This window comes from Ambystoma mexicanum, chromosome 10 (assembly GCF_040938575.1).
Source record: "Ambystoma mexicanum isolate Mex_15411 chromosome 10, UKY_AmexF1_1, whole genome shotgun sequence".
Classification (NCBI taxonomy): domain Eukaryota; kingdom Metazoa; phylum Chordata; class Amphibia; order Caudata; family Ambystomatidae; genus Ambystoma; species Ambystoma mexicanum.
In genome coordinates this window covers 1,152,583,884-1,152,655,972 of record NC_090932.1, presented here as the reverse complement: position 1 = coordinate 1,152,655,972, position 72,089 = coordinate 1,152,583,884, and positions in this window count along the sequence as shown.

The following is a 72,089-nucleotide window of genomic DNA, read 5'->3' as shown; positions in this document are numbered from 1 at the left end:
CCTGTAAAAATGTTTCCTGACCCGTATTAGGCGCATATACCATTGCTAAGGTGATTAATGTATGTTCCATTTGTAAACAGCACAAACAAATACCTTCCCTCCCTGTCTGCTTTGTATCGCACCACCAATGCCTTTAATGAATCTCTAAGTCCTATCATTACCCTCAAGGGCTTCCCAGCTGCGTTGGATTAGTGTATTCTAGAAAACAAAATGTCCCCACTGATTTATCCACCTTCCTAATGTACGTCTCTTGTAACATAAAGATATCCACTTTTTCCTTTTTGAGTATAGCTTCTAACTTTTTCCGCTTCAACACCCTTACATTATATGTTATAACCTTAAATGTACCTATGTTATAACCTATGTAGAAATATTAACTTTTAAAATCAGGTACTCCCCTATAAGAATATTTGCTTCTTACACTTGTCCTTTGCCCCCTACCCCCCTTAATCCCTCTTCTCCCTCCACAACTTATCCACCCCCAAACCCACCCCAGCCTACGATCCTATGATACCCTCGGGAGACAACCCTCAAGCTAAGGCCCGATGTAAAACCTGGGGACACCCCCTTCGGGAATTATCCTACCACCTCCCCTGGATTCCAAGACATATTCCGCCAGCCCTCCGCCCGCCAGTCCCTTAAACCTACAGTTATTGTTGTTAACCCCACCCCTTCCTTATTACAATGTGCATTCTTCTTTTAAGAAGTGCCTTCACCACTCCCTTCAGCCCCTTCCCCTAAGGACCTTTTACGTTTGCTCCGCGTCCACCCTTCTTCCCCGTTACCACTGACCAATCCCATCATAGCATTCCACGTTGAGCCGAGGGCCCCGCTCGTCTCTCTCCGCGCCTCTCTTATTCCTCGATATTGAGCAATGTCAATCCTTCAGCGCACGTCGTTATACGATGCTGTACCCCTTCCAGAGTAAATAGCACCCCAAAAATCTGTTTTGCCACCAAAGGACATGTTACTTGACTCATGTCTCTTCGCCTCTGAAGTGTTACCAACCCCAGGTCTTGATACAGCTGATTTTGTATCCCGTTGATTGCAAAATCTCATGCTGCTCTTGCTGCCCGTAGAATATTCTCTTTCAGGGCATATAAATATATTGCTACCAACACATCTCTGGGTCTAGCGCCAGTTTCTCTCCTCCTCGAGCCTACTTTATGGACCCTATCAATACCTATGTCATCCGGTGGTACTTCGGTTAACAAATTCCCAAAATATTGTTGAACCGTAGTTTTTAATTCAGTATCTGGAATTGTCTCACTTAGACCTTTCATGCAGATATTAGACGTCTTCAAATCTTCAGTTTGTATTTCTAAGTTGTGTGAGACTCTTACCAACTGTTCTTCACTATTCTGCTGGACCTCCTATGATGTCTCCTTCAGGCCTTGTTCAGTAACGTCAACTCTTTCACCCAGCCCTTTCATTTCCCCCTTAATATCCCCCCTTAATGTCTGTCAAAGAGGATCTCCATTCTTCCCGCAAAGCCGTAAATTGTTGCTGAAAGTTGTCTGTAAGCCTTCCTTTCATCTGCCTTGGACATTCTTTGAGGTCCTCTTTGCTGAACGCCATCACCTAGTTTCCAAAGTATCCCTTTTCTCCCCATGCACAATATCCTTCTTATTGAATCCTGAACCCGAATCTCTGCTTTGTTTCCAGCACCTCTCAAGCTGTCCTTCCTGTTCAGCCTGAGGTTACCTCCTTTTAGCTTGGGTACCATTGTCTTTTGATTTTGGCATTAGACTTCGTTGTTATCCACTCACGCTCTTTGTGTTTATAGTGCCTGTCTCTGCTAGTGCTCACTGATTCTATTGAGTACACTAATTTGTCACACCTTTGCATTGCGCAAGCTTTCCTCTTTTATGTCCATATGCATTTGCATTATATTTGTCGAGCTTGCCTTCAATAGTAGACTTTTTTGGAGGGAGACACTATTGAAACCTAACTGGGGCTAATCTGTATCATCTTATGCTCCACAGCTGACTGCAGATACCCGTCGCTTGATCTGTTGACTAAGTACAGCTGTGGACGCACTCTGTCCCCAATGGCCCATGTGCCGTAGCAAATCTTCCACTTCCAGCCGCTATAAATCTTTCACCTACATCCTTAGCATCAATACTTAGTGCACCCCTCCTGCTAGTACTATCAAGCGTCTGTACCTCAGTCTTCACGGAATGTTTCCAACGCTCCGTTACACGCAGACCTCTGAGCTTAGCCCCACCTCTTTTAGCCTCAGTGCTGCTTCCGATCCAACGATGGGAGTAATTCACTTCAATCACTGTTTTGCTTATTTATCTTCCCGAGGCAGCACCGTCCTCTAAACACTTCCTACCACGAAGGGTCAGAGGGATATGCATTTATTGTCATCAACACTTTCATGATGGGTGCCCGTGGCTTCACACCTATCCAGGGCTGTCAGGCACGCCGTACAGTCTCTTGCGACCTTCCCAATTACCGGCCTTTCCACAGCTTCCTGGCCGGCGCCTTACGCATTGATGCAACGCCTGCTATGCTTTCGGCCCCATGTTGAGATAAGGGCTTCACTTCTTTATTTGCAGACTGCCTTCACGAAGTAGCCATGTGTGTCTCTATGGGGATCATGCGTATTTCAAAAGGTCACTTACTACTTTTGCCAAACTAAAAGGAATTGCGGGCCGTTTCTCGCCTCCTACATCTCCTGCTGTGGTTTAACCAGTATATTCCATCCATGCGTGATCTCCGATTACAGCCACAGCCACTGGCTTAATAATGTCCTTGTTTGCTGCCCCTTACTAGGAAGTCCGTTCCACCCACGTTCCGTTTCATCCCTCAGCAATCATATGTCGGGGCTATCTTTTCATATTTCGTTGCTCCTAATCGCTCAGCTTCCACTGTAGTCGGGCCCGCCACCATCTGCATATGAGGGCTATGCCCTGTTTCACCTGGTCAGCAAGATCTTCCCAACACTCTGAGGGAGAGGGGGCAACCTCCAGCCTGTGCCTCCTATTGTTGAACACTGCCCTTGATGTTTCTCTCTGGTGCCAAGCCCAGCTGCAAACTTTGAAGGTGGCCATCTTGGAATGGTGATTGATTACACGTCTTTTAAGTCTTTTCGAATGTTTAATACGAGGATCAAAATGCGGTGAATGTATGACCACTGTTTTAGGTACCCTCTCAGACGTAGCCATCCTAATACCCTCCATAACAAAAAATATCCAAGCGTCATTCACCCAAAGTCAATGGGATCCTGCCCCCAAATGAATCCTCACACCCCTTCACAAGCAGCAGTGATGGATGTCTCAGCACTTTGATATAGGCCTTCCTCTCCCATCAGCATAGGTACTACTGCCTGTCTACATGACATCGCCTTCATCACAAAATGTATAAACAAATGATGACTGATCCCAGGATCATACACAGACATATCAGTACACCTTGAACTGAGAGATGATGTCACAAAGAAGTAGTCAATCCAAGAGGTGCTCATACCCTTATGCCAGGTATAGAGAGAGGAACCAGGATGGGGAGAGTATTTGATTAAGTGAAGATCGCATGCAGTCATAAAGTAATCCCAAAGGCATCCCATTGTGAGATTTCCAGTACAGCCACAGGGGAAGCATGTATTTTCATTGTAGACTTGCCCCTCAAAGCAGTGGGGATTGAAATATACCCCTCCCTCCGCCATAATCATAGCGTGCTGGTGTCCCTAAGTTAGCCACAGATCAAAGATCTCAGACATAATATCATGACAATCCTGGAGAGGATAGTTCACAGGATTCCAATAGACATAAACAAGCAACACATCATCAATGGGACCTGGTATAGAAACACACACTGCTAAAATACCTTCACATGCGTACCACAGCGTAGATCTAACAAAAAGATCAATATCGATCTCTATGGCCATTCCCCCACAGGGCCGACCGTTCACTCCGCCAGTGGCAGGACAAGAAAAATAGAATATCCAACCAAAGCAAAGCCACCCAAACACATCATTTCTTGGAGGAACACAACATTGAACTTGCGCAGATGGGGCACACTTTTAAATGCTTGCTGAAGGTTGGCCATGCAACATGTATTCCACAACATCACTCTAATGTCGCTGGGGCTAGGATTGCTTGTTACCAGCTCTGAGTGCCACAAGGGTTGTAATTGCAGCCTCAATCCAGGTCCAATCTTAATTATCATTCCTTCTGTTGGATGCAACTCATTCAGGTTGTATCATAGCCAATACACGAGAAACCATGCCCTCTCGAATAGCTAACGATTTAGGTACATCTTCCGGAGGGGAAAGAAATAGTTTGGCCACCTCAACGGATTCACATTGAAATATATCATAACCTAAAGAATGAAGGACATCTCTCTGATCCCACACCAAATCAGATACCATGGGCCTCATTACGAGGTTGGCGGGAAGGGGTTAACAGCAACGGTAAGGGTGCCGTTGCCGTTAACTCCTTACCGCTGCATTACAGCGACGTGTGGTCAGACGACACGTCCCTTACGGTTTCCGCTAAGGGACCTCAGAATTGGGCGCTAGGGGATTAGCGGCACCGGTCTCCTTACCGATGCCGGTAATCCCTTACCGCCCACCTTGTAATGACCCCCCATGTCTTTGCTTGTTGACTTCCCATCCAATGATCCTATCTGATGTGTGCCCTCCCCGATGTCAAATTCCCCTTGACTGCACACCTTAATGCATGTTCAGATGTTGAGAAAGGGGTTTCAGATTCATTGTTTAAACAAGAAGGGGAACACATTTCTGTCATCTCCACATTTGTCCCAGACCTTTAACCACTCTAGCATGAGGCCTGATGTTAGGCCCCAATCGAGGGGTAACCTCCACCAGCGGGGTATTCGAGGGGCAATTGTTGCATTTGGAATTATTTGTTCTCATAGTCCAAAACGAGGATATTTTGGACTGAATACCATTACCCAGGGTTTCAATCTGGTCAGAGGATAGACTAATCATCTCTCTCCCAGTATGTTCACTGCTGGATCCCGATTGGATATCACCATCCATAAACGCATGGTTATTGCTTACTTTTCCCAATGCCTGTCGCTGCACTATTGGACTAGTGGGCTGACCAACCATAATTGGTGTAGTTTTCACTTTCTTCTAATTGCCCCGTATGTGTTGGTTCGTCGTAACCCCTAACTGGCATTCCCCAGAATCTGCCAAAGGCATAGACACACCCACATTTGCCTGTTCATTCAAATCAATGATAGAATTAGTCATTGACAAATTATCTGTATGTTTCCTAGAAGCATTGGCAGATCTGTGTTTGTATGTTAGTGTTTTACCCTTATTAGCATTCTTCTTTCTCTTTTTCTTATTAGCATGTTTAGAGGCATGTGGTGGTATATGTACTTCAGCAATGGTTTGGATAAAGCTCACTGAATCAATATAATCATTCCCCATAACTACAGTATCTAAAACAATCGTACCCTGGGGAATTGGTTGCCCCGGTGTCCCAATATCATTACAAAATATTTGTAATGCGAGGCACAGGGAGGAATACGTGATAGTCCAAAGCAAGGGTGGAAGCCTTGGGTGCGGATGGTGCGATACAGAATGAGTGAAGAATGTGTGGGTGAGCCTGACCTTAAGACTTCCCCTGTGTCAGTCCCCGAGCCTCCCAGGTGCACGGCATAATGATAGAGTAGCGTTGTGGTGCATGGTAACTAATTGTGAACTGAACCTTGGTTCCGTGGAGGTGATGAGCCCAGCAGACCCCACGTAATGTAAGGCAGACAGATGGTAATGGGGCTAGGGCCAATGGCCTGGCATCTCCTATAGAGCAGGTTGACCATGTATAAGGTCTCACCAACCAACCACCCGGGTTTTTACTGTATATGTTTACGTCACTGACAAAGATTCTTTTTGGTTATAACATTCTGCTTGTACCATTTTTCACCAGAATGTTCTTTGGCAGAAGAGTTGTTTGGTGGCATACCTTTTTTTGTGCAATTAAAACTTGTTATCCGTGCAAGAATCTCTTGGCCTTTTTTCCCTAGCCGGTTGTATTTTTTATGGTATGAGCGTTTGTAGGCGTGCCTTCAAATTGTATCAGGCATTGTTGGAATTTAAGCACTCAATGTTGAGGTCCCATTGTATTGTGTTGTGATCTTTTGTTGTGTGCCCTTTTTTCTCATTTTAGGGATCCAGTTGGAAATGATGATGCAGTTGGAACCACCTCGTTATATCTATCACAGGTGTCATGTACTGGAGCTGAGATAGAAGGTAAAGCCTTAGGGGAGAAGTGGTGCTAGGTCTGGAAATGCCCATGAGGAGACAGAAAAGCTATCGAATGATGTACTTTCGCCTCTTTGCCATTTAAAAAACTGTGATACCCCTTTATTATGAAGTGCCAGCACTTACTGATTATCATCTCACTTTCTAATTGAGTCTGGCCCTTGGAATCATCCTCTGACCATTTTCTTTAGTGCACTCTCCCTTCCACCCTCGTTTTCCACACACTTACTTTTATTTCTCTTCTCTGTCTCACATGCCCCTCTTTTTATAGAAGGGAGTTTGAAATATATATTATGTTATTTTTTTCAGACATGTTTGTTACCGACACAGTCACTGCAAGTGAATTTGGTTATCAGACATGAACATAGTGTCCAGCACTGCAAAGAGAAATAACTTCCATCCCAGTGCAATAAATATTCCACCCTACTTAGGTGAATAGCACATTAATTTTCCTTAACTATCTTCGACCAACAAATGACTATAAAGACTTTCCTAACCTATCTGTCAAATAATAGGTGCACTCACAAGGGTATGGAGACAGGGTCAGTGGTGATAATCACCACAACATAACGCACCTTAATATTTTCAAAATCATGTAAGGTGTATAATCTTGCAGGTGGGTAAAACAATTTTGACTTTGTTGTTGAAAGCATGAACTCTGACACACTACAAAATCATAACTTATTCACTATTTGTAGCTATAAGGCCATCTCAGATTTTCATGCAAAAAAACTGGCAGTCATTTTTAAATATGTCCGCCAATTGCTATTACGGTTCCAACATCTTCAGAGATTTGTGTATAGTTTAGTGTTTGTGATGCCTGATTTGGACCCTAGAAGTGTAAAAAGGGCTAATGGTAGATAATAGAAAATGAAGGGCCTGATTCACAGAGGTGTTTTATAATGGCGCAACCCCATAGGAAAACGCTCTGTGAAACAGGCCCTAAATGTGTCCGTTTTTATAACAAAACATAGGCTTTTATTGTTTCCAATTCTTAGGCATTGTAGGGAATGAAAGAAGAATTGCTGTGTATTCCATGCAAAAACAAAGTTGTCAATACTTGCAGTAAATGTTTTTTAAAGTTCAATACAGTTTTTATTTTTTTTAATCTGTGTATAGAAATGTTCAAAACATAGAACAAAGACAGCAACATCGCATCCCCTTCACCCCATTCCCCGCCCCCATCCACCCCAATCTTTGCCGAAATAGTTCAGGAGTTATCCTTCTCCTGCCCATACCTGCTTATAGTGATATGACAAAGTCCAATACAGTTGGATATTGCCTCCCCTTACCTTTTCTAGTCAGTAAAAAGAGTGCTAGAAAGACAAAGAGCAGTGCACTGGAGAAAATCCTCCTGCCACTTCAAAGTCCCTTACAGACTTCCTTGCAGCTGCATCGGATGAGTTCCCTACAAGCTTGCGTAGCCTCTGGTAGGGATGTCCAGCATATTTCCCATCCATCCCTATCCTTCTTCCACCCCCAATCACTCAGCGAGAGAGGCTGCAGTCATGCAATCATCATTTGGGCCCACCCGCAACCAACCTGGTATGCAGTTCTTTTGATATCCTGAATGAGAGAATCCTATGTAGGAGGTAGATGGACATTCCCTCTGCATGAACAGCCACTTTCGTCCCTATTTGAGATTCTCTTCACTGCTGGTATGATTATATAGCAAACTACAAATCTCTTCAATGGCTTCAGCGATTCTTTTATTGTCAATAGCATTAAAGGCCAGCTCCTTTTGGGGCTGGAAAGGACCCAAAGCCAGAACCCCTGCTCAAGCCAGGAAATAACCAGACTCATCCTTTGCCTGAATTCTGGTTCCGTGCATCGAGATCCTTTCACCCAATTACTATCCATTTACCATGGAGCTTCTCGTACCTAACAGGACCAAGGAACATTGCTGTTTTGGGCTATTAACTCTCTTTTGGGTGGCTGCTAAAGCACCACTCTAGCCCAACTCAGAACTTACACCTGCTTCTTCTTGGCCAACCAACCACCTCTCCCCTTTCCAATCTTTCTCTTTTGAATATGCCACTGTGCAACTCCTCTCTCTTATTCCTCTCAATGTTCTGGCTCTCTATCGTCTCCTGATTCTCTCAATTCCTTCTTTACTGATCTGACCCTTCTCCATGAGTCACTTCCTACCGACATCCCCATTGTCATGGTGGGGAAATGTAACCTCCCCATGCCCTCTGCAGCCACCTGCCTTGAACTTAAATCCCTCCTATCTGACACTTCCTCTTATCCCTCACAAACCACCTACTCACTCTGGTGGTAACTCTCTTGACCTTGTTTTTCTCTCAGATTCACTCTCCTCCTCTGACCTCTCCTTCTGATCACTCCATTGCCCACTTTACCATCTCTGTCCTTCTACCTTCTACTCCTCATCTACCATATTCAATGACTAAGAGGAAATTCAGGCAGGACACTACTGCTCCTTACTTTGATGATGTGAGGACCTCTCTCCTTTCCCTTTCTCTTAATAATGCCCCTTCCATTGCTTTCTCTGGCTTTCACTATGCACTTTATAATTCCATTTGACCAACTCTATCCTGCTTGTACATTCACACCTTCTCCTCCTCATCCTTGGATCACCACTCAAAACAAACATGTGCCGTGACCTATGATGCTGGTGCAAATTACGGACCCTACATCCAGCCTACAAAAATGTCCCTTGCTGCCCTATCCTCTGCACTGGACTCTGCCAAACCCCCCTACTTTGCCTATCCCCTCCCTTTGCTTAACATGCTCTGAGACTTCGATGAAACTATTATTGATCTTTTTTTTTGTATTGTAGATCTAGCTTTCCTATTTTCTGAGGAGTGCCAAGTATTAAGAGTTCGGTCTTTGCTTCATTGAGCGCAAGAGAGTTATTTGCCATCCATTTTTGGATGGCATTGAACACTTCGTTAACTCTTTGCACATCCTTTTCGTAGGAGCCTGATAGTTCAAATACCAACTGGGTGTCGTCGGCGTAGTTTTTGAACTGGACACCCATCTTTTGAAGCATGTCACATAAATGTGCAGCAAAGTCTTCGTCTGGGAATTTGCATCCTAATGCGAACCCCCTCAGCTGTGCATGGAAGTCGTCAATGGTTTCCTTTTCTCTCTGACGGGTCATGCAAAATTGGAATCGCTGATAGTCTGTGTTCAACTAAGGCTTGAACTTGTTGTTTAGTGCCGCCTTTGCTGTGCTGTAATCGTCTGCTGTCCCTATGTTTGGAAGTGTGTTGAATAGACGTAGCACTGATGTGCCAATGTTCAGCAATAATAGGGTGTGCTTCCTTCTCCCTTCGACGATGTCCCTGGTCTGTAGGTTCATTTCAAATTGTTGGAGCCATATTCCCCATCTGAGGGCCGCCCCAGTGATTTATGGGTTGAATGGTTTCTTGAAAGTTGTCTGCGTGGTGTCATGAGTATCCAGCCTCAATATGTTGTCCCTTGGATGTATGCTGCTGTTGCCTGTTCTGGTTGGGCTGGCTTGGGGACTGGTCATGGTGGCGTGGGCCTGCCGTTCTCCCTGCACACGCTTTTCTCTTATTGCTTACTGTGTCTCTGGGTGAGCAATCAGTGCTCTTCCTGCATTCTGTGGACTCGCCACCTGATCACTGTAGCTGTTGCTGTGTTTCTTGTGGCAGTGGCTGGTTGTGTAGGGTGTCCTTCCTCTCAGCCTGTCAAACTGCTGTTCGTTGTGGCCGTTATGATCGTTTTTTCTTTCTTTCTCTTGGCTCTTCCAGTGCATTTTTGTAACCATTCAGTATTTTTATTTTTTTCACAGCGGGGCACACGTGGCTTCTAAACTCCTTGTCGCCATTGTGATGTTATCATATCCGACCTCCGGTACAATCGGGGAGGCCGGATTACAGTCACCCACGCTCTCACACATACAGTGCGGGGAGCGGCAATAAACACGTCTTATTCGTCTCCAGGATTACTCGACTTAGCCCTCCCGAGGCGAGGCTGTCTTTATTTCCACCCTGATCATGTGGCGCGGGTCTCCCCTCATTTGTCGCAGTTGGACCTTCCCTCCTATCTCGGGTCACCTTGATGCTAGGACTCCGAAGTTTCACTGAGGTAAGTCTTGTTGGACAAGCTGAGGCCTCAACTCGGAACGGCAACGTCAACAGCAACACGATAGCCCTAACTCAGAGCTGGTCAGCTACAGGGTGGTCCCTGGACACTTTCGAAGGCTCTTCTTCGCAGGGTACCGAGCAGACGTCAGAAATGGATGTTCCCTCCATTCTACGGGTCACAGCTCCCGTGCAGGACTGCTGAAGATCGATAGCAAGACAGAGCTCTTCCAGGACAGCAGCAGAAGTTGGTTGCCAGGCCACCTTCAGATGGGTCACTGGTCTCCTCACGGGTCTCACAGCTGGACAGGAGTCTTGGCTCCTTCAGGTTTCTCTAGGATCTCTCCAGAGTGGGTGCAGGGGTCCTCTTATCCCAAAAGCCAGGTAAGAGCAGAAACTCCCACTAGTCAATAGCAGAACTAGCCCCACACACACCCCAGCAGTGGTCCAATCCAGACCACTGGCTGGAACACTCATGCATAACACTCAGACACACAGAACCCAGTTTGTGGATTGGGACCTTACAGTCCCAGCCCACATCTTGCCAGCAAACACACATAGCCCTCCAGTAGCCTGCCAAAAGCCTCTGCTTTCCTGGGCAATGGAAGTCCATATAAAGATTTTCCTGGCCTCGCAGGCCAGGAAGAAGGCTAAAAGACACAATGTCCAAAGGACAATCGAAACAACTTGTGGCATGGCCATGTTTGGTCACTAGCCACAGTTAGTAGGCAAACTAAGTAAGGCTCAAACGAAAATCTCCAGAAAATTGTAAAAGGTCACTACTCTGTGTTAGTCTAGGGCAAAAACAAAAGTGTACCCCATTGTACTGCATTGTAAGATACATTGTACAATGATAAAAAGTTAGCACAAGTGATAACAAGTTACTAAAAGTAGTAACCAAGTAACACGAGTAAGAGAAATAACAGTATTTCCCAATGACATGTTATTTCCGAGCTCAGAAGGGGTGTCTAGCACATGCCCTATTGCACTTATCACAAGGATGTCAGACTGTAATGCACCGAAGATCCATGAGGTTGAAACGCATGTATAGTTTTATGCAGCTTTTAAAGCTGTCTGTCTTGGGTTGAAAAAGCTATATGTAAAATAGCAATGCTCCATAAGACAAGAACGATTTTCTGGTCCACAAAAAGTGCATTTCGGGTAATTTACATATCCACAATGCATTGCTCAAGCGGTTCTGAACTGCAGGTACACTTCTAGCGATGGCTACTCTGTAGCGCTGTAGCATGTGTGACTTTGCTGACATGGCTTATTTTAATTTCACATTTCAGGTGGAAGGATTTTTTCAAGCTTTTATAAACTCACCATAATTTTGCTGGTGTTTGCTAAAAATACCCTAATGCACCAACCACAGTAATCTCACACTAAACTGCACTGATGATCACTAGTAAATATGAAATGTGTATACAGTTTTTTGCTCTGCCGAGAGCTGTCTCTTTTGGGTTAAAAAAAGCTGTGCATAAAATAGCACTGTTTTTCAGGACAAGAAACAATTGCATTTGGGCTAATTTGCATACCTCCAACACATTTTTCATGTGCCTCTGAATTGCTGGTGAAGTTCCAGCGGTGGCATGTATGACTTAGCTAAAAATACTTATTTTACTCATGTTTAAGACGGAAAGGTTGTTTTCAAGCTTTTAAAAACCCCCATAACTGTAGAGACTTTAGTAAAAGTATAGGCAAATTCAATTCCATTTTGACACGAAGAGCATCAAACATACAACAGAGCAGATTAATAAACTTCTTAAGGGCCATTTTCAAAAACTTCCTTCATTATTGCTTGGCTAGAAGTCTGTGATGACCATATCGTCTAAAATGATCCTTAGAACATGTACTAGTTGTGCCCAAGACTCATCCTCCTATCATAACAAGTACAATCCTGCCAAATACTTCACCTATTAGCCATACTGACATATTAATATTGGCCATACAAATAGTTCTCATGTAAGTTTAAAACAATCTGTCTCAGTGTAATCATGTACAATTAAACGTTTGGGCATTGATTTTGAAACAATCTGTTTTAATCATGCGCAGCTTAAATTGTAGGCCATTCATCACAATTGCAGTTAATCTTCAAGTTTATTCACAATGTTGGCAATCCATTGGAAAACACATATAATCTTTGATTACTATTCTATACATTCAGCAATTATGTTTCCAATTGCTTTATTTATTTATTTAGAGTTTTTATATAGTTCAACCTTGACAAGCAAGTGTATCAGAGTGGTGTACAAATTCACATACACATTTAGCTAACAAAGATCACTAAAAACAAAACAGTTGTAATTACATATCATACTAAATATCAAATGTCAGCATCTCTCCATTAAGAACAATTATCAGGACTTCAGTAATAAAAGATTAAAAAAAAAAGGTATTCATTATGTCATAAAACCTAGTTAATTTTTTTTTTCTAAAGTAATGCTTTTGCTAATTTAAAACATTTTAAGTAATCTGGTGTCACTCTTAAATTACTGAGAAGTGCATTCCAACACCTTGCTGCTGCCCCTGAGAATGACTGATTCAAAGTACTCAACCTTTTATTTGTAGGCACTTCTAATCTTAAGGGTTTATGACTCCTTAATCCCCTCTCACCTACTAAGATTTTCAATGTTTGTGCCAAATAGGCAGGAGTCTTGGAATAAAGTGCTCTGTGTGTAATACTAAGACATTTGAACACAAACCTATAGGAAGCCAATGTAGGATTTTTAATATTGGAGTAACATGATCAGATGTTCTCGCCCCCAAAATTAGCAGGCAGCCACACACAAAATAAATGCTCTAGAGGGACTAATGAAGCTCTGGGATGACCCCTTAACAGTGTATTCCCGACATCTATACAGGACATTTACAAGGATTGAACAAGAAGACGGAAGCACGCATCAGTGATGAAAGGTTTCACTGATCTCAATACTCAATTGACACTTCCTGTTGCTGCCTTCAGAAAATTATCCAAAACATTTGATACCCCGGTCTGTTGTCCATCTCCAGCTACAGTCGGGGCTATTCCTTCTTGATCTTCCCCCCCGTCATGATGCATCATTACTGTGATCTTGTTTCCCCCCGCTGATGACTGATGCCAACCCCCTACTTCTAAGAGTTGCCACAATTCTTTAAAAAACGTATTGGATTTGCCTCTGCTCACCCAAGCTCACCGGAGCTAAAACACTAGTCAAAAATATCTACAACCCCTTTTCAATGTTCCTCAAAAGCCAATTTAAGAAAGGAGCATTCAGGGCAGAATTGCCGCACAATACGGCACCTCAGTCTCCTCAATCACCTCTTTCTGTCACGGCCTGATGGTAGGGGGTTCAAAGGCCGATGGCCCACAGTTGCCCCGAACCACTCTGTGGTTCAGTATATTTAAAGACTGTTCCGGGCCACTGACGCTCTTCCAATCTCCTGGGGATTTTGCATACCTCTCATAGCGAACAAGGTAGGACTAAGGCAGGGCTAAGGCGAAGTTGGCGCAGTAAAGGCAGCGCTCTGCAAGAAAACTGTTGACTGTGCACACTTATGCCTGTTACCTGAGACTGCACCAGCCAAGATCTTCACCACAGCAGCCTCGGCCTGCACCCCCTGAACACACCAAACACATTGCTGCACACCTCAACTCAAGGATAAAAGGGGCAAAGATTGAGAAACACTCTTCCACTTTAAGAGCTGGACAAGGATCATTAACAAAAAAAGTTGTTTTTATGTTGGATATAAATGAATCAAGTGAAGAAGAATACAGTAATAGAAGATCTTCCTATTTTTGTGTTGTCCCCTTGAACACCATAGTACCGGATTGCAAAATCAAGGGTATTTCTTCAAGAAAAGTCTTGGCTTGACAACTTTGAAACATTCTTCGGATTCGAAATACAAGGATATAACATTGTTTTCAAAAGAGTAAATGAAGGTGTGTACTTGTTTAATGCTGACTCCTTAATTGTAGTGTAGTATGTTTATTTTGCTTTTGTTACAGAGTGTGAATGCTGACGCCTTGTCCGCTTCAGTATACCTCTAATTTCTGCCTTTAACGGTTAACGCATGCGTCAATGTGCTTGAAAGTGAATGAACGCATTCTATCCCTTCCCTAATTTTCTTTAGGACAAACTGCTGAGATTGGTTAAACAAGACAACATATTAAAGACCAGCTTACCCTTCTGGAGTGATACATATTACAAACAATTTTAGTGCCTTAAAAATAAAGTACATGTTTTCATGTATTACTGTTGAATTACAGTGCTACAGAAAGTTTGAATTGGTATTAAAGAGACATCCGTTTTGTTATATATATGACAGAGACACAAATGATTACACAACCACGGTAGTTATGGTTAAGTTACTGTTTCCATAGGAAGAACACTTTTTGGGCGGCTTATAACTTCGCTCCCCCTGGACGAATCCTCACCAAACTTTGCAAAAAAAAGTATATGGGCCACTCTGAATGTTTTTGGCGAGGAATCGTCCGGGGGGGGTGAGCTATAGGGGGGTCCCAAAAAGTCTTTTTTTCCCATAGACTGAATGGGGGAAAAACTTTGCGCCCGGCTACAGGCCAAACCGCTGGACGGATTTTCACCAAATTTGCGGCAGGGGCATGGGCTTGGTCCCGAAAGCGTGCTTTTGTAAATTTGGTGACAATCCGTGCAGTACTTTTCTTTAAAATGACCAAAAAGTAGGTCTAAAAAAATTAGTGATATCTATGTCCGCTCCGCGATCACACTTCCCTGTTCGCTGTGCGGACAACATACCGATTGGCTAAGGGGCTGGTGTCATGACCGCGGACACGCAAAGTCTCTGCCGATTGGCTGCAGTGAGCTGTGTTCTGCATCAGATTGTTTGTATGCACCTGACATCCTGGATCCGCTGACAGCGCAGCGGCGACCAGCAGCAAAATGCTATTTTGAAAACTGTTTTGCTGTGTCAGAGTGCTTGGGGGAGGTTCAGATAGTAAGAGATGAGTGAAAAAATGTATTTGTTCAGGCGGTAGGTGTTAATGATGTATTCCCTATGCCCGCCTTGTTCGGGATGTTTGTAAGTACAGAAAATGAGGGGTCTCATAAGGGTAGTATTTCAGTCCGTGCTATGCGCAGGCAACTTCAAACTGTTCTACGGACACGCGTGGTGTTAGCGAACATTGAAATTGAGTACATGCTGTAATTAAATGATTTTTTTCTATGGGTGTGCTATTGATTTGTACGCTGCCATGGGTTTGACATGCTGCAGTGGTTGTGGCCAGGGCTTAGAGTCTTGGATGCATGGCCGTAGGCCATAGGCCGAAGGCCATACTTCCAAGACTGTAGGTCCTGGCCAAAACCACTGCAGCATGTCACAGCAATGGTGTTAGGCAGACACCTGTGCAGTTCCCTCTGGGACCACTGCAAAAGATTTAAGACTACAGGTGTTGGCAGTAAACCCACTTGGTAGCAGTCTGCACCGCACAGATTCACTGTGGTAGCTGTGGCTGAGCAGTCAGACTTCCCTCAAGAAGAGTTAGGCAGTATACAGAGGATACACAATAGGTACAGAGATACAATAGCACAAGCAAACACTGACCAGAACTAGGTGTCAAAGTATAAACTTATTTATTAAAGGTACATTCATAAATTACACTAGCACATTGGAAAAGATAAGAAAGTCAAATACAGTTACTATTACTCATATGTACATCCCGAATCGTTTGTTGGACAATTCTAAGTTAACACCACTTATTTCCAACCAGAGGTGAGCGCTTAACGTTAGATGGTACTCCAACAAGTATTACCCAAAGGGAGGGAAAAGGCAGAAATAAAGAGAGCAGTTAGGTAAAACACTTTTCACATAAGGTTGGCAAAGACAATAGTGGAACCAGGGGAATTAGTTCGGGGCCCGCGTTAGAGGGAGCCATGCAAAAATGTGCCCAAGATCACACAATGTCACAAGTCTTTGCAGGTGAGTAGAAAACGGTTTTACTATGGTTCTGAAAAGTTTAGTTAGGGTGTCCCAGACCTACCCAGGTTCGAGAGCCGAGGGCTAAATCTACCCCGTACAATCGGTGGCAAGGGAGGCCGGGCGGATCACAGTACCTTTAAAAGTGGAAAGATTCCTCCAGCGGTGGTAGTCGTTCCTGGTAGTGGTTGCAAGTCGCGGCATCGTCCCGAGGAAGAGGTGATCTCGACGGGGAGGAAGGCTGCAGGTCGTTGCACTACCAGGGATGAGGCCAGCCGTGGAGTTCTCCGGTCACAAAGGATTTTTATCCCTCTTTCGCGGTTGAGGTAAAAAGTGGTATCCCGGTTGCCGGGGTGCTTGGCACAGGCAAGGCGGCCACGAGATGCTTCGGGGCGGCGAAAAGAAGGCAGCAACTGGTTGTCCCCACCAGTTAAGGGAAGAAGACTCTCCGGCGGGAGATCTCCTCTGTCGTCGGGAAAAGTGGTGAGACGATTCTGCAGGGCTTCACCGGTGGTGTCGTCTTGGCAGGTCGGCTCGGCTTCTCCCTCTTCGGCTTCTTAGGTCCTGTGGCGACTTCTGAAGAACCAGTCCCAAAAACCCTGCTTTTATGCAGCAAACCCCCATTCATACAGCCTAGCTGTCACTCAAACATGCTAAGTGGTGAGCGGAGTGGCTCACCACTTGGGCCAATCACACTAGAGTGCGACCTGAGTTGGCAAAGCAACTCGGTCCAGGGTGCCTAAACCCCCTCCTACACCCCCTGTGGTACCCAGACAGAATGGCACCACTTTGGAGGGCTTCTGTGCAGAAGCCCGCCAAAAGTGGAACAAAGGCTCGACTCGGGTTCAGGGTTACTGAAGTGAACCTAGACGCCATTTTGGCGGCGAGTTCCGGCAAAAAATCCCAACCGGTGAATTTATATTAAATAAATAAACCGGCGGTATCTTTAACATTGCACCAAAAAGTGGTGCATCAAAAATCAATGGGAAATCCCATTGGGAAATATTCCGGTGGAATATTTCCGTGGTATCCACTGCCACCAGCCAGAACTCGGCGAGGGGGGACGGGACAGTACTCCCTCGACAACAGACCCAGGGGCAATCTAATTGCCCCTACCAGTACTTCCACAGTAAGATGGTTTGTACTGGTTAGGTTCCTAAGTTAAGACTAGTAAAGTCAATGGTGACTTTACAGACCCAGGGAGACAGTAGTCAGTCCCAGGGTGTGGAGTCTATGTTTGGGGGTCTCTAAGACACCCCTGTGCTACTGCACTGAGGGTGCTGTGTAACACACATTCAAAAACCAATGATGGCCTATGGGGAAAATTACCCCCTCAGCCCATAAGCACATAGTAAGTCACAGAGAACACTCTCAAGTCATGTCCAAGAGTGAGGATAAAAGAGTCTCACTCTTGGCAGGAGAAAAAAATAAACCCCACAAAATCCAGCAGAGCTGCTGGGGGACTCACTAGGTTAGGAAATTCAGCCTAAACAGAGAATTCTTCCTAACACTCGCCCCCCCCAGACTAAGGGACAGGAGAATTTAATCCACTCCTGGATGAACCTCATACCTCTAGTCGATGACATACATCCTAGAGAGTCCATCAGCATTTTGATGGTGACACCCTGACCTGTGCTCAATGGTGAAATCAAACCCTTGGAGGCAGATTGACCATCTCAATAGTTTTGGATTTTCCCCTTTCATTTGCATTAACCATCTCAAGGGTTGGTGGTCAGTCTGAATGACAAAAGTAGAACCATACAAGTATGGCCTAAACTTCTTCAGTGCCCACACAATAGCAAAGCATTCTCTTTCGATTGCTGCCCACCTTGTTTCAGGATCCTTCAGTTTTCTACTGATGAAGCAAATGGGGTGTTCCCTACCCTTCTCATCCAGTTGGCTAAGAACTGCACCTATACCTACATTGGAAGCATCAGTTTGTACAATGAAAGTTTGGTGGAAGTCAGGAGCTTTGAGTACTGGAGCTTGGCAGAGAGCTTTCTTCAGGTTTTCAAAGGCCTGATTGCATTCCTCAGTCCATTTGACCTTCTTAGGGAATTTTGGAGAGGAGATCACATTCAGAGGAGAAGCTATGGTCCCATAGTTCTCAATGAAATTCCTGTAGTACCCAGTGAGACCTAAGAAGGCTCTCACCTGGGTCTGAGTAGTAGGTGTTGTCCAATTTTGCACAGCTTCAATCTTGCTGAGCAAAGGCCTTATTTCTCCACCTCCTACCTCATGTCCAAGGTAGACCACTTTACTCTGACCAATTTGGCACTTGCTTGCCTTTATGGTCAGATTGGCCTGCTCAAGAGCCTGCAAAACATGTCCTAAGTGGGTCACATGTTCTGCCCAGGAGTGGCTGAAGACTGCAATGTCATCCAAGTATGCCATGCAGAAGTCCTCCATCCCAGCCAGAACTTGGTTCACCATCCTTTGGAATGTTGCAGGTGCATTTTTCAGTCCAAAAGGCATAACCTTGAATGGGTATAGGCCAACTGGGGTAGAAAATGCAGTTTTCTCCTTGGCATGGTCGGTCAGGGTTATTTGCCAATAGCCTGACGTAAGGTCCAGTGTGCTGAGGTACTTGGCTGCACCAAGTTTATCCACCAACTCATCTGTCCTTGGCAAAGGGTGGGCATCAGTCTTGGTGACTGCATTAAGAGCTCTATAGTCCACACAGAATCTCAAATCTTTGGATCCTGCCTTTGGTACTAACACCACTGGGCTAGACCATGGACTAGTAGAGGGCTCTATTACCCCGAGATCAAGCATCTTCTTGACCTCACCTTTGATGTGGGTTCTGACATGTTCTGACATTCTATATCCTCTGCTTTTGACTGGCAGACAGTCACCAGTGAGTATCTCATGCTGTCCCCAAGGGGTCAAGCCTGGTGAAAGTGAGAACAGGGGGGCAAACTGATTTAACATCGCTTTGCACTTCTCCTGTTGCTCAGGAGTCAGATCTGAAGAGAGATTAACTCCTTCAACCTTTTCGTCCAAAGGTAAGCCTCTCAGGAGGTCAGGTAGAGCGTCACTCTCCTCCTCCTCTTCCGATGAAGCTAGAACCAATGCTCCTACTTCTGGTCTAGAGACATAGGCTTTGAGGCGGTTGGTGTGGAAGACTCTGGGAGCTTCCCTGGGTTTGCCCAGATCCACCAGATAGTTGACCTCTCCAAGTTTTCCCACAACCTTGAAGGGTCCCATCCATTTGTCTTGCAAGGCCCTCTGCCTTGTTGGGAGCATAACTAGAACTAGCTGGTCTTGAGTAAACTCAACCATGTTAGCCTTCTGATCATGCCAATGTTTGATCAGAGCTTGGCCAGCTTTCAAGTTATCACTTGCTTCTGCCATCATGTGTGACATTCTCCTTCGGAGACCTATCACATAGTCAGTCACTCTGACTGGCTTGGGGGAAGGAGCACTCTCCAACCCCTCCTTAATCAGGGCCAAGGGGCCTCTGATGGGATGGCCATAGAGAAGTTCAAAGGGAGAATAACCTACTCCCTCCTGAGGGACTTCCCTATAAGCAAATAGAAGGCATGGCAGTAGAAGGTCCCACTTCTTCTTAAGGGGTTCTTCTAAGGCACCTATCATGCTCTTCATGGTTCTGTTAAATCTTTCTACTAACCCGTTGGTCTGAGGGTGGTAGGGGGTTGAGAACTTGTAGGTAACTCCGCAGGTTTTCCACATGGCTTTCATGTAGTTGGACATAAAATTTGTCCCCCTGTCAGAGATCACCTCCTTAGGAAACCCAACCCTGGTAAAGATACCAAGGAGGGCCTTAGCCACAGCCTGAGCCGTAACAGTCCTCATAGGAATTGCCTCAGGGTACCTAGTAGCATGGTCTACTACAACAAGGATAAACCTGTTGCCTGAGGAGGTTGGGGGATCAAGGGGACCAACAATGTCAATCCCTACCCTCTCAAATGGGACTCCCACAACTGGGAGAGGCACTAAAGGTGCCACATTCTTGGAACCAACCTTACCAGAAGTCTGGCAGGTATGGCAGCTCCTGCAATACCTATCTACTTCAGCCCCCATTTTTGGCCAATAGAAGTAGAGAGAGAGCCTTTCCTTGGTCTTCTTGAAACTCAAGTGACCAGCCAAAGGAATCTCGTGGGCTAGTTGCAAGAACTGTTGTCTGTTCTCTTGGGGCACTACCAGACGTTGGTATGCTCCAGGTTCAGATTCGGTTGGTTCACTGTAGAGGAGGCCATCCTCCCAGTGTAACCTATACTTCCCAGGCTCTAGCCCATCAGCCTGAGAAGCTGCCTGCTGGCGGAGACCCTCCAGAGTTGGACATTCTCTTTGTCTCTTACGGAAAGCTGTCCTGCTGGGTCCACCTTCTGCCAGTAAAGACTGCAGCTCAGGATGGTCAGCCGGGTCCAGGTCTCCAATAAGTTCTGGACCTCCTTCTAGCTCTTCTTCAGAGTCTAGTTCAACCAAACAGGGTTGTACCTCCCTCTCAGCCTCAGCTGGAGGTGGAGTTACAGGTGTAACTTTGGACAACCTCGGGGAAGTCCTTGTTGGAAGCACTGGAGTGCTTGCTGTAGGTTTTTTTCTAGGAGTCTTGGGTTGCCCCTTTGCTCCTGATCTGGTAGTTACTGCAGTAAGTTGCTCCAGTGGGAGAGGAGTGATTTCTGTCATCATCTCCTGAGATAACCCTCGCAGGGTTTTCTCTCTTGCAGACTTGGTGAGCTCCCGTAACCTTTTACTAGGAGGTCTGGGGGTATGTGACACAACTCCAAGAGCTTTCAGGTCATTTCCCAGCAGAACTCTTCCTGGCACTTCACATTGTATACTGACAGGTATCTTCACAGCCATATCATTACACTGGATGAGGACTGGTAACTGGGGACACATCTGCACAGGCCCTCCAGCTAACTTGGTGAGGCATTTGGGTGCCTTAGCAACATCCTCTGCCTTGAAAAATGATTCATCCACCACAGTTATGCTGGCCCCAGTGTCCCCGATGGCAGGGGTCTCCTGACCATTCACGTGGACACTGTCCTTATAATACTCTTTAGTATTATTTGGGATAGAATTATACACATCTAAATTTTGTTGGTCCCACAACCCCAGAGAGACTAAAGAAACACTGGCTGAGACTCCAGTGGGTTCATCAGCCAGTAGTAGAAAGTTTCCACTTGCCATAGTGACTTCCTCCTCTGGAGCGAAGGCTAAGGAGACAAGTTGGACCCCGGAAGGTTTACCCTTACATCTGGGATCTCCTTTCACATGGTCAGTAGCCTTACAAACATAACAGGCCCCAAAGGTCCTTTGGAATGGAGGCTTGTTCTGACCTCCTTCTGGTTTAGCACCAGAAGGTATACTACTCTGCTGTGGTTTCCCAGGTGGCTTACCCTTATGGTTTTGTTTGGGGCCCTCTTTGGAATTAGGATTATTAGAATTCTCTTTGGAGTCTTTCTTAGGCTGTCTTCCCTCATCCTTCTTCTGAGTTACCCCAGAATCCTTGTGCCTAGCCCTGTTGGCAACCCACAAGTCAGCAGCCTTAGCTAGTTTCCTAGGGTCTAATTCCCGTGAATCAGCCAAGTGCTGTCTGAGCTCAGGAGAGCAGGCATCATAAATTGACTCCATCATTACAAGATTTCTCATTCCCTCATAAGTGTTCACCTTGTAACCCTTAATCCATCCCTCTATGTTTTTCAACCCTTCACACACCCAGGTAGCCCAAGGGGTACCATCATGCTTTTTGAGGCTCCTAAACCTCTTAAGATACTGGGAAGGGGTCTTCCCAAACCTAGCTATCAAAGCTAGTTTCACACATTCATACTCTTTCCTATCCTCCTCCCCCAACTCCATTACCACATCAGTTGCAACAGGGGGAAGCCTAGAGAACAACCAGGTGAGTAACTCATTACCTGTGATGTTCTGGAGCCCATGATTATACTCAAACATAGACAACCAATCCAACACATCCAACTTAGGTTCATACATACCAATCAATTCCTTAGGCATCCGGGGTCTTTTAGGACTGGAACTTCTAGAGGAGCCAGAGAGAGAAGCATTCTCAACAGACAATTTCTTCATTTCTAGCTCATACTTGAGCTCCATTTCCCTTAGCCTTAGTTCTTTGTCAGTTTGAGCATTAAGTTTCTTGTACTCTAATTCAAGTTTCATTTTCTCCAGTTCAAAGTATTGAGGGCTAAATGTGGGACCTGGCAAAGGTCCAGTAGGTACAGCTGGTAGAGCAGACAGAGGCCTAGAGGGACTATCTATAACAGTTTCATCCTCCTCTTCTGGTTCTGACCCAAGATCATCAATACCTTGTTCCATATCAAGATCATTGCTGCTTTCTACATTTGCTGGAGTGATAGGTTCCTCTGGACCATCCTCCAGACTTTGGTTTTCTAACCACCTTTCTATTAGCTCTATTTTCTTTCCTTTAGTCATGAGATTCTTATGCTTACAGAGAAGTCTTAGACAATCAGCAGTTTTTGTAGCAAGGGACTCTTGACTATAACTTTCCATAGTAGACAGGTTAAAAATGACTTTTTCTTTCTTGTGCTTACGTTTTGTGGTTAGTTGCACTAAGGTATCTCAAAAGTACTCTAACGTGTATACTCAATACAGATCCCACCGCTGTACACCAGTGTTAGGCAGAAACCTGTGCAGTTCCCTCTGGGACCACTGCAAAAGATTTAAGACTACAGGTGTTGGCAGTAAACCCACTTGGTAGCAGTCTGCACCGCACAGATTCACTGTGGTAGCTGTGGCTGAGCAGTCAGACTTCCCTCAAGAAGAGTTAGGCAGTATACAGAGGATACACAATAGGTACAGAGATACAATAGCACAAGCAAACACTGACCAGAACTAGGTGTCAAAGTATAAACTTATTTATTAAAGGTACATTCATAAATTACACTAGCACATTGGAAAAGATAAGAAAGTCAAATACAGTTACTATTACTCATATGTACATCCCGAATCGTTTGTTGGACAATTCTAAGTTAACACCACTTATTTCCAACCAGAGGTGAGCGCTTAACGTTAGATGGTACTCCAACAAGTATTACCCAAAGGGAGGGAAAAGGCAGAAATAAAGAGAGCAGTTAGGTAAAACACTTTTCACATAAGGTTGGCAAAGACAATAGTGGAACCAGGGGAATTAGTTCGGGGCCCGCGTTAGAGGGAGCCAGGCAAAAATGTGCCCAAGATCACACAATGTCACAAGTCTTTGCAGGTGAGTAGAAAACGGTTTTACTATGGTTCTGAAAAGTTTAGTTAGGGTGTCCCAGACCTACCCAGGTTCGAGAGCCGAGGGCTAAATCTACCCCGTACAATCGGTGGCAAGGGAGGCCGGGCGGATCACAGTACCTTTAAAAGTGGAAAGATTCCTCCAGCGGTGGTAGTCGTTCCTGGTAGTGGTTGCAAGTCGCGGCGTCGTCCCGAGGAAGAGGTGATCTCGACGGGGAGGAAGGCTGCAGGTCGTTGCACTACCAGGGATGAGGCCAGCCGTGGAGTTCTCCGGTCACAAAGGATTTTTATCCCTCTTTCGCGGTTGAGGTAAAAAGTGGTATCCCGGTTGCCGGGGTGCTTGGCACAGGCAAGGCGGCCACGAGATGCTTCGGGACGGCGAAAAGAAGGCAGCAACTGGTTGTCCCCACCAGTTAAGGGAAGAAGACTCTCCGGCGGGAGATCTCCTCTGTCGTCGGGAAAAGTGGTGAGACGATTCTGCAGGGCTTCACCGGTGGTGTCGTCTTGGCAGGTCGGCTCGGCTTCTCCCTCTTCGGCTTCTTAGGTCCTGTGGCGACTTCTGAAGAACCAGTCCCAAAAACCCTGCTTTTATGCAGCAAACCCCCATTCATACAGCCTAGCTGTCACTCAAACATGCTAAGTGGTGAGCGGAGTGGCTCACCACTTGGGCCAATCACACTAGAGTGCGACCTGAGTTGGCAAGGCAACTCGGTCCAGGGTGCCTAAACCCCCTCCCACACCCCCTGTGGTACCCAGACAGAATGGCACCACTTTGGAGGGCTTCTGTGCAGAAGCCCGCCAAAAGTGGAACAAAGGCTCGACTCGGGTTCAGGGTTACTGAAGTGAACCTAGACGCCATTTTGGTGGCGAGTTCCGGCAAAAAATCCCAACCGGTGAATTTATATTAAATAAATAAACCGGCGGTATCTTTAACATTGCACCAAAAAGTGGTGCATCAAAAATCAATGGGAAATCCCATTGGGAAATATTCGGTGGAATATTTCCGTGGTATCCACTGCCACCAGCCAGAACTCGGCGAGGGGGGGCGGGACAGTACCCCCTCGACAACAGACCCAGGGGCAATCTAATTGCCCCTACCAGTACTTTCACAGTAAGATGGTTTGTACTGGTTAGGTTCCTAAGTTAAGACTAGTAAAGTCAATGGTGACTTTACAGACCCAGGGAGACAGTAGTCAGTCCCAGGGTGTGGAGTCTATGTTTGGGGGTCTCTAAGACACCCCTGTGCTACTGCACTGAGGGTGCTGTGTAACACACATTCAAAAACCAATGATGGCCTATGGGGAAAATTACCCCCTCAGCCCATAAGCACATAGTAAGTCACAGAGAACACTCTCAAGTCATGTCCAAGAGTGAGGATAAAAGAGTCTCACTCTTGGCAGGAGAAAAAAATAAACCCCACAAAATCCAGCAGAGCTGCTGGGGGACTCACTAGGTTAGGAAATTCAGCCTAAACAGAGAATTCTTCCTAACAAATGGATACACCTGTAGCATTGTTTATCGATCAGATGGTTGTGGGGAGTGTGTAGAGTCTTGGGTGGATGGCCGAAGGCCATGCATACAAGAACAAAGTTATAAGCACTGGAGGTATAAGCCACTCTACACCCATACATTGTAATATGTATGGACATACAGCTAGGAGTCTAGCCTGTGGCACAACCACTGAAGCATACCACACCTATAGATACACCCGTAATGCCGCACATCACTCAAGTGGTTGTGGGAAGGAGCCTGCATTCTTGGATGAATGACCAAAGGCCATGCACCCAAGAACAAAATTATAAGCTCTAAAGTTATAAGCCAACATGGGTTTTAAATAGTGCAGTGGTTGTGGGCAGCACGTGGACTTTTGGGTGCATGGCTGCAGGCTGTAGGCCATACACCCAAGAGTGTAGTCCGTTCCCACAAGCACCGCAGGATGTCATATTCATACATCACCCCATACATTCGATTATGTATCTGGTAGGTGTGGGCAGGGGCTAGAGTCCTGGGTACAAATTGAGTACATGCTACAGTTATAATGTTTCATTCTATGGGTGTGCTAATGATTTATAAGCGACCATGGGTGTAATATGCTGCGGTGGTTGTGGCCAGGGCCTCGAGTCTTGGGTGCATGGGTGCAGGCCGTAGGCCATACTTCCAAGTCTCTAGGCTCTGGCCACAACCACCGCAGCATGTCACAGCAATGGATACACCTGTAGTATTGCTTAGGGATCAGATGGTTGTGGAGAGTGTGTAGAGACTTGGGTGCATGGCCGAATAAGCACTGCAGTTATAAGCTACTGCACACCCATACATTGCAATATCTATGGACATACAGCTAAGAGTCTAGACTCTGGCCACATCCACTGCAGCATACCACACCTATAGATACACCCGTAGTATCGCACATCACTCAGGTGGTTGGGCTGGAGGGCCTGCACTCTTGGGTGCATGGCCAAAGGCCATGCACCCAATAACAAAGTTATAACCTCTTAACTTATAAGCCAACATGGGTTTTATATAGTGCGGTGGTTGTCGGCAGGACGTAGAATTTTGGGTGCATGGCTGCAGGCTGTATGCCATACACTCAAGCGTGTACACCCTGCCCACAACCACTGCAGCATATCAGATTCATACATCACACCTATACAATCGATTATGTATCTGGTAGGTGTGGGCAGGGCCTAGAGTCCTGGTTAGAAATTGAGTACATGCTACAATTACAATGTTTCATTCTATGGGTGTGCTACTGATTTATAAGCGACCATGGATGTAATATGCTGCGGTGGTTATGGCCAGGGCCTAGAGTCTTGGATGGATGGTCGTAGGCCGTAGGCCATACTTCCAAGACTCTAGGCCCTGGCCACAACCACCGCAGCATGTCACAGCAATGGATACACCTGTAGTATTGCTTATGGATCAGATGGTTGTGGAGAGTGTGTAGAAACTTGTGTGCAGTTAGATACATGTTGGCATATTCTAACTGTGCATTTGTTGTTATGGATCTGTGGTATTCATTTATCTGTGTCGTTGTTATACACTCTTGGGCAGTTGGATACCTGTTGGCGTATTCTAAGGGCCTCATTACACGGATGGCGGAGAACCAATGACGCTATTAGCGCCATGGTTCATGCCGGTAAAATACCGGCACCGCCTTGGCGGAAAGGGGAATTACCGCCTCATTCCAAGGTTGGCAGGGCGGTAATTCCCCCTTCCACCATTGCCCTTCCCCATTCCCATTTTTGTCCCATAGGGCTCAATGGGAATGGGGAAGGCGCTAATTACGGTACCGCAAATTGCGGTACCGTAATTAGCTCCATGGGTCCCTTTGCGGGTTGCTTTTTAACGCCTGCAAAAAGCAGGCGTTAAATCACCCAACCCGCAAAGGGACCTCGTAGTAAGGCGGTAAGGATTTACCTGTAGCGGTATTTTACCGGTACCGGTAAATCCTTACCGCCATCCGTGTAATGAGGCCCTAACTGTTTATAGTCTTTTACTTGATTTTTTAGTAATGTTGAAGTACACATTAGTTATTACATTTTGGCTTTAAGAAGATTAAATACGCATTTGTAAGATTAGCTGACAATCTCTGCTTTAGAGTAATAGTGCTATCATTACATTCCAACCATCCACATTTCTTTTTAATGTATACAGTGTAGTGACCTGCATTGTTTGTAGCTCCTGCGTGGTAAATTATACCTATTGTTGTAAAGGTTTTCTTTACAAGTGACACTTGACCGTGTGTGAATCCAGTCAGCTTGCAGTTGTTTTTGGTACCATCTGCATTATAACGTAGAATCATAAGTAGAATGTAGTTACTATGTGTTTGTATCAGTAAGGTGGAGCGATTGTCTGAATTGCACATAGTACATAATCTGCCATGGTTTGTATTCTGTACAAGTTGCAGAAATGGAATGGATTCACAGTTAGGTATGGATACATAAACAAATCGCTCATTTGGGATTTGTTCCTGTATCACATTGTTACAGAGAGTGCATGTATGTTTCCACATGTATGAAATCTAGAAGATTTCATTTATAGGTATGCTTTTGTTTTCCAGTACTTGTAGTAAGTACATTAGACATTCTTGTGGATCTTCTTGTGAGTTTATAGTGAATCTCAACATTCCAGCACAGTAGTCCAATTCTTGTCTTATTCCGTGAACACTGTACGTGTTGTCAGGATTGTTTGTTGCGTTTCTATGAAGGACTAACATTTGCAAACACAATTGGTCTGTACTGTGTAAGTAAATATTGTTAACAATTGGTGGCAATTGAAATAGAATATTCATTGCTACATTTGCATAGCAATTTACACCACTTTCATTTGCAAATTTGAATGGACCAGATAGTTCTGTATCTAAGTGCTTTTTTCGGAGTTTCTGTTCCTTCTTTGAAGAAGTACGTGGTTTACTTTACCTAATAGGTTCTTCTTTGCTTGTGGTAATTGATGAAGTTTTAGCTTCTTTTGTTTTCTTTGAAGGATTTGCCGTCAGACTCTGTTGCATTTCTATTTGAATTAGTTTTCTTTTACCACGTTTTACTTTTTCTGGAACAGGATATTGTTTCAGATGGGGGTGTACAGTGAATGCAGTCTATTGTATTCTACAATGCAAGGAATATCAGCGTTCAGTTTACTTGCATCAAAGTTGATTAAAAATAGACCGTGAAGTGTACGTAAGCGTGATAGTGCTACATAGCTCATGCCATCTTTAAGACTGTGTTTCCTATATCTATCAGTGCTTTGTCTAGGGTAAGACCTTGGGATTTATGAATGGTGACTGCATATGCAAGCGTTACAGAAAATTGTTCTCTACGTACATACATGTCTTTGAAGAGAAGGAATCGAGCAGTTGAGCGCCCTATCCTTTTCACTTCTGAAAGTTTGTCAAAGCGAATATTGACAAACTGAATGTTGTTGTCACTTGGGTATGTTTGAAAGCCAACAACTGTACCCTGTGCCTCATTAACTAGCCCTTGTTCCACGTCAAGGTTAAGTTTATGCATTACTCTACAATTTAAGGATAATTTTAATATTTTTCCCAACCCAGCTGTGTTGGAGATTGAATTTTCTAAGCTATACAGGGCCTCATTACACAGTAGGCGGTAAGGGTTTACCGGTACCGGTATTTTACCGGTACCGGTAAATCCTTACCACCTTACTACGAGGTCCCTTTGCAGGTTGGAGATTTTAACGCCTGCTTTTTGCAGGCGTTAAAAACCAACCCGCAAAGGGACCCAGGGAGCTAATTATGGTACCGCAATTTGTGGTGCCGTAATTAGCACCTTCCCCATTCCCATTATGCCCTATGGGGCAAAAATGGGAATGGGGAAGGGCAATGGTGGAAGGGGGAATTACCGCCCCGCCAACCTTGGAATGGGGCGGTAATTCCCCTTTCCACCAAGGCGGTGCCGGTATTTTACCGGCATGAACCATGGCGCTAATAGCGCCATGGTTCTCCGCCTACCGTGTAATGAGGCCCTTAGTCTTGTTGTGGCTTGCTCACACATGCGTAGTGTCATACCATGTACGTCTAGTTTGTCTGTGGCGCAAATTTCCATTATTGGTTGCATTTCTTTATTTAACATTGTTTCATTGAATTTGAAACAGCTTGCAAGAGTTGGCATTAAGGCCATACAATTGACATTTTTGTGCGCTAATTGTTCCATAACATCAGTAGCACATGCATTATCGCCATAAAGTGCATGAATGTGCCGGTTTTTCAATATTGCTTGTGCTTCTTGAGATAGTACACCAACTCTAATACTTTTTAAGATGTTGGCATAAGTGAGATCTGCAGATTGCTGCATGTTTTCTGTTAATTCTCTGTATTGGAAATGTTGCCAAAGGTTGACATTTCCTATGCTGCCAACAGTTTTACGGCAGCGTTTGTGCCCTAGGGTTTTAAAAATAGGTTCACCTTTCACTGGTGTCAATTGTAGAAGATCTCCGAAAACGATAATGTGTTTCTCTGCAAAGAGTTTTTCGTAGTTTGTTTTAAGTACTTCTTACAATCTGAGGTGAATCAAAGCCAACATTAGGTTGGAGACCATGCTCACTTCATCTATTAGTAGCATTTTCATTTGTTTTAATACTCTGCGAGTTCCATTGCAGCTTCTGCAGAAAGTTTGTAATAGTCTAATTTCTTTTGGTGTTCTACTGGAAGGAGTAGTAATCGGTGTAAAGTGACACCGCCTATGTTGTAGGCAGCTAAACCTGTGGGGGCAGTTACAACAGCTGACAGTTCGTTGTTTGTCAATTGTTGAAGGAACTTGCTGATGATTTTGATTAAGAATGTTTTTCCTGACCCAGCTTCACCACTGATGTATAGCAGTATAGGTTTGTAATTTTGGCAGGTACATTCTTTATTTTCGTGCTGTACACCATGTGCAATTTGTTTTGTTACGTCTTCAAAAATGGTGCGCTGATCTTTGTTAGGTTTTGCTTGTTGTACAGTTAAGTCTTCTATATCTTCTTGATAGTGACACACAGTGTTTTCCACTTCTGTCATAGCTAATTATGCCTCATTTGCTATTAGTGGCTGCCCTAGTGGTTGTTGGTTTCCTGTTACAGAAGGTTGACTACTGTCGGAAGAGTCCTTATCTAGTTGGGCCTGAAGTTCTTTTTCGTGTTGCTGTTCATTGTGCAACATTGTTTTCTGCTGCGTAAAGTTCACAACGATGATAGCGCTTTCATATGCTTGGAAAGCATCTTCATAGCAGTCATAGTTATCTATTATCTCTTCCTCTTTTCTCCATGGTTTAAAAAAGTTGTAGCAGAGACATGTAATATAGTTCTTTCTGTTGAGGAGTTTTTAATGACAATTTGACATGATTAATCGAGCTTCGTTTGGTAAGTTTCACTAAACTGCCTTCACAATCTGTCACTCTATATCTGCATTTGCTTTCATTGGGTTTTATATTATTTTTGTATGCAAAGTTTTGAGCTATGTGGTATAGATACATGCTTTCCAAAGTGCTACTCCTGTTCGGATAGTATGTGTCCAGTAAATTGTTTTTTAAAATGTCTTGGCTGTTGGGATCATTTCTGGCAATTGTTTCTATGTCCTCATATGATTTGAGAACTATTTTTCTAGATTTAGCAGGACCAAGACTTAGCCATACTATGTTGTCTGATTTTCCATACAAAGCAGTACCGGTTAAATTATCTGCCGCTTCATAGGCGCCACATTCTCTATGAGAGAGCATTTTTATGCCTAGACTGTACAATTTCTGAGATAGTGTTTTGTCTGATGATAGGTCATCCCAGAGGTATTGAAGCTCTGTTTTTTCTGCTTTTGTTAAGTAGGCTGTAACATATTGTGCAACAACAGTGGAATTGTCTGCAATGTACTGCACATCTATGTTTGCATTCCATAAGAGGGCAATGATTGCATTGTAATCATTGATATATTTGGATTCTTCTGTTCTTTTAATGTAATATGTGTTATTAGGTGATTTACCTTTAACACTATGTGGAACTGAAGACATGAAGTTGTTCACTTCACCTGTTTCTGTAACTGGTCTAGGGAAACCAGAGCAGCATTTGGTGTAGTATTTCCCTTTGTTTTTGTATTTGCGACAACAATATTTGCCACATTTGTGTCTTTGAAATTGTAAAATCTGCCCATGCAGGTCACTATGTGTCCGCTGTGAAGGGATTTCACAAATGACATATTTTTGGATGAACTGCACAACAGTGGCATCACTGTCGTGACCAAATTTAGGTGCACCTTTGATTCATAAAAGCATGCGAATATGTGGTGCTCCTCTCGCTTGGTATTCTTTTCGCCAAAGAAGTGTTGCACTTCTCCGAGGGGAGGAACAGTTTTATTGCAAATAAGGTGTAGCATAGCAATTAAACAATGGTGGAAATATCTTAACACATTAACTGCATCTAGAGAGCAATGTTCTCCAGGTGTTAATATATCTATGTGGTTTTGTTGTTGTTTGATATGCGTAGGAACTCATGTAAATCTTCCCATGCATATTCTGCAAAACTTAGTGTAACAAACCAAGTCTGTGGTCCAAGGTTTCTGATCATACAACGTACGTCTCCGTGCCATCGGAACCAGTATTCTTTTGTACCACGCATGTTTGCAAATAGATTTGTTCTACTTGATTGTAAAACCTCATCTTTTTCTTGTACTTTTTGTATTAATTGCGTAGCTGACATATTTTGAAAGTGGGTTCCAGATTTCAAAATGTGTGCAACTCCGTAACATAGGGTTGCTAGTTCACTTTCAAAGAGTAGGTGGAATATGTATTCCACATTTTGTCTAAATCTGGGATCTTGAGAATACATTCGTAATGAGCGGTATTCTGATGCCGTAATCTTTGAGTGGGTCTATCATCGTATCTTCCACCTTTGCCAGTAGGAAATAGCAGTGGGAAAGCACATGCTTCTATACTTTTTTCCCATATGCTCATTGGTGACCCTTTGGTTTGTTGCATTTGGTAAGTTTCTAGTGCATCATCTATGCTTTCATTGAAAGGCAATGGATGAATTGTGTAATGGTCCAAAAGAGTGGATACTGCAGCAGGATCCAGAAGTTCAAATTGTCCAGTTTCCGATGACTGTATAACTATTACAGTTGTTTCCCTTAAGCTTTCTTCAATATTTATTTCCTTGTAGTATTCATTATTGTCTTTTAGATATTGCAAGGCTTGGCTAACTTTATGTAAGTCCACCAGTTGTTGCCAATTTATTTTGTCTTTGTTGGTACACCATTTACCAAGACAATTAAAGAATGCTCTATTGAACGTTGCACTCCTAGAGTGTGTACATTTTCTGTTAGATCTAATGGCAAATAAACTACTTTGCCACAAATGCCTTTCACCAATTCAGAGGGAGGTAATTTTGCTGTTTTTGGTTGAAGGCGTATAATTGCTGAAATGGGTGAACTGTTTGAATTATGATGCTCTCATGCAAATTGAGTTGCTGCAGGGTTTTTGGTAGTGGGAACAATTCCAAATTATTTGTGATAGCACATGAAGGAGTTTGGTTGTTGTCCAGTTTTGTACTGCAGTAACTGCAACATATTAGGGGTTAACTTATTTGGTATTTGTTTTCTGTTAAAAGGTCGAGAGCTAATTCAAACCATTTGGAATCTTCATGGTCTTCTATTTTGTATGCTATATCTATATTCTTTGTGTATCTTTTGTAAAACGTTCTGCGGCAACACACACACACATGGTTTGGTACTTCAGCCGATGCACTTTTAAATTTTAGTATTTCTTTTTTGTATGTGTGTAATGGAAGGTTGCTATATGCAGAATTGTTGCTAGTCTGTTCAAAAACTATTGCATTTTTTAAAGTGGCTTTCACTTCCAAAATAGTTTCTCTGGATACGGTCGATTTCTTCTTGTGGGTATTTGGGTGTACCATGCAGAAGAGTGTTATTTAAATTGGCTAAATCTGAAGCTGGACTTTTAGCATAGTATATTTTATACACTAGATTTCTTACATTTTAATGATGTATTGTTATCCTTTTGATATCATGGAAGGTGCTTTTGCAAATAGGTCCTGAAATGCAGGCTAATGAATGTCCTTGTAGTCCTGTGTATTTGCGCACTGGACAGATATCCTTATTTTGCAGCACTTTCATTTTAATTTTGTCTTTACCTTTCACATACTCATTGAGCAACTGACGTAAAGATTTGAAAGATTTGTTAGGAATGGCACACATTGACGTGCATGGCCATATGTATACTGGACGGTCTGGTTCAGTCGAATCGAGAGGTAATTCTGAGTTTTCACGGGATACTTTTCTAAGCAGTGTTTCTTGTTCCATGATGGTATTATTGATGTTTTCATACCCTTGTCCACTGCTATGGATGGCAGTTCTGTTTGTTTGATTTTGTTTGTATGCTTCTTCATTAAAATATGGTTCTGTGGTTGTTGTGTGACTCCATCCACCTCCACAAATATGTAAGAAGTTATTTTTGTTGACATTCTGTTTATTGATAAGTTTCTTTTGTGGTTTGGTACTTAGTTTTGTTAGTGGTTTCATCCTGTTTAACACTAATATAAACAACTTCCTTTTGAGAAGGATTGCACTGTCCACGAGAGCTTGCAGGATTAATTTTCTACGGTAGGTTTTAAGGGTTGAGGATGAGTTTGGTCATCTTCTTATTAGATTCTGAAGGACTCTTTGGTGAAACATTTTTCCTAAAGTACTTTTTTTACTATGGGTTCTTGTTACTATATCAGGATTAATAGGAGCATTGTTAGCAGAACTGGTAGCCGATTTTTTGTGAAGAGTTTTGTGTTTCGTGCCACATTTTGATGGAGGAGGTAAAGTTTCAGTAGTTGAAGCTTCCTTTTTTTCGCTAAATAACTGTATTAGCTGTTTTGTTGGAACGTTCTCCACAAACTCTGCTACAGATGGTTGCTTAGTTTGGACACTTTTATTTTTATTTGCTCTATTTCTGCATTCCTTTCTGTGGACTTGCTTTTTGGTAGGCATTCTTTGGGGTCTGTTGAAAAAAAGAAGGCATGGTTTGGTCTGTTGTACAATCTATGTGTGCTTTGTGCATGCGTGCATGAGTTTGATGGGGAAGCTCTTTGTGGTTGTGTGTGAATGTGCATTGGTCTCTTACAATGATTTGGGAAGGATATCATTCTGTTTGTATACTACTACAATGTGCTTCAGATGAGAGTACAAAGTGAGCTAGTGGTGAGGAGAAGCATTAATCGCGAACGTAATGGTAAAAAATTGAAACAGCTATTTGTTTTCTAGTACTAACATTGCAAGGCTTCTGAATGTTATTTGAGTTCCAAAAACACAGGGATTTGTGACCCATTCTGCCTGTCATTCTTTGTTTAATAAATGGGGATTTGTAGGTAGAATAGTTCAGAAATCAATGTTTGTTTTTGTGGGCAAATTAAATAAATAATCCACACAGTCTCTTTGAGGAATAGTTAGAATATATAGGTAATACTGTACTTACTTTTTTTGTGGAATGACCAGGTTTCTTCAGATATGTCGTTTGCAGTGTAGATGCTGTTGATTCTCAGGAGAGTAGTCTTCACTGTGATTGTAAAAAGAAGAAGTTTGTGTGTTCAAAGCAGCGATGTTACTGTACACGTTAATTTTGCATCTTTCGTCAGAGTATTCTCCTGTGAGATTTCAACACAGTGCATGTGTGCATTTCACTTCACTATGTACTGCCTTTGTATGTTAGTTGCACGTGAATCAGAAATTAGTACAATTTTTAGGTTGTAAAAATGCCTTGCTTTTTTTAAGCTGTGTTATCCATAGCAGAGAGGTTTGTAAGTGATAGGTCATTATAGTAGATGGGAAAAATTGCACTACTTTCATATTATAAGTACGAATCTGAAAAATCGGGAGACCCTCAGAGGGAGATGTCACCACAGCAATCGGGAGCGTTTATTTTTCTCATGCGATCGCATTGGAAGTAGCATTAATGTAGGCTGTACACAGTAAAAAATGGTGACATTTTCTAATGGAAAATCGAGTTTTGCGCTAAATAGGGAGGGTTGTAACGTATGTACAGGTTATGCGGGAGACAGTAAGAAGTAGTGCGGTTTGTCAATAAATTGCACATAAAAGGGGGAGCGTTGGTATCTATTGGCTATGCAGATTTAGTGGCATTAATTTGTTTAAATGAAATCATAAGGGTTGCACATGTTCTCTGATTAAAATATGCATAGCTGTACTTTATACTCATGCATGTGCGCATGTACACTTGCACAGTAGTTTTCGAAGTAGGTGCTTTGCAATGATATGCGACTTGCATTCAGAGTGATCAATGGTGCATTTGAAGTGCGAAATTTTGATGACAGAGTTAGATGTAGAGATGTTGAATGTGATTGGTGGATGGTTGTGTGACTGCTTAGCTGTGTCCACTGGGGGAATGGATTCGCAAGTGATGTGGAAAGGGTAGAAGGACTGGCTAAGAATTATGTGCCGCACATAGACAATGCTTGTCCGCGGGTAGGGTGTGTCACATACAGGGTTCTACAGCAAATCCAGCATGGAAAGGGGACTGTAGGTATCAACCAATCAGATGTTCACATTGTTCTTTTGTGTCGAAAGACGGTGCGTATACTGAAGATGGCAGAGGTGGAGAGGGTCAGGGTTTTGGTGCTTGGAGATGTTTTTGTCCATGGTTTACAGCACTATGCCGAAAGTAGACATGTGGCACACAATTTTGATGTGAGAGGAGTGGAGGTGGTATGGAGCACTGAGACTGATCGCAGTGTTGCAGCAATTCTACAAGTTTGCAGAGAAATGCGTAGGATGACCACTCCCCATGTGGTACCTTTGCACTACGGTGCTTGCCATTTGGGCTACGTGAGTTCACGTACTTTGTTGGGAGATTTGGAACAGTTGGTTCAAGCAGTCATGAACATCTTTCCAACTGCGAAAGTTATTTTTTCTGGGTTACTCGCTAGAGGACAATGGGACAACATTTCTGTTTTCTGTCCTGATCAAAGTATTGGGAGGTGTAACATCAATCGCGGCATGCGTGCTTTCATGTTACGAGCTGGTATGTTTTTCTGCAGCCATGAGAACATTGTTGTCAGTAATGCGGCTTATTTTGAAGCAGATGGTGTTACGTTATCTTCTTTGGGAAATGCCATGTTCTTTTGGAATGTAAGGCTTGCTTTGGAGAAGGTTCTGTAATGGTTGTAGGAGTAAATTAAGAAGAGAAAATATAAAAAAATACAAAATAACAGGTGTCTATCAGGCATCTGCCCAAAAAAGAAAAAGAAAACGGCTCTTTTCAGAGACCACCTTAAAGGGGAAAAGGGGAATTATATTTAAATGTACAGTCGTCACGCTCTGATCCTCTACGTGTCCGTGAACATGGCGGTAGTTTGCAGGCAGCGCGTATTACCAACGGGGATTCTGGGGTGGAGACGCATGCAAATGAGAATGTGCGAAGGTAGGGATTGGTCAGTAAAATTCAGTAGGTGTGTTCTGAACGAAGAGATGAAGAGGCCGATTCATGAAATATTCAGTGCAAGCGTGTGAAAGCATGCGAATCGCAGTGCCAGTGCGAAAATCGTAGCGTAACCCACGCACAGCGATTCATGGAAGTCCGTGCACGTGGAAATCCCAGGATGTGTGCCAAAATTCTGCGTGGCGCACGCTGGCGCACACGTCTCCAAACAGCGCACACAACAAAAGTAAGAGGAACAGGGGGCGTGACACGCGGAATGGGGAACAACTTGTGAAAATGTGGGCGTCACAGGGGAAGTACAGGAGGCAAGTGCGCGGAACGCCCACACGCACGTTCAAAACACGTATTCATGGAATGGAACGGGGCTAAGGCGTGCGCCAAAAAAGACGCGCTAATCAGGAAACACGTACGCCAGCTGGAAGCAGGCGTACGTGGACCCGCGCAGCATAAAAGTGCACGCAAACAACAAACAAGCACAGAGCCAGGATGAATATACCGTTCCTAGCAGCAGTGGTCGTGGGATACCGCAGGGGGAGGAGGAGGATAGTCAGGCCCAGAATTTTTACACCCAGAACCAGCCTTTTGGGATGCCTGATGACCAGGTGTATGGGAGGTACAGGTTTCCACCTCACATAATACTCGACCTGGTCAGTGAGTGGGAGGATGACCTCACATCACCCACCCTGTGCTCCCAAGCACTCAGCCCCCTGCATAATGTCCTCAATGTACTGCACTTCTTGGCCACTGGATCATTTCAACGGACAACTGCTATAGTGGGGGGGTGTCACAGGCCACGCAGTCACGCTGCCTACACCAGGTCTTGGCCATCATGACTGCATGCCCATCAGTCCGCAGGCACATATACCTGTCCAGAACACCTGCAGGCTGTTGTCCAGGATTTCTATGGGGTGGCACACTTCCCCAAAGTGCTAGGTGCCATTGACTGCGCCCATGTGGCTCTACGTACCCCCAGGGCATCTGAGCACATCTATAGAAACCGCAAGCACTGGCATTCCATCAACGTCCAGGTAGTATGTGATGCCAAGGGAATCATCACCTCAGTATATGCCAACTATCCAGGGTCCACCCACGACAGTTTTATTTACAGAATGTCAACCCTAAACCGGGACCTAGAAGCTGGGCGGCATGGCGATACATGGCTGCTCGGTGAATATAAATGCCACAGCACATGCATGCATGTCAGATGCGGAGCAATGTCACAACCCCACTAATGATACCCATCACCACCTCCCCAGGGGACAGTGCCTACCTTTTGAGCACCCACATGATGACGCCAATTCGGAAACCCACCACGCCACCCGAGGTAAGATACAACACAGCCCACATTGCAACCCGGGGCATAGTGGAGCGCACATTCGGAGTGCTCTAGTCACGCTTTCGCTCCCGTGACCGTTCTGGCGGGCAGCTGTTATATGCTCCCCCAGTAGTGTGCAGGATCATAGTGGCAGCATGTGTCCTGCACAACGTTGCAACACGCCGTGGCCTGCCCATGGACATGGTGGTGCCCCCACATCCCCAACCACATGCACGCCCGCTGCGCATGGGAGGAGAAAGGGCACGAGGTGAGGCAGCCCGTACATAGCTGGTGGCTAATTACTTCACCTAAAATCACACCCTTGTGGAGTGCACACAGCCCTGGCACATACCAGCTGACAATCAATGATGATGACATGAGGGACAGTCAACTGTCACAACCATACCAGCCTGAGATTGGTCACCTGGAAGTGTTACATTGTGTGCATCCCCACCTACACAAACACCACCAATGCTGTGTCATCAAAAGACACACTTCTATGCTGCAAAAATCATTACCCCCTTGCAAAATACAACATGACAACAGTGCTATGTCACCCAATCCCTCCCCAGCACCGCCACCCAACACACCATGGCATGTCATGCTATGTGAGAGCAAACAAAGCAATCCCCAAAACATGACACAAGTGTCAAAGTACAGTGTCCTTAATGGAAACTGCCCACACACAATATGCTCCCAGTAATGTAGAACTAACAACACACATGACCAAATACTTACCAACAATACAATGCAGCTACACAACCTCAAACATAGCATAAACATGACAGTACTAAGTTAAAGTAGTGGTAGTCTTACAACCTGATCATGCCAGCACATCGGCCACTTCCAACTGTACAGTGCTGCTGCCACGCAAATGTCCAAGTGCACTGCTTACAACATGAACTCCATCTCCAAAGTAGACGGCCTTGTGAAGACATGTCTCTGTTGGACGCCAACATGTCCTCCCTGTGTGATTGGCAAATGGAGTCTGTTGCCTGCTGTAGTAGCTCCATCTGCCTTTCACGGGGGACAATGGAAGTGGCCACCCTCTCCATTGCTTGAGCCATCATCTCAACTGATGCTGCCTGTTGGGTTGCCATACCGTAAATGGATTGTTCCCATGTGGTATTGCCTGGTGGCGTACGGCCACCGCGTCGGCGGGCACCACACCTGTTTGGGGCAAGGCGATCTGCGCCTTTCTGTGCCGGCACTGCCTGAGGCTGCAGGACTGCATTCCCCCTCTGATCTGCTGGCCCAGGAACAGGATCAGATGTTGTGGAGTGTGACCCTGCATCCGTAACCGCCAAAGGCGGACTTACCAACACTGACATCCCCATAGAGGGTTCTACCCCTGGTACAGGTGGGTTGGACAGAACAGAATCCCTGCCAAGAACACTTACCTGCGACGCCACATAGGTCTCATCATCCGAATCAGCACCTGAATAGAGGTCTGGGGAGGTGCACCCAGAGGGGCCCCTCGACAGAATGTTCTGCAGCAAGATTGGGTTCTCACCCACCACCACACCACGTCCCCCACTGGTGCCAGGTCGTGCCTGAGATTCCTCCTGGGTCTTCACCATCTCCTCAACCTCAACAGCATCAAGTGCGCCATCTCCTGCAAAAACATGAAAGACAAAAAATGGAAACAGGCATTAGCACCATAGCACACAAATAGGCCTGACAAGCTACAGAACCAGTACATGATTTACACATGTCCCACATAACTATAACCCTCCCATGCATGCACTGTCACTGAGTTGGAAGGGGAGGCAAAAGGCAGACACTGATGACACCAACATGGAAAAGCAACACATTTGCAGCATGCTGGGTAGCACTGTGTTAGGGAGAATTCTCTGTTTAGGCTGAATTTCCTAACCTATTGAGTCCCCCAGCAGCTTTGTTGGATTTTCTGGGTTTATTTTTTTCTCCTGCCAAGAGTGAGACTCTTTTACCCTCACTCTTGGACATGTTTGGAGTGTGTTTCTTTGGTTTGCCTTGTGTTGAATGGGCTATGGGGTCTTTTACTCCATAGGGCCTCATGTGTTTTTGTGAGATGGGTTACACAGCACCCTCAGTGCCGTAACCCAGGGGTGTCCTAGGGACCCCCCAACATAGACTCCATACCCTGGGACTGACTACTGTCTCCCAGGGTCTGTAAAGTCACCATTGACTTTACTAGTCTCAAATCCTGAACAGAACCAGTACAAACCATCATATTGTGGACGTACTGGCCGGGGCAATTCCATTGCCCCAGGGTCTGTTAGGCGAGGGGGCACGTCTCCGTCCCCCCTCATCGAGTTTTGGCTGGTGGCAGTGGAAACTACTTTTTATATTCAACCGCGAATATTTTCCTATGGGATTTCCCATTGTTTTAGGCTAATACCTTTATTTATTTATTTACGGTAGCCTTGAACATACCGCCGGGTTATTTCTTTATTATTATAACTCCGGTTGGTATTTTTTGCCAAAACTTGATTCTAAAATGGCGTTGGTGTTCACCTCTGTAACTCTGACCCAAAGTGGAGCCCTTTGTTCCACTTTTGGCGGGCTTCTCCACAGAAGCCCTCCAAAGTGGTGCCACTCTGTCTGGGGTACTTAGGAGGGGTGGAGGGGGATTTAGGCACCCTGGACTGAGTTACCTTGGTAACTCAAGTCGCACTCCGTCCTGATTGGCCCAAGTGGTGAGCCGGCCGGCTCACCACTTAGCATGTTTGAGTGACAGCTAGGCTGGGTGAATGGGGGTTTGCTGCATAAAAGCAGGGCTTTGGGGACTGGAACTTCAGAAGTCGCCACAGGACCTAAGAAGCCGAAGAGGGAGAAGCCGAGCCGACCTGCCAAGACGAAACCACAGGTGAAGCCCTGCAGAACCGTCTCACCACTTTTTCCGACGACAGAGGAGATCTCCTGCCGGAGAGTCTTCTTCCCTTAACTGGTGGGGACAACCAGTTGCTGCCTTCTTTTCGCCGTCCCGAAGCATCTCGTGGCCGCCTTGCCTGTGCCAAGCACCCTGGCAACCGGGATACCACTTTTTACCTCAACCGCGAAAGAGGGGTACAAATCCTTTGTGACCGGGAAACTCCACGGCTGGTCTCTTCCCTGGTAGTGCAACGATCTGCAGCTTTCCTCCACGTCGGGAGCACCTCTTCCCCTGGACGACGCCGCGACTTACACCCACTACCAGGAACAACTACCACCGCTGGAGGATCCTTTCCGCTGTTTAAGGTACTGTGTTCCGCCCGGCCTCCCTTGCCACCGATTGTACGGGGTAGATTTAGCCCTCGGCTCTCGAACCTGGGTAGGTCTGGGACACCCTAACTAAACTTTTCAGAACCGTAGTAAAACCTTTTTCTCTCACCTGCAAAGACTGATGACATTGTGTGATCTTGGGCACATTTTACGCCTAGCTCCCTCTAAAGCGGGCCCCGAACTAATTCTCCTTGTTCCACCATTGACTGCCTTTGCTAACCTTATGTGAAAAGTGTTTTACCTTACTGCTCTCTTTATTTCTGCCTTTCCCTCCCTTTTGGTAATACTTGTTGGAGTGTCATCTAACGTTAAGCGCTCACCTCTGTTTGGAAATAAGTGGGGTTAACTTAGAATTGTCCAACAAATGATTAGGGATGTACATATGAGTAATAGTAACTGTGTTTGACTTTCTTATCTTTTCTAGTGTGCTAGTGTAATTTATGAGTGTACCTTTAATAAATAAGTTTATACTTTTACACCTAGCTCTGGTCAGTGTTTGCTTGTGCTACTGTGTCTCTGTACCTATTCTGTATTCTCTGTATACTGCCTAACTCTTCTTGAGGGAAGTCTGACTGCTCAGCCACAGCTACCACAGTGAATCTGTGTGGTGCAGACTGCTACCAAGTGGGTTTACTGCCAACACCTGTAGACTTAAATCTTTTGCAGTGGTCCCAGAGGGAACTGCACAGGTTTCTGCCTAACACTGGTGTACAGCGGTGGGATCTGTATTGAGTATACACTTTAGAGTACTTTTGAGATACCTTAGTGCAACTAACCACAAAGCTTAAGCACAAGAAAGAAAAAGTCATTTTTCACCTGTCTACTATGGAAAGTTATAGTCAAGAGTCCCTTGCTACAAAAACTGCTGATTGTCTAAGACTTCTCTGTAAGCATAAGAATCTCATGACTAAAGGAAAGAAAATAGAGCTAATAGAAAGGTTGTTAGAAAACCAAAGTCTGGAGGATGGTCCAGAGGAACCTATCACTCCAGCAAATGTAGAAAGCAGCAATGATCTTGATATGGCACAAAGTATTGATGATCTTGGGTCAGAACCAGAAGAGGAGGATGAAACTGTTGTAGATAGTCCCTCTAGGCCTCTGTCTGCTCTACCAGCTGTACCTACTGGACCTTTGCCAGGTCCCACATTTAGCCCTCAATACTTTGAACTAGAGAGAATGAAACTTGAATTAGAGTACAAGAAACTTAATGCTCAAACTGACAAAAAACTAAGGCTAAGGGAAATGGAGCTCAAGTATGAGCTAGAAATGAAGAAATTGTCTGTTGAGAATGCTTCTCTCTCTGGCTCCTCTAGAAGTTCCAGTCCTAAAAGACCCCGGATGCCTAAGGAATTGATTGGTATGTATGAGCCTAAGTTGGATGTGTTGGATTGGTTGTCTATGTTTGAGTATAATCATGGGCTCCAGAACATCACAGGTAATGAGTTACTCACCTGGTTGTTCTCTAGGCTTCCCCCTGTTGCAACTGATGTGGTAATGGAGTTGGGGGAGGAGGATAGGAAAGAGTATGAATGTGTGAAACTAGCTTTGATAGCTAGGTTTGGGAAGACCCCTTCCCAGTATCTTAAGAGGTTTAGGAGCCTCAAAAAGCATGATGGTACCCCTTGGGCTACCTGGGTGTGTGAAGGGCTGAAAAACTTAGAGGGATGGATTAAGGGTTACAAGGTGAACACTTATGAAGGAATGAGAAATCTTGTAATGATGGAGTCAATTTATGATGTCTGCTCTCCCGAGCTCAGACAGCACTTGGCTGATTCACGGGAATTAGACCCTAGGAAACTAGCTAAGGCTGCTGACTTGTGGGTTGCCAACAGGGCTACTCACAAGGATTCTGGGGTAACTCAGAAGAAGGATGAGGGAAGACAGCCTAAGAAAGGCTCCAAAGAGAATTCTAATAATCCTAATTCCAAAGAGGGCCCCAAACAAAACCCTAAGGGTAAGCCACCTGGGAAACCACAGCAGAGTAGTATACCTTCTGGTGCTAAACCAGAAGGAGGTCAGAACAAGCCTCCATTCCAAAGGACCTTTGGGGCCTGTTATGTTTGTAAGGCTACTGATCATGTGAAAGGAGATCCCAGATGTAAGGGTAAACCTTCAGGGGTCCAACTTGTCTCCTTAGCCTTCGCTCCAGAGGAGGAAGTCACTATGGCAAGTGGAAACTTTCTACTACTGGCTGATGAACCCACTGGAATCTCAGCCAGTGTTTCTTTAGTCTCTCTGGGGTTGTGGGAACAACAAAATTTAGATGTGTATAATTCTATCCCAGATAATACTAAAGAGTATTATAAGGACAGTGTCCACGTGAATGGTCAGGAGACTCCTGCCATCAGGGACACTGGGGCCAGCATAACTGTGGTGGATGAATCATTTTTCAAGGCAGAGGATGTTGCTAAGGCACCCAAATGCCTCACCAAGTTAGCTGGAGGGCCTGTGCAGATGTGTCCCCAGTTACCAGTTCTCATCCAGTGTAATGATATGGCTGTGAAGATACCTGTCAGTATACAATGTGAAGTGCCAGGAAGAGTTCTGCTAGGAAATGACCTGAAAGCTCTGGGAGTTGTGTCACATACCCCCAGACCTCTTAGTAAAAGGTTACAGGAGCTCACCAAATCTGCAAGAGAGAAAACCCTGCAAGGTTTATCTCAGGAGATGATGACAGAAATCACTCCTCTCCCACTGGAACAACTTACTGCAGTAACTACCAGATCAGGAGCAAAGGGGCCACCCAAGACTCCTAGGAAAAAGCCTACAGCAAGCACTCCAGTGCTTGCAACAAGGACTTCCCCAAGGGTGTCCAAAGTTACACCTGTAACTCCACCTCCAGCTGAGGCTGAGAGGGAGGTACAACCCTGTGTGGTTGAACTAGACTCTGAAGAAGAGCTAGTAGGAGGCCCAGAACTTATTGGAGACCTGGTCCCGGCTGACCATCCTGAGCTGCAGTCTTTACTGGCAGAAGGTGGACCCAGCAGGACAGCTTTTCGTAAGGGACAAAGAGAATGTCCAACTCTGGAGGGCCTTCGCCAACAGGCAGCTTCTCAGGCTGATGGGCAAGAGCCTGGGAAGTATAGGTTACACTGGGAAGATGGCCTCTTCTACAGTGAACCAACTGAATCTGAACCTGGAGCCTACCAACGCCTGGTAGTGCCCCAAGAGAACAGACAACAGTTCTTGCAACTAGCCCACGAGATTCCTTTGGCTGGTCACTAGAGTTTCAAGAGGACCAAGGAAAGGCTCTCTCTCTACTTTTATTGGCCAAAGATGGGGGCTGAAGTAGATAGATATTGCAGGAGCTGCCATACCTGCCAGACTTCTGGTAAGGTTGGTTCCAAGAACGTGGCACCATTAGTGCCTCTCCCAGTTGTGGGAGTCCCATTTGAGAGGGTAGGGATTGACATTGTTGGTCCCCTTGATCCCCCAACCTCATCAGGCAACAGGTTTATCCTTGTTGTAGTAGACCATGCTACTAGGTACCCTGAGGCAATTCCTATGAGGACTGTTACAGCTCAGGCTGTGGCTAAGGCCCTCCTTGGTATCTTTACCAGGGTTGGGTTTCCTAAGGAGGTGATCTCTGACAGGGGGACAAATTTTATGTCCAACTACATGAAGGCCATGTGGAAAACCTGCGGAGTCACCTACAAGTTCTCAACCGCCTACCACCCTCAGACAAACGGGTTGGTAGAAAGATTTAACAGAACCATTAAGAGCATGATAGATGCCTTAGAAGAACCCCTTAAGAAGAAGTGCGACCTTCTACTGCCATGCCTTCTATTTGCTTATAGGGAAGTCCCTCAGGAGGGAGTGGGTTATTCTCCCTTTGAACTTCTCTATGGCCATCCCGTCAGAGGCCCCTTGGCCCTGATTAAGGAGGGGTTGGAGAGTGCTCCTTCCCCCAAGCCAGTCAGAGTGACTGACTATGTGATAGGTCTCCGAAGGAGAATGTCACACATGATGGCAGAAGCAAGTGACAACTTGAAAGCTGGCCAAGCTCTGATCAAAGATTGGCATGATCAGAAGGCTAACATGGTTGAGTTTACTCAAGACCAGCTAGTTCTAGTTATGCTTCCAACAAGGCAGAGGGCCTTGCAAGACAAATGGATGGGAGCCTTCAAGGTTGTGGGAAAACTTGGGGAGGTCAACTATCTGGTGGATCTGGGCAAACCCAGGGAAGCTCCCAGAGTCTTCCACACCAACCGCCTCAAAGCCTATGTTTCTAGACCAGAAGTAGGAGCATTGCTCCTAGCGTCATCAGAAGAGGAGGAGGAGAGTGAAGCTCTACCTGACCTCCTGAAAGGCTTACCTTTGGACGAAAAAAGGTTGAAGGAGTTAATCTCTCTTCAGATCTGACCCCTGAGCAACAGGAAGAATGCAAAGCTATGTTAAACCAGTTTGCCCCCCTGTTCTCACTTTCACCAGGCTTGACCCCTTGGGGACAGCATGAGATACTCACTGGTGACTGCCTGCCAGTCAAAAGCAGGGGATATAGAATGTCAGAACATGTCAGAACCCACATCAAAGGGGAGGTCAAGAAGATGCTTGATCTCGGGGTAATAGAGCCCTCTACTAGTCCATGGTCTAGCCCAGTAGTGTTAGTACCAAAGGCAGGATCCAAAGAGTTGAGATTCTGTGTGGACTATAGAGCTCTTAATGCAGTCACCAAGACTGATGCCCACCCTTTGCCAAGGACAGATGAGTTGGTGGATAAACTTGGTGCAGCCAAGTACCTCAGCACACTGGACCTTACGTCAGGCTACTGGCAAATAGCCCTGACAGACCATGCCAAGGAGAAAACTGCATTTTCTACCCCAGTTGGCCTATACCAATTCAAGGTTATGCCTTTTGGACTGAAAAATGCACCTGCAACATTCCAGAGGATGGTGAACCAGGTTCTAGCTGGGATGGAGGACTTCTGCATGGCATACTTGGATGACATTGCAGTCTTCAGCCACTCCTGGGAAGAACATGTGACCCACCTAGGACATGTTTTGCAGGCTCTTGAGCAGGCCAATCTGACCATAAAGGCAAGCAAGTGCCAAATTGGTCAGAGTAAAGTGGTCTACCTTGGACATGAGGTAGGAGGTGGAGAAATAAGGCCTTTGCTCAGCAAGATTGAAGCTGTGCAAAATTGGACAACACCTACTACTCAGACCCAAGTGAGAGCCTTCTTAGGCCTCACTGGGTACTACAGGAATTTCATTGAGAACTATGGGACCATAGCTTCGCCCCTAAATGTGATCTCCTCTCCAACATTCCCTAAGAAGGTCAAATGGAATGAGGAATGCAATCAGGCCTTTGAAAACCTGAAGAAAGCTCTCTGCCAAGCCCCAGTACTCAGAGCTCCTGACTACCACCAAACTTTCATTGTACAAACTGATGCTTCCAATGTAGGTATAGGTGCAGTTCTTAGCCAACTGGATGAGAAGGGTAGGGAACACCCCATTTGCTTCATCAGTAGAAAACTGAAGGAACCTGAAACAAGGTGGGCAACAATCGAAAGAGAATGCTTTGCTATTGTGTGGGCACTGAAGAAGTTTAGGCCATACTTGTATGGTTCTACTTTTGTCATTCAGACTGACCACCAACCCTTGAGATGGTTAATGCAAATGAAAGGGGAAAATCCAAAACTATTGAGATGGTCAATCTGCCTCCAAGGGTTTGATTTCACCATTGAGCACAGGTCAGGGTGTCACCATCAAAATGCTGATGGACTCTCTAGGATGTATGTCATCGACTAGAGGTATGAGGTTCATCCAGGAGTGGATTAAATCGTCCTGTCCCTTAGTCTGGGGGGGGCGAGTGTTAGGGAGAATTCTCTGATTAGGCTGAATTTCCTAACCTATTGAGTCCCCCAGCAGCTTTGCTGGATTTTCTGGGTTTATTTTTTTCTCCTGCCAAGAGTGAGACTCTTTTACCCTCACTCTTGGACATGTTTGGAGTGTGTTTCTTTGGTTTTCCTTGTGTTGAATGGGCTATGGGGTTACTCCATAGGGCTTCATGTGTTTTTGTGAGATGGGTTACACAGCACCCTCAGTGCCGTAACCCAGGGGTGTCCTAGGGACCCCCCAACATAGACTCCATACCCTGGGACTGACTACTGTCTCCCAGGGTCTGTAAAGTCACCATTGACTTTACTAGTCTCAAATCCTGAACAGAACCAGTACAAACCATCATATTGTGGACGTACTGGCCGGGGCAATTCCATTGCCCCGGGGTCTGTTAGTCGAGGGGGCACGTCTCCGTCCCCCCTCATCGAGTTTTGGCTGGTGGCAGTGGAAACTACTTTTTATATTCAACCGCGAATATTTTCCTATGGGATTTCCCATTGTTTTAGGCTAATACCTTTATTTATTTATTTACAGTAGCCTTGAACATACCGCCGGGTTATTTCTTTATTATTATAACTCCGGTTGGTATTTTTTGCCAAAACTTGATTCTAAAATGGCGTTGGTGTTCACCTCTGTAACTCTGACCCAAAGTGGAGCCCTTTGTTCCACTTTTGGCGGGCTTCTCCACAGAAGCCCTCCAAAGTGGTGCCACTCTGTCTGGGGTACTTAGGAGGGGTGGAGGGGGATTTAGGCACCCTGGACTGAGTTACCTTGGTAACTCAAGTCGCACTCCGTCCTGATTGGCCCAAGTGGTGAGCCGGCCGGCTCACCACTTAGCATGTTTGAGTGACAGCTAGGCTGGGTGAATGGGGGTTTGTTGCATAAAAGCAGGGCTTTGGGGACTGGAACTTCAGAAGTCGCCACAGGACCTAAGAAGCCGAAGAGGGAGAAGCCGAGCCGACCTGCCAAGACGACACCACCGGTGAAGCCCTGCAGAACCGTCTCACCACTTTTTCCGACGACAGAGGAGATCTCCCGCCGGAGAGTCTTCTTCCCTTAACTGGTGGGGACAACCAGTTGCTGCCTTCTTTTCGCCGTCTCGAAGCATCTCGTGGCCGCCTTGCCTGTGCCAAGCACCCTGGCAACCGGGATACCACTTTTTACCTCAACCGCGAAAGAGGGGTACAAATCCTTTGTGACCGGAAAACTCCACGGCTGGTCTCTTCCCTGGTAGTGCAACGATCTGCAGCTTTCCTCCACGTCGGGAGCACCTCTTCCCCTGGACGACGCCGCGACTTACACCCACTACCAGGAACAACTACCACCACTGGAGGATCCTTTCCGCTGTTTAAGGTACTGTGTTCCGCCCGGCCTCCCTTGCCACCGATTGTACGGGGTAGATTTAGCCCTCGGCTCTCGAACCTGGGTAGGTCTGGGACACCCTAACTAAACTTTTCAGAACCGTAGTAAAACCTTTTTCTCTCACCTGCAAAGACTGATGACATTGTGTGATCTTGGGCACATTTTTCGCCTGGCTCCCTCTAAAGCGGGCCCCGAACTAATTCTCCTTGTTCCACCATTGACTGCCTTTGCTAACCTTATGTGAAAAGTGTTTTACCTTACTGCTCTCTTTATTTCTGCCTTTTCCCTCCCTTTTGGTAATACTTGTTGGAGTGTCATCTAACGTTAAGCGCTCACCTCTGTTTGGAAATAAGTGGGGTTAACTTAGAATTGTCCAACAAATGATTAGGGATATACATATGAGTAATAGTAACTGTGTTTGACTTTCTTATCTTTTCTAGTGTGCTAGTGTAATTTATGAGTGTACCTTTAATAAATAAGTTCATACTTTTACACCTAGCTCTGGTCAGTGTTTGCTTGTGCTACTGTGTCTCTGTACCTATTCTGTATTCTCTGTATACTGCCTAACTCTTCTTGAGGGAAGTCTGACTGCTCAGCCACAGCTACCACAGTGAATCTGTGTGGTGCAGACTGCTACCAAGTGGGTTTACTGCCAACACCTGTAGACTTAAATCTTTTGCAGTGGTCCCAGAGGGAACTGCACAGGTTTCTGCCTAACACACTGCCATCACACATTGGCCTATGAGTGGCATGTCCAATACACATACATGACACATGCCATCACACAGATGGCATGTACCATAGCCATGGTACATTCCACAAGTACATACATATGTCAGTGAATGAATACTGTCAGCCATCCATGTGAGATGGACATGATGAGATGAAAAATGCTACATAGTATGACAAAATAGGCATGTGCCACACACTGCAACACATCCAGTGTACAAAAATACAGTGATTGCAGGCCGATGTACACATCAATGGTTTGTCACTTCAACATGACAGGAAACAACTATCATGTTCCACATTCAAACAGGCCCCAAAAATTCCTGTGATCAGGCCAATACTCAGTTAGCCTGAATGGTCAAATCATTCATCTAACAAGGTAACACATGTGGTCCAATGTGGGGTTCATCAATGACAGAAGCATGTCACAATGTGTCAATAGGGCTGAGGAATGTGTAGCAAAAGTGGGAGAATTGAAACAATCAGCCTGAACGAACACTGAAAAATACAAACAATGTTGTTGCAAGATGCCACTTCAAGGGCAACTGCCGTAATGTTGAGCCAAATTACTAATGTGGGCAGAAGGGATACTGTCACACCCAAATCCAAGGCCGCTGAATGTTTTGGATGAAGCACATGGGTGACCCATACCACTCAGGCACACACACCCTCACCTGCCACTCAATCAGAACCCGTCACCCAAACAACATACACATGCATTACACACACATGCATGGGCACTCACCGGACAATGCATCATAATCAGGTAGTCCTCCCACACCTTGGATCTGTTCCTCTGTGACGAAGGCCCCAGCAACAGACTCATGTTCAATGAGTTTGTTGTCCTCTTGTGGAGACCCACCGCCAGTCACCAGAGTAGCGGCATGATTTGAGGCCGCTTGTTCTTTGCTCTGCGTTTCAGGTCATTCCACCGCTTGTAGCAATCATCACCTGAGCGCCTCACAAATCCAAGGGCACTTACGCGGTCAGCGATGGTCTGCCAATGTGCCTTACGTTGACCAGGTGTGGTCTTGCACCCTGAAGTCACCAGCATTTCATGGCTATGTGCCGACACATAGCACACAAGTGCATCAAGTTCCGGATCATTGAAGCAAGGCTTTCTTGAGGTACCGAAGTGTGTAGCTGTGTCTGGGGTCTCAGCCTGTCGTGCCAGAGCACCCTTCTTCCTCTTCTTTAAAGGTGGAGCAGAGCCAGAGTGGCTTATGCCGCTCTGGTCAGTAGGGGCAGAATCACCAGTGGACTGGGTAGTAGGAGTGTGGGAATGCACAATTACCATAGGTCTTGATGCAGGCATTGGTTGCAGGGTAATGTTGGCAGGGGGAACGTCAGTTTGATGGACTGGGACTGACACTGTCCTGGCTGGTAGAGTCAGAACTGGGGCGGATGGAGCTGCAGCTGCCTCTGCAGCCTCCCCACCCTGCATACTTGGGGCAGCAGATGATATAGCTGCCCCAGATCCACGTGGATTGGTGACAACAACTTGCACCGCCACACTTGGCCTAGACTTGCTGACCTGGAAGTCAGCCAGGGAGTCATCCTGTGCCAGGTCAGGTGCCACAATTGGCTGGTCCAACAGGGGCTGAGCTTGGATGGTGTCAGCCACATTTCCCTCAACCATGGGGGGGGTATGGGTGTCCCTGATTGTTCCTCCACACATGGGGGCATAGGGGCACCCTGCAAATCACGGCCACGTCCCCTACCGCGCCCACCACGGCCACCTCTTGAGGGTCGGCCACCTTTGCCTCCCTTACCGCTTGGTCACCTCCCAACCATGGCACTGATGTTGTTGTGCGTATGGGAGTTGCAGTAAACTATTGTCCTGGGCAATTGGGGGCTAAAGGGGTAGGATACCAGATGGAATTCGTACCGTAGTGCTCTAACAAGGCTGTCTGTGAACCCTGGGGGAAGATGACGGGTCACGCAATGCACAGGCAGCCCAAAATCAATAATAAACGTGCATGCAACCCCTCGTAGACCACGTGTGTGAAAAAATGAACCCGCACTATGCTGTGGCACCCAGAAACACAAAAAAAGAGTAAGGTAATACACGCAGCCTACAATGACCTCTGAAGGGGAACGCGACACACGGGGCAAGCACAGTTGCTAAGTACGTGCGGAACTCACCATCTGCCTGGAAAAAGAACGTGAAAAATATGCGCGTGTGCGCATTGGCAACACCCCCGCCAAAAGAAGAATTGTACGCTGTATGAGGAGACAGGACAAAAGGAGAAGAAAAATCAGTAAAGATCTGTCAGAGGTAACAGGGAGTACGAACTAGAAACGCTGTGAAGTAATCGCGTGTGAACCGACAAGAAGTACAGATTTCACCCACTCGCTCTCCACGAAAAGCACGTACAAGGAAATGGCGTCCTACACGCAGCTTTTAAACCGGCCCACACGTACACATCAGAGACGTGGGTACGCGGGCGCTTTCATCCAATTACACGTGATGACACTCGGACGTGCAGTTTTTCCACGTGTGCTCTGTCATCACGTGCTATGAGGGAAACGCCCGCGCGCGTAATATAACTTACGCGCTTACGCGCTAAGGGCCTTTGGTCCAATGGAATCGCGTGCGTGTGCTGACGCGCTTACGCGCTAAGGGCCTTTCATCGAATTAAACGCTGACGTGTAAGATTTTCACGTGTCAAATCACTCCGTATCAAGCTGGCCACGCGAAAACACACGGAAGACCACACTCCTGCCCTGAAGGCCATTTTCCTGCCCCCCAGAGCCCCGAGCACGCTCCCACCTGCCATCTGCTGCTGCCTGACTGCCTGCTGCCCACGTGCCCTGCTATTTGGTGCCTGCACATCAGCCATCTGCAGGGGTCCAGTTGCTGTGTCCACCCCTGCTGGAACAGAAGACTCCCGACTGGGATACCATCGCTCCACAGCCCAGCCCCAGGACACAGTTGCCCACCCACGCCTGCCTCGGGGGTCGCCATGTCGGGGCAAACACCATCTGAGACCACTGGCAACCCCCAGCCAGAGGGGCAGAGGGCCACCAGCTTCAGTCAGAAGGAAGTCGGTGTCCTGGTGGAGCATGTCCTGGGGCATTATGATGCCCTCTTCGGAACATCACGCGCCAACAAGGAAGGACGGGATAGGATCTGGGACGACTTTGTGGTTGCCATCAACGCAGAGGGGGTGGCAACCTGCAACATCAAGCAAGTCAAGAAGCGCTGTGAGGACTTGAGATCCAGGACCCTCATAAAGGCCTGGCGCCTCGTGGAGGGGGGCCGGGGCAGCATGAGTACCATCCAGATGAAGGTCTTGGAACGCATAGGCCCAGCGCTCCACGCCCAGATCCTTCGGAGGCAGACCCGTCTGGAGTTGAGCGGTAAGTGGCCAAGCATTGCTGTGTGAGACAGGGCATGTTGCAGGGTGCTGGTTGTCTGATACTTGCCTGTATGTGTGACATAGGCCATGTACGTATGTGTGTGTGCAGGGACATCATGGTCATGCATGTGAGACTAGTAATGTGTGAACCACATGGTTGGTGCATGTGTTACAATGCAACATGCGGAGCAGCATGCGGAATGCACACATTAATGCATGCCTGTCTCTGTTATTGGACATGGATGGGGTGTGAGAGATGGGTGCTGCTGTCATGGACATGTGTGGTGTCCATGTCTATGTGTCTGACTTGCGTGTCTGTGACTTGTAAATGCCATGAATGCCTGACACATGTCTGTGACTATGTTCAGATTCACTGATGCAGCCTACTCATCCTTGTATCCACTGTGTCTGGGGTGTACGAGGCCAGATGGATGAAACTACGGTGAAGTGTGTGCATGTGATAGGCATGACCCATGATGCATGTGAGTTTCAAACCAGCATTGCATGTTTCAAGAGTCCATTGGACATGTATGCTAATGTTCATAGCATGCGCCATGCCTGTTACTGCATGTGTTTTGCTTGCACTGACCCATGTGTTGTGGAGGGACATGATGGAAGTGATGTTTGACAGTGCCACTCATCTGCTATTGCTTCCTGTCTAGGGGACCATTGTACAGTACCCTGATGCTTGTGTTCTATGTCTCCCTCTACACAGCGGCAAGTGATGAAGAGGGCGGAGACGGCGATGTGGAGCAAAGCGGCGGGGATGCCCCCACCGGCCGGCGACGCAAGGCCCAGTCACCCTCCCAGAAATTACCATCGTCCGGGAGTGAGGGGACTGGTGCTGCGTCTGCCACTACGGCTGCAGCGGAAGGGGTGGGTGAGCCCCCACAGGGGCTTGCAACGGCAGAAGTCGTGTGGAGCCATCCAGGTTGGTGGTTTCCACAGAGGAGGAGGAGGAGGCTGCTACTAAGCCGCACATGGGGCCTGGTGGGGGTGGTACCACTGGTGCAAGTGGTGCAGTCCAGGGGCAGGGGCAGGAGGCAGCACAGGTCACTGTGGAGGGGCCTGTGCATGTCACTGTCCCTGACACTGTGACTGCACCACCATGCACCAGCAGAGATGCCCCATCCCAGGCCCGTCCGCAGGTAGGGGGGATGTCCATGTCATCTGACACTCGTCTACCAGTGCACGAGGGGACCCCCGGCCGTATGGAGAAGGTCCTGATTGGTGTTGCATTGCGCACGCGTGATATTCGTGATGGCGTGCGTGCTTCCCGGGGAGGCACGCACGTCATCACGAAGAGCAACGTGCCAACGTGGCCCAGTTGGGAGTGTCCATGGTCGGGGGTTTTGTACATGTGTCGGCCACTCTGGCGGCCCTCTCCTCCTCTGTGTAGACTATGCACCAGTGTTCTCCATGCCGTCTTCCAGCCCAGATGCCAGCAGGGCCCCCTGTGGGCCTGCCCTGACAAACGCAGCCAGCTTGGTGGGGATCCCATCCCTGCCACAGTCGGGAGTCGGAGGTCCAGCAGGGGTGGACACCCCAGCAACTGGACCCTAGCAGATGGAGGATGTGCCAGCAACATCGGGCAGGGCACTTGCACGACGGCATCGGTGGATTCCATCAGCCTGGATGCCGTCGTGCTGGCAGAGGCAGTTGCGTCGGAGGCAGCGGCAGGCTCAACGTGGGAGGCATCATGGCTCGGGGCCCTCTACATCAGAGGGGCAGGCATCGGCCGGAGGGCAGGAGGACCCTGGAATGGGAGTATCTTCCGTGTGGCAGCGGTTGGGCCTGGGGATAGGTGCGGAGCGGCGGAGGAGGCACGGCTCACAATGGTCAGGGCGGAGAACTCCATGCGCAGGGCGCTGAGGCGGGCTGAGTGCCTCGAGGGAATTCGCAGGGAGTTGGAGGTGGACATGGCGTTATCCCTGAGAGACCTCGGGGCCGCCTCCAAGACATTGAACAGGAGTTCGATGATGCCCTGGCCCATGACATCAACAAGTGAGCCGTTGGACTTGCCCGCCGCCATTGTATATAGTTCATTAGTGTTAAGTTTCATTTCTTTTTTCTTTCATTTGGGGCGCATGGACTATGCCCCACATTTTTGTATATAGTTAGTAATTAGGTAGGTTTCATTGTAGGTTTCATTAATGTCGTTGGGCTCATGGACCCTGGATTTGATATTTGTACATAGTTTTACAGTGGATTTTTCTCCTTCATCTTTTTTTTTTTCTCACCATGGAGCAATGGATATTACGCTTTTCTTTCCCTTTGGATTTGCTTTGTTGGAATCGTGACTTTGGACACATTTTCATTTGGATTAATTTGGATTCTTATTTTATTTATTCATCATTTTTTGGGACATGCTGCATTTTGATTATTATTGCCATTATTGTGTGTTTTGATTTCATTCCCTTCATTTTGACTTGAATACATTTTTGTTTCTTACTTCAATGTGTGGTCTTCTCTCATTGCTTTCATGCATGTCACAATGTGGGTTTTCTCAGTCATGTGTTGCCATTGTGTGGGTCTGACAGACTTGTACTAATGCGCATACTGCTTATTTGTGATCTATCATGTAATGGGGATTTTAATTTGGTGTGGATGTAAAGCTTGGGTATTTGGACTGGGGTGGCGTGGGGTGGGATTTGGGTGGCCATAAGAGCCAGGGATCTGGATTGTGATGACGTGTTGGCTGGGGGACATGTGTCGGGGCCTGCTGGCAGGTGCCTGTCAATGCTGGGGGCACGGGGGGGCTAGGGGACATAAGTGGGGGCCTGCTGGCAGGTGCCCCTCACTGCTGGGGGGTGGGGTTGCTGGGGGCCATCTGTCGGGCCTGCTGGCAGGTGCCTGTCAATGATGGGGGGATGGGGGTGCTGGGGGACATGTGCCGGGGCCTGCTGGCAGGTGCCTGTCAATGAAGGGGGTTGGGGGTGCTGGGGGACATGAGTGGGGGCCTGCTGGCAGGTGCCCTGCACTGCTGGGGGGTGGGGGTGCTGGGGGACATGTGTGGGGGCCTGCTGGCAGGTGCCCTTGACTGCTGGGGGTTGGGGGTACAGGGGGACATGGGTGGGGGGCCTGCTGGCAGGTGCCCTGCACTGCTGGGGGAGGTGGGGGTGCAGGGGGACATGAGTGGGGGCCTGCTGGCAGGTGCCCCTGACTGCTGGGGGGTGGGGGTGCTGGGGGACATGTGTCAGGGCCTGCAGGCAGGTGGCTGTCAATGATGAGGGTTTGGGGGGGCTGGGGGACATGAGTGGGGGCCTGCTGGCAGGTGCCCCCGACTGCTGGGGGGTGGGGGTGCAGGCGGTCTTGAGTGGGGGCCTGCTGGCAGGTGCCCCTGACTGCTGGGGGGTGGGGGTGCAGGGAGAAATGAGTGGGGGCCTGCTGGCAGGTGCCCCTGACTGCTGGGGGGTGGGGGTGCTGGGGGACATGTGTCGGGGCCTGCTGGCCCTCTTTCAGGACCAGTCTTTCCTTCATGCAGCGGTCCCCAAACTCCATACTCCTCACTATTCGTGGCTTGGTCCAGCGAGGGATTCTTTGTCTGCCATAGTTTTTGTTGTATGCGGGGATCAGCCACATTGAGCACAAGCTGGTCTCTCAAATATTAATCCCCAACACCGGTGAAATCACATGTGGACATTAAATCTACTTTGGCCGAACAATTCCCCAAAGTGTTCTGCAGCAAAATTGGACTCCTCAAGGGCTTCAAGCACAAGATTATATTAAAGAGAGGTGCCATTCCCGTGGCCCATCGAGTGTGTGGTGTCCCCTTCGGGACTAAGGTGGCATTGAAAAACGAGCTCACACGCCTATGCGATGAAACCATCATCCAACCCATAGAGAGTTCTGAGTGGCTCGCCCCGATCGTCTTGGTAAAAAAGCCCGACAATTCCATAAGAATGTGTGTTGACTTGAGGGACCTGAACAAAAACATATGGGTCGACAGGCACCCACTTCCTAACATATCTGAACTTCTGTCAACCATGGAGCCAGCAAGTTTCTTCAGCACCTTAGACCTCTCCTCGGCATACCACCAAATTGCCTTGGACGACAGCTCAAAAGCCCTCACATCCTTTGTCACGCCATTGGGAGCGTACATGTTCAACAGAATGCCCTTTGGGCACGCATCAGCGGCAGCAGTGTTCCAGAGACTTATGTCACACCTTTTCGGAGGCCTTGATGGAGTACAGTGCTTCCAAGACGACATCCTCATTCAGCCAAAACTGAGGAAGAGCACAATGCCAAACTCATGGGTGTCCTACAGGTGATCCAAAGGAGCGGGCTCACCCTTAAGTTGGAGAAATGTAGCATAAAGTGCAGCCAAGTCTCCTATCTCGGCCATTCCATTGACGCCAAGGGCATCCGTCCCAAGAAAGAACTCATGGACACTATATTGAGTTTGGCTGAACCTACCAATAAAGACCAACTGAGAAGTTTTTTAGGAATGACTGTCATGATGCCTACCCCCAAGGAGCCAGACTGGGCCCAGCAACCCCAGAGGCAGACATCATGTTCCCGAGGGAAGTCCCAGCGGCCCCAAGTAGGGGCCCTTTGGACTCAGTCCTGGCGCCTTTGGCGCCAGGCTCATGTTGGACAACAGTCCAGGCGCCATAGGCGCCAGGCTCATAAAGGATGACTTTGTGTTAAGAAGTGCTTTGTGTGAACTTACCTGATGCAGACCGTGCTGCAACATCCAGGCCACCTAGAGGCCTGAATGGGACTGTTTTACCTATAGGACTACTTTACCACACGGGTGCGGCCGGAGGAAGAATACGTACCTTAGAGGAAGAACACATACCTGGAACTACTTTGAAGGCTATTTAAGCCACGCCCAAGCAGCAATTCACGCTTCGCGTTGTTCTGCACCTAGCAGCTGGACGCTCACCGTGTCTGCTCCTGCATCCGGACTCCAGCCACGTCCGACAGCATCCTGGAACACCTGTAAAGGGAGAAGAGAGGAGAACAGGAGAAAGAAGAGACATTACCTGCTTAATCCGCATTCCAGAGTCATCTCGCCGACGATCCTAAAGGGAAGACATTCATTTTTAAAAGCACATCGCATTGCTCGCTGCAGCGCAGCATTCCACTCACCTTTACTAGGCACCTTCTTGCCCATCAGCGACCATCTGGATCTTCCGCCGCATTTCAGCGCCTAAAGGAGAAAAAGACAAGAACAAAGGTGAGCTAGGGAAGAGAATAAGAAAGGCTTAATTTCCACCATAAGACTTAACCTGTTGTGTCAATCCCTCTTCACTTCGGGTCAGCGCCGTTTATTCGGCATTTCCGAACCCCGGCCCTAAGGGGAAAAAGACATTACCATTAGTGAGCGAATGCAAGGACATTAGCGGAACGCTCATCAAAGACTTACCTGATATTTATTGGGACATCTCTTCTTACTTCGGATCGGCGCCGTATCTTCGGCATTTCCGAACCCCGGCCCCTAAGGGGAAAAAGACATTAGCATTAGTGAGCGAATGCAAGGACATTAGCGGAACGCTCATCAAAGACTTACCTGATATTTATTGGGACATCTCTTCTCACTTCGGGTCGGCGCCGTATCTTCGGCATTTCCGAACCCCGGCCCCTAAGGGGAAAAAATACACAAGCATTAGTGCATTAATGCAAGAACACTAGAGGAACCACTCACCAAAAACTCACCAGAGTTTTCCTTCGACGGTTCCATTCCCGAACTCGGAATCTTCATTCAGCACCTGAAATAGAGAAAACAGACAATGGTATTTAAAGCTTGAACTTGCAACAGAATTCTTACGGTACCTTACCGGAAAAGTCAAGCGAACTTGAACTCTCACCAATCCGAGATCCAGTGAAGTAACTGGATAACAACGCGCCCCTGCATCAGAAGCAGGATGGAGAGCTCGTCCTTTCAGACCCTAAGGTGAGACTTCACGGGGAATCGCAGAAGGGTTTCGAGGAGGGTGAGAAGGGGAGTGGGAGGCCTACGCATTATCCCGCAGATTGTTAATACTCCCTTTTCACACACAGAAGGATATTTCTACGAGCCAGACAAGCCAGATTTGGGGGTCCGGTCCATTCCATCTTCCGAGTCCTGTGCATCACCCTCGAAGAGGCCACAGCGATCCAAAACAGGCCAGCGCCTCCGTGGGAGTCAGGTGAGCGTTACAGAATGCGAAGTCTACCTACAATTTCCTACCCGGGCGCAATGGATACTTCCGAGACAGACCAGCTGGCCCAACTTTTGGGGGAATTACGGGCAGAAGTACATTCCGCCCACCAGGAGACTAACGCTCTCAGGAGAGAACTGATCCTATCCAAGGAACGAACTGATGACCTGGCCAAACAGCTGTTGCAAGGTCAGGCAGGACAAACTCCTTTACCTGGTTCCGGGGGTAATCCCACTCCTGTGGTTTCGAATAACCCGGTACAAATCAATCTACCTGGAAATATGCCACTGGCCCCGCCGGAACGTTTTGCTGGGGACCCCAAGAAATATGCCGTTTTCATGAACCAATGTCGCTTACACTTTCTATGCAGGCCTGGGGCCTTCCCTAATGACCAAACCAAGGTAGCTTTTGTATTATCTTATCTCAGCGGCTGTGCTGCCGATTGGTCTGTTCCTTTGGTAAGTCAAGATGACCCAATTCTCCAGGATTTTCAAGGCTTCCAGGAAAGCATGGAAAGATTATTCGCTCGACACTCCCAGGGACAGGCCCTGGACAACGAACTGCTATCCTTACGACAAGGTAACCAGGATCTCTTATCCTACATCGCCACCTTTAATAGGGTGATTGTGGAAACAGGGTGGCCAGAAAATAAAAGGATCACATTATTTCATCGAGGCCTGCGCGGAGAACTTAAAGACGTTCTAGCTCAAATTGTAAATCCGCCCCAAGCCTGCGCGGAATACATAGACTTAGTGGTCCAACTTGATAACAGACTTCAGAATAGAAAAGCAGATCGGTCTAAGTTTGAAACCCGAGTGTTGATCAAAACTCACGCTAACCCCAAGGGTACCAACGTTTCAGAACCTATGCAAATTGGTGGAGTTAAAGGACCGTTAACTCAGAAGGAACGAGAAAGAAGACGGCAGAAGCAATTATATCTTTATTGCGGGGCTTCTGGCCACTTTTTACGAGATTGTCCGGTAAAACCACCCAAGAAGGTGGTTGGAGCCACTGACAACAATCTAACGGAACCTGATTCGGGAAACGACCAAGCCCGACAAGCGTAGAGGTCCACTTGCCGAGCTTGAAAACAAACTCTTTGACCTCGCATTTAATCATGCCAATGGTCCTTGTGGATCCGAGACAGCCTCGGCGGTTGCATGCTATAAAGGCATACATCGACAGTGGAGCTATCGGAAACTATGTTGATCGTGAAATGGCCTCCAGGATTAATCTGCCTCTCCATCCGAAAACTAACAAGGATGTCATTACCACAGTTGATGGAACCGAAATTGCCTCAGGGCCGGTAACACATTCTACTACAGAAATGACACTAGTGGGCCAGGATGGACACCGGGAAGCTATTGTGTTTGACGTAATCAAGGCCCCACAGTTTCAAGTAATTCAAGGAATTCCTTGGTTAGAAACACATAATCCTCGAATTGACTGGCGAGCAAAGAGAATAACTTTTCCTGATTGTACACAAACTTGCTAACCAAGAAATCCAAACATGGGCCTGGCCACAGTAACCTCCGCTACAATACAACTACCGCCTGAGTACCAAGAATTCCAAGACGTTTTCCAAAAAGAACAGGCCAACACGTTACCTCCCCACCGGTCGTACGATTGTCAAATCGATCTGGTACCCAATGCTCAACCGCCTTGTAGTAGGATCTATGCCCTTACTGAACCTGAGAATCTTCATTTGCGACAGTATTTAGATCAGTACCTTGCCAATGGTTTTATTCGCCCGCCAAAGTCTCCTGCTTCCTCAGCTCTGTTCTTCGTGCCGAAAAAAGAAGGCAACGAATGGAAGACTGCTTTCCGCCCCAAATATGGACTCTTCGAATACCAGGTGATGCCTTTCGGATTGTGCAACGCACCTGCTGCCTTTCAATACTTTATGAATTATGTTCTTCGGGAACCTATCGATGTTTGTGTCATCGTATATATCAACGACATTCTGGTGTACTCCTCTTCGGAATCCGATCACAGAAATCATGTCAAGGCAGTTCTTGAGATATTGCGCCAGCACAAACTGTTTGCAAAACTCGAAAAATGTGTTTTTCATGCCACAGAAGTCGAGTTTCTGGGATTCATCCTGACACCAAAGGGAGTCCGAATGGACTCACGAAAAGTGGACGCCATCCTCAAATGGCCATCTCCTAGCTCTGTGAAGGGTGTTCAGAGCATGCTTGGTTTTGCCAATTTCTATCGAAGATTTATCCCGGAATTTTCTCGGGTGGTTCAACCTATCACTGCACTCTTACGGAAAAATAAACGCTTCGAATGGACTAATGAGGCAGAACAGGCCTTTCAAGAACTAAAAACTAAATTCACCTCCACACCTGTACTGAAACATCTGCGCCCAGATTTCCCTTACTTTGTTGAAACCAACGCATCCAGCTTAGCCATGGGAGCTGTCCTGTCTCAAAGGGATCCTGTAACTAACCAATTGCACCCTGTAGCCTTTTGGTCCAGAAAATTCTTGGCTCCTGAAGTTAATTATGCAATCACCGACAAGGAGTTATTAGCTATTAAGTCCGCCTTCAAGGCTTGGCGTCATTACCTTCTCGGCGCAAGACACACCATCACAATGATTACAGATCACAGAAATTTGCAATATTTAAAAACGGCCAAAGCTCAATCATCACGTCAACTCCAATGGGCTTTATTCTTTGCGGAGTTTGATTTTGTAATCACATACCGCTCTGGCTGCAAGAATGGCAAAGCGGACGCCTTATCCCGGATTGGAATGGGAGAAACAAATTCAAGCTAAGAACCAGTACCGATTATACCTGAACAGAGAATTTTGGGGTTGACCTCTTTACAAACTATTGAGGACATTCAAACTAGAGTTAAACAACTTTTAGACCCTACAACCTTGCAAGAATGGAGTGAAAAGGGTTCATACTTTTCCGTCAATAATGATCTACCCTACTTCCAGGGGCGATTATTTCTGCCTCATAAGGAATTGCAAGAACTCGTTATTGCCCATTATCATGATACATTAATGGAAGGACATCCTGGTATTGCTAAAACTGAAGAAAAGATCCAAAGGCAATTCTGGTGGTCCTCCTGGCGAAAGGATATAAAATCCTTTGTGATGTCCTGCGGAGTTTGCGCCCAAAATAAAGGTCAAAAGAAAAGACCAGCCGGCCTTTTACAACCCTTGGACATCCCACCGGCACCTTGGCACACCTTGTCACTGGACTGTATTACAGACCTGCCTCCTTGCTATGGATACAACACTATCCTGGTGATTGTGGACCTCTTCTCCAAAATGGCCCATTTTATCCCTTTAAAGGGGTTACCTTCAGCCTCCATCCTGGCCAAGGAATTTCTTGAGAATGTCGTTCGTTTACATGCTTTTCCAACCATACTGGTCTCTGATCGAGGAAGCCAATTTATTTCCCATTTTTGGAGAAAGTGTTGTCAACTGGCACAAATCGATGTACGACTATCCACTAGTCACCACCCCCAGACCGATAGTCAAACCGAGAGAACAAACCAGACCCTTGAACAGTATCTTTGGCGTATGTTGCACCAATCTGAAAGTAATTGGAAAGACATTCTTTTGATCGCAGAATATGCATATAACAATTCTGTACATTCTGGAACGAGACAAACCCCTTTTTATACCTTATATGGCCATCACCCCTGAACCTTTGACCTTGACCCCCCTCAAAGTCTTGAAATACCCACTGTAGATCATTTGCATTCCATGATAACTCGAGCCTTCAAAGAAGCAACGACTCATTTACAGCAAGCCAAGAAAAAGTACAAAGAAAATGCTGATTTACATCGAAGTGAAGCACCTCCGTACCAAATAGGGGACCAAGTGTGGCTAGCGACTAGACATTTACCACTCAAAGGACCGCAAACTTTCAATCCAAGAGATGTAGGGCCCTACCCAATCAAAGCTATAATCAACCCGGTGGCCTTCAAACTCGAGCTACCAGCTAACATGCAAATCCATCCTGCTTTTCACGTATCACTGTTGAAACCAGTACAACCTGGAACCAGACTAATTAAACCACCAGAACCAATTCAAGTAGATGGGGAGCTGGAATTCGAAGTTAAAGACATATTAGATTCCAAGGTGTCAAAGTCAAAACTCTTCTATTTAATTGATTGGAAAGGATATGGGCCTCAGGAAAGGTCTTGGGAACCAAGCGACTAGGTACATGCGCCTCGGTTAATACAGAAATTCCACCGGAAATTCACAAACAAACCGAAACCTCCGGAGAGAACAACCTTGAGAGGGGGTACTGTCATGATGCCTACCCCCAAGGAGCCAGACCGGGCCCAGCAACCCCAGAGGCAGACATCATGTTCCCGAGGGAAGTCCCAGCGGCCCCAGGCAATCGGCGCCAGGCTCATAAAGGATGACTTTGTGTTAAGAAGTGCTTTGTGTGAATTTACCTGATGCAGACCGTGCTGCAACATCCAGGCCACCTAGAGGCCTGAATGGGACTATTTTACCTATAGGACTACTTTACCACACGGGTGTGGCCGGAGGAAGAATACATACCTTAGAGGAAGAATACATACCTGGAACTACTTTGATGGCTATTTAAGCCACGCCCAAGCAGCAACTCACGCTTCGCGTTGTTCTGCACCTAGCAGCTGGACGCTCACCGTGTCTGCTCCTGCATCCGGACTCCAGCCACGCCCGACAGCATCCTGGAACACCTGTAAAGGGAGAAGAGAGGACAACAGGAAAAAGAAGAGACATTACCTGCTTAATCCGCATTCCAGAGTCATCTCGCCGACGATCCTAAAGGGAAGACATTCATTTTTAAAAGCACATCGCATTGCTCGCTGCAGCGCAGCATTCCACTCACCTTTACTAGGCACCTTCTTGCCCATCAGCGACCATCTGGATCTTCCGCCGCATTTCAGCGCCTAAAGGAGAAAAAGACAAGAACAAAGATGAGCTAGGGAAGAGAATAAGAAAGGCTTAATTTCCACCATAAGACTTACCTGTTGGGTCTATCCCTCTTCACTTCGGGTCGGCGCCGTTTATTCGGTATTTCCGAACCCCGGCCCCTAAGGGGAAAAAGACATTAGCATTAGTGAGCGAATGCAAGGACATTAGCGGAACGCTCATAAAGACTTACCTGATATTTATTGGGACATCTCTTCTCACCTCGGGTCGGCGTCGTATCTTCGGCATTTCCGAACCCCGGCCCCTAAGGGGAAAAAAGACACAAGCATTAGTGCATTAATGCAAGAACACTAGAGGAACCACTCACCAAAAACTCACCAGAGTTTTCCTTCGACGGTTCCATTCCCGATCTCGGAATCTTCACTCAGCACCTGAAATAGAGAAAACAGACAATGGTATTTAAAGCTTGAACTTGCAACAGAATTCTTACGGTACCTTACCGGAAAAGTCAAGCGAACTTGAACTCTCACCAATCCGAGATCCAGTGAAGTAACTGGATAACAACGCGCCCCTGCATCAGAAGCAGGATGGAGAGCTCGTCCTTTCAGACCCTAAGGTGAGACTTCACGGGGAATCGCAGAAGGGTTTCGAGGAGGGTGAGTAGAGGAGTGGGGGGCCTACGCATTATCCCGCAGATTGTTAATACTCCCTTTTCACACACAGAAGGATATTTCTACGAGCCAGACAAGCCAGATTTGGGGGTCCGGTCCATTCCATCTTCTGAGTCCTGCGCATCACCCTAGAAGAGGCCACAGCGATCCAAAACAGGCCAGCGCCTCCGTGGGAGTCAGGTGAGCGTTACAATGATGGAGTATTACTCCAAATTCGTGAGCAATTATGCTAAGAGAAAAAATATGAGGAACCTCATGAAGAAATCAAACAAATTTGAATGGTCCACAGAATGTAAAAACGAATTTGAAAACCTCAAATCTGCCATCAATCGGGCTCCAGCTTTAAACATGTTTGACTATAAAGCCAAGACAATAGTATCAGTGGATGCTAGTAAGATCGGTCTTGGCGGAGTCCTGGAGAAACAACAGAATGGAAGCACTGTAACCATCGCATTTGCATCAAGAGTACTGAGAGGTGCCGAACTGAACTACTCCACCATCGAGAGAGAGGCCTTGGCTGTCAAATACACTCTACAACACTTCAGGAACCTAATTTGGGGCCTGCCCATCCTCCTCAAAACTGATCACAAACCTTTGGTGAACATTCTGCAATCCAAAACGCCACACCTTATATCACCAAGAATTAGACGTTGGTTCCTTGACATCATGCAATACAATCTTCAGGTTTGCCACACTCCTGGTCCACAAAACCAGGTAGCCGATTGCCTTTCCAGACTACCTACCAAACAAGATAGACAGGACATCGAAACTGAAAACCCTGACAAAGACATCATAGCCACCGTAAATCCCGCCATCCCCCCTGATGAATGGACGAACATCACCAACAATGACACAGAACAACAGGAAATCAGGAGAGCTGTGGCGAACGACTGGGTAGGCATTGGGCAAAGGTTAGTGAACTTCACACCTTTTAAAGACGAGATATCCATGGATGAAAGGCATATCTATAGAGGCGACAGAGTAATCCCAGCCGTAGCACTCAGGAAGAGACTACTCGACCTAGCTCACGAAGGACATCTGGGAAGAAGTTTGACAAAAAACAGAATTAGGAACAACTACTGGTGGCCCAACATGTGCAGAGAAGCAGAAGAAGTAGTCAAAAACTGCTGTGCCTGCGCCTCCAGTGACAAATCGAAAACTTTAAGGAAAACCCTACTCCAACCCGTAGAACCTCCTAAAAATGTGTGGTCAAAATTGGCAATAGACATCATGGGCCCCTTCGAAAACCTGGAGGCAGTGAAAATATTCATCATCGTGATCGTGGATTACACCTCCAAATGGACCGAATGGGGAGTGGTGGAATCAAACATAACCACAAGAAAGGTCACAGACTTGTTAACTGAAATATTTAACAGAGAAGGTGACCCCAAGGACATAGTCTCAGACCACGGATCCCAGTTCACATCATCGGAATTCCAAGAGTTCCTCAGAAACAAATCCATCAACCACATCACCACGTCACTATACCATCCAATGTCCAACGGACTATTGGAAAGAATGAATAGACTGGTAAAAAGCATGATCCAACTAGCCACAGCCAATGCCCTACTATGGAGAGAAACCCTCAAGGAAGCTTTATATGCATACAGAACAACGCCACACTCCACCACCAACTTGGAGCCCTTCACCATGATGCGGGGCAGAACCGCAACCAACCAACTGAGACCAGCATGGATCTTCATGAACACTGGTGAGGCAAGAATGAATATGGAACAAATCCAAGAAACTGTAAAGGAGAAACAAAAGAAATACAAAACATATTACGATTCAAGGAACGGAGTAAAACAGATGTTTCTTCAGGAAGGAGACTGGGTCTGTGTCAAAGAACCGAAGAAAACACTGAAGGGTGAATCCAAATTCAGGTCTCCACAAAGAGTCGCACATTGCCATGGAAAATCTGTCACATTGGATGATGGAAAGAGATGGTCCCAAGATGATCTAGTGAAAATAACTAACGAAACCTGCAGACCAAGCACTTCCAAAGACAGTTACAATGATACATGGTCAAGAAAAGATTTGATGGGAACAACCAACGACACATGCAGACCCAGCACATCTAAAGACTTAGATGAAGGTGTATGGTCAAGAAATTAACACAATCCTGAGGAGACATCATAGCACAAGCACAAGAAACAATGAGCCCTGTTCCGACAATGAGGAAACATCTGCCAGGAAATTGTCGAAAAGAAATCGGAGGATCATCCGAAACTTCAGCAGCGATTATACTATTGACCAGCAGCTGTCAACTCTTGTTGCATATACCCTTAGCCAGCCATTCCACCCTAATCTTTCCCTGTCTTCTCCCCCCCCCCTTCCCTTAGGTAAGGAGATGTTATGATGTTATGTCATGTCATACAACTCCATTTAGAATGGAGAATGTTTTCTCCCACCACGATCCACTAAGGAACGTGGTGAGCCATTCCCCAACTGACGAGCCTCGCCTCCGGGGGCCGTAAATAAAGGCTCACTTGGAAACCTACCTCCGCCTCAGCGTTTCATTTCAGGGGGCAGGTACAGGTGGGACAGTGATATCGTATTTTTCCTCGCAAAAATTCCTCCACAAATTCCCTTAAACTGTTACAATTGTCATTTAGTATGTTCATTTTCAATTCTATCCTTTTTAGCCTGTCTTCCTCTGTGTCCTTTGTTGGCGTTTCTTCTTCTTTTACCTGGTCTATTAAAAATAAATATATATATGTTAAATGCCCATAACATACTGACCATTAATTTGCTTATGCAGAATACTTTGTACCATTATTATCGCTATCTTCGGACATTTCCCCATGCGGAAAATTCTCCTCCAGCCACTCCAAAGTACTGCACATTTCTGTGTCAAAACAACAGAAATTATTTTTTCTGCCCCTCATACAAAAAAAGTACACACACATATAAGAAACATGAAGTTCACTTACTATTTTGTTGTAATTTGTCTTTGTTGTACTGCGTGCGTCTACTGTCGCTCCTGGCTGCACAGTTTCTGTGAGGTAATTACGTTGGAGGCATACCTTTTTTTGTTATGGTATAATCCATTTCATTATATAAAGTAAGGAAATTATACTACATATCTCCCAAAATCACATGATGAAAGTGTATATTTAGCAAAAAAACTTTATTAACGACATGTTATGATTAAGTACCTCTTCAAAAAACCTGTGAAATTCACTTACAAAAAACTTTGTTAAGGGACTTTATGGTTAAGTTGCCCTACTAAAAACCCCTGAAATTCACTAAAAAAAACTTTGTTAAGGGGACGTTATGGTTAAGTTGCCCTACTAAAAACATGTGCAATTCACTAAAAAATCTTTACACATGTGACATTATGGTTCAAAGTAAAACCGAAAACCCCTGAAATTCGCCTGTTATGGTAGGCTAAGCAACCATAACTCGCGCCACCACCTTGCACTGCTAAGACTAACACCCAGGACATCCAAGATGACATCACAAATATCATTGATAACAAACCAGCCGCCCTTAGCGGGATCCGCTAAAGGACCTTGTAATGCGGCGGTAAGGGGTTAACGGCACTAGCACCTTTACCGGCGCCGTTAACCCCATACCGCCAACCTTGTAATAACCCCCATTGTATGTAAATATGTTATCTGTAAAGCGCTATATAAATAACTCATTCATATTTTCTACATTATGTATTATATGTATATGATATTAATGTTGTCCAGAATAAATTCCAATCATTTGCATATATTGGGGGTCATTATGAGTTGGGCTGTAAGGGATACCGGGCACTGGTAAGGAGACCGGTGCCAGTGATCCCTTACCGCCCAATTCCGAGATCCCTTAGCGGGAACCGTAAAGGACGTGTGGTCTGACCACATGTCCTTTACGGGTCCCGCTAAGGGTGCTAATTACGGGCCTGCTATAATTGCCACCTTCCCCATTCCTATTGGGCCCTATGGGGGCTCAAATGGGAATGGGGAATGGCTGGTTGAATGGGGACTTACCAGGTCCTCCAGGGTCGGAATGACCCGGTAAGTCCCCATCCATCCAGACCGGACCAGGACCCGGTATTGGAGGCAGCCATGGCACGAATAGTGCCATGTCTACCTCCAATCTCGGAATGAGGCCCAATATCATCTAACCGAAGTTGGTACTAATTTATCGACCTCGGAAGGATGAAAGTTGGCCTTGTCAGGATTCGTACGTGTGACCTGCAGATCACATACAGAATGCAGCAGCAAGCGCTCAACTGACTGAGATAATTAACTGGCTAAGATAGTCCCATTAAGATGGGAAATAATATGTTGTTTATCTTCTAGAGCTAGCCACGTTTTAGTGTTTAGTGTGACCAATCCGAAAGCATGCTTCCTTCAACAAGCAAATCTTGATATGTCAAATTAAGTTTGCTTGCAGATCATGCGATTTCCTTAAACCAGGCAATTACTTTTTGTGCCTTACGATATATTGTGCCTGCATGCATGTGCTTTTTTGGTACTTCCAGATAGGGTTAGTCATGACCAGGTTGGACAAGTATGTGGGTTTTCAAATAACCAAAATGGCTTCCTTCTGCACATCTAGTCCTCACCACTAGTAATGCAACAAACAGCGCAATTGTTACACAAAGCTTGGCACTGGAGCATTTCTATTAATTTGTAACAGCGGGTCTGCCTTCTCTGATTCTTTCCTTTCACATAACTTCTTTTATCTCTTCTGCAGACGGATTCCCAGGGTTCCTACCATGCTTCGGGCCTAGCTTCCTACCACTCTATGGAAGTCCCAGAGAGAACTCCGGATCGGTTGACCCATACAATCAACTCAACCGAGGAATTGTGAGTCTATTAGATCTCTCTTTCCTTCAGTGGAACATGAGTAACAACTGCCAATGTAACAGAGTCTTACTCTGTGGCACCCCTGCATTCTACAACTGTACATAGCTCTAGCAATGCACTGCGTTCCTGATATGTTGCATTCTGCACTCCAACTCCTACTTTGTTAAGGCTGTTTTTGCTGTTTTTTGTTTTTCTGTCGACACGTGGGTGTGGTTCCATTGCTATGGGTTGCAAATGTGTGTTACTGTATAGGGTTAGTTAGATATGTTTCCCAAGGTGAGCACTATGAGCAAGGTAGTTGCCCAGTTTAGGGCTCAGCTCTCTAAAAGTTAGATTGGCTGGTGATTCTCTCTGTTATACAAAAACAACATTAATATATTGCAATTTTACAGAACTACCCTGTTGATAAGCTCTTGGGGGGGAGGGGGGGAGTGCAGTGTTGTACTGTTTTCATTTAAAATAAAATAAAAATATATTTTAAAAAAAATATATTGCAATTTTAGCCACATGAAATATTCAAATAGAGAAACAATTTCCTTACACAAAACGACTTTGGAAACATTAGACTAAAAACACTGAACACAGTCTTCTGCCTTTACAGCCCCATACTCTGAGATAGTCCTAACCCACTGGTAGCTTTCCTCCAGCTTCCCAGACAGTTGGAAACAGCATAATGGCTTTGCCATAGATTTCAGGTTTAAAGTTAAATCGCAAGTTATATGTTTGAAAAGTATTTACAAAAAGCGTGTACACTCTTTATAGATTACTTTGATGGCATTTAATACTAGAAACGCTCTAATACATTGCCCCGAACTAGTGAATGGTTAAGGATTTTGGTCTTTCCCTGGGTTGGGTTCGGTTGGATGACACTACATCAATCCAATGTTTGTTTTACTCAACTTTATTCGTGATTTTGCATTTTTATAAGCGTAGAAGGGTAGAATTATGAAATGGAGAATAAAATGTCTAAGTAAAAGGTATGGAAATGTAAGCGATACATTTATTTAGGCAGATAGCCAATCGTAGTACAATGCAGATTTAGACAGGAGGGAGCACGGATGGAAAGGGGATACAATGAAAGAAAAGGAAGACCAGTTCCTACCTACCAGCCTTTTGCCCTCTCATTGTATCCGCACCACATCCCCCTGTGTACCCTCTCGGGGATCGCCCCCCACCCCCACCCTTGCATCTGGGCAGCTTGTGTCACTCGCATAGATTTAGTTTGGGGGCCAAAATGCTGAGAGGTGATGCAGTGTTCGTGGTTTGGGGGTGATGTCCAACGTCTCTTGCCAGTAGTCAACCCATGGAAGCCATATTATCGATGATTTCTGCAGGGATTTATTCAGCATCAACGTGATTTTTTTGACTACCCATGTTTCCCATATTTTGGCCAACCCTACGTTAAGAACAGGGCCGCCAGCGGACTTCCATGATCCAGCTAGGGTCACCCGGCCACATTGAGAAATTGTATTAAGAATGAGGTGGCCCCACTTAAGCCGTAGGCACATTCTTTGTCAGTGTCACCCTGTAGGAATGCGATCCTCAACCCTGTGATTCTCCTGATCCTGGAGAGAATTTCCTTCCAATACAACTGTGAGTAAGGGCACGGCCACCACATGTGTCCCAGTGTACCTATAGAGCCACAGAGGCGAATAACCCCAGGGAGAGCTTATGGAGTCGGCTGGTGGAGTAATACTAGCTCACCCTTACTTTATAGGAGTTTTCCTTAATTAGAGTACATTTGGAGTTCTTTTGTGCCCTAGCCCAAATTCGTGACCAGGTGTATGAGAGTGTATCTCTCTGAAGACCCATCTCCCAAGCCTAAATATATGGGAGCTATTCTTCACGATCTGCCGAGCAGTTTGTAGATCTGCAAGATTTTGCTTTTATACTTCAGTTCGGAGGGCAGCGTTTCCAGGGCCGAATGTTCCCTGGTTATGGTTGATCGAATTTTGGGGTGAACGCTTGCTTTTTCATCAGACCTTAAAGCCACCCTAATTGAATAAGATTCTGTTTAACCTAGTCACAGAAACTGCTATTCAGAACCAAACAACTATTGGAACAATATAATCGAAGCAGGATTACTTTGAGCCCTAACAAACTGATAATAAATAAACAAAATAGGCAAAGGACTATCAGCCAGCTTTACATTGTCCCAACAAATATGATACCATACCAAAACCTACCTACAGAAATACCAGCACATTTATAGTCTGATTGAAGGGATCTGATAACTTAGAATAGTTTTTGTATCCCCTTGGCTTTAGTGTAATGGAACAGCATTCAATGAATTTATTTCAGGCATCCCATTTGCCCATAAAACAAAACACATGAGTAAAACACATATCAATAGAAATATCAGCATTAAAAAAGATATCAAATATATAAAAAAAGCAATATTTCTCATTAAAAAACCACAGATATACATTTCTCTAAAAGTCAAAAAAGCTAAACCCACGGAAGATGTTCAGAATCCAATCCTTAAACAAAACCAGGAGATACCCACACATTTTTGAGCCATGATCAGTATAAAGGATCCAATACCTAAAATCAACAGTATGTGCAAGAATTACAAAATCAGCATAAATCTAGAAGTTCTAGATTCTAAGCATTTTTCCTGATCCTCAACACTGATCTCAGAAACAGGCCGAGCTACGGTAATACTCAAAGCAGGACCTTACTGGGAGTGACTCCCCCCTACAAGACACAGACTCCCATTTCTGTGTGGAACTCCCTGTAAAGAAAACAATATCTGCATACATGGGAATTCCCGGAAGAAGATGTTTTATTTAACCATGGGACTCAAAACAATCTTGAAAGTATCTACGAAAATTTGGTTTAAGGCAGTGCTGGTTACTACGAGTACTTGACAGCTGATCATACCCAACACGCCCCTTCTTAGTTTTGGGACAAGAATAAGAGCGTAATCTACCATAAATGGAGGAGAAGGAATACGCAGAGGTGAGCCTGCGACTTGTGTAAGTCAGTTGGAGGTGGCTGTGGCGCAGGCCTTGATTAGAGAAGGAGAGATGGCCCTGAGCAGAAGATGAGCCGTGCAAGCGGGGTGAGACCAGGACCAAGCAAACCTAGTCCCAGCTGGAGGCGTGACCATGCAGAGTACGTGGTGGGCTCGGAGCCCAAGAAATGACGCTGAATCCGAATGGCGAGGGAGGAAAGAGTCCTCTGCTCGCTGCACTGAAATTGACGAGACGATTGAGCTATAACACTCGTGACAACACAGGAGAGTGAAACAGAGCGACATTGCTAACATGGTAGGGTCAGTTAGAAGATAGGTTTGGACAGGGGGCTTTGTTTATTATT